This window comes from Perna viridis, chromosome 10 (genome assembly GCF_037379345.1).
Source record: "Perna viridis isolate PV_CMFRI_1.1 ecotype Kerala chromosome 10, ASM3737934v1, whole genome shotgun sequence".
Taxonomy (NCBI): Eukaryota; Metazoa; Mollusca; class Bivalvia; order Mytilida; family Mytilidae; genus Perna; species Perna viridis.
The window spans coordinates 17,708,949-17,781,037 of record NC_142454.1 but is presented as its reverse complement, the minus strand read 5'-3'; the positions used below and the strand labels follow the sequence as shown (position 1 = coordinate 17,781,037).

Here is a 72,089-nt window from a genome sequence, read left to right as displayed (position 1 = left end):
TAATTGCATACAAATGACAAAACAAAAGCTTTGATTTATTTATTTATTAAGTATATTTATCAATATGTATTATACAACATAAATCAGGCAAATACATCAGATAAGCATGATAAAACAGATTATAATCAAAATAAAGTTTTAATGAATAAAAACAATAAGAAAAAAATAACAACAATAACAATTGCCCTGTCACGTTAGCCAACATAAAATTCATAAAATAATGAAAACGAATATGCTGTTTACCAGCTGGGCTTCGATCTTGAGGTCAGGAACTAGAACATAGAAGGGGACACCCCCATGCTTTGCTGCTTTGTTAAGACTGTTGTGCCACCCTGAAATATGGAAGAAATGATTATATTACATACATAATGAACATTTCAATTTATATATATTTTTACCTATGCCTAATTTCGTAATCTAATTACATGTACTTTTACTGTAATCTTAAGATACATATTTAGTGTACTAAAGTGTATGGCTTTCGCTGATGTTGCAGTTTTCAGATACAATGTTTACTGGTTGTATACAACATTAAAAATGAAATGACTTTAAGTAACCATGAAGACTATTTGCATTTCTCATAAGAAAAGTGATGTATACAAAAAATATGCAATATATATATACATTATGGTTTACTTACCTTGAATGTACCATCGATGAACCACAAAAAAAGTCTAGCATGACTAAGGAGGTTGAGCTGGAACTCTGTAGCAAAGATGTTGTGTCTGTGGGCACCAACTCGAAGATCAGCAACTAAGAAGTCGGTGTCAAGCTGTAAGAAATAATGAAATATTTATATTACAAATTTATGTTATAAACAAAAAGAACTGTTAATAAACTGCAAATAACACAAAAGACTATGATTGTTACAGGCATATGATGTCGTCATGTAGATATAATGAAGATTCTCATGTCTATAAATAAATCTTGTATTCAATCCGCATGATTTATAACCCTAAGTTACGATACTGTTTATTTTTTTTATTTTTTTTTTTTTATTTTTTTTTTTATTTTTTTTTTGCCTTTAAATTTATACTGCGTCAAATGTATGAAATCTAATACAAAATTAAGCAAACCTCAAAGTCTAAGTCCCTGGATTCAGCTGGTCTGTTCTTAGCTCTGTGCAGGTTAACAGCTCTCTTCACCAGTTTCTGTTTAGGGGCTAGGATGCGCTAATGGAATGACGTTGGTGACCACTTGCGTAACTACCTCCATAGCACGGCGATGAGGATCTTTCTGTATCTGTTCTTTACACTGAAATGAAAGAAATGTTTATTTAGCAGTTTATATACATGTGTGAATTGTGACTCGTGCCTAGGTACACCTGACGGCCATTTACATATCAATTAACTTAATTATTTTATTGTAATCTCGGGCACGTGCTTAGATCATACGGTTGTAAAGATATAACAACTGACGCTCATTTACATATCAATTAAATTAATTAATAATTTAAATTTGTGTAATCTCGGGCACCACTCACCAATCCGGGCGAAACAACTCGGGGCGAAACAACTAAGGGCGAACATGTAACTGGGGCGAAACCACCCCATACCGTCTATATATCTTAGCTCTGGTAAACTTTTATTGATTTTATAAGCGCATTTGGTACTATTTGGAGAGTTGGCCTGTGGCAGAAATTGCAAAAGTCAAATATACATGGAAAATTTTTTTGAAGTTATCTTATGTATCAATAAATTAAATCATGTGTGCGACAAGGAACTGTGTATTCGCCATATTTTAATTGTGAAATTAGTTTAAGACAGTGAGAGAATTTGTCTCCTTTCCTGTTATCTCAGTATTGTAATGACTTAGAAAACTATTTGTTAGGAAAAAATGTCAAGAGCTTTTGTGCTGGTAGAAAGAAAATAATTGATTAAGCAAAGAAAGCTATGTATGCATTCAATCAAAAGCTGCAAAATATTTCGATTCCTGTTGATATACAATTGAAACTTTTCGATGTTTCGATAGCACCAATACTAATTACTCTTGTGGTCTGGAGATTTGAAAACAATGAGGGGATAGAAAAGCTGCACTTAACAGTTTTTTTGTAAAAACAAATCTTGGTTTGAGGAACAATACACCAAACTATGTGGTTTATGGAGAAATCGGACGTTTTTCGATGGAATTGTTATCAAGCTAAGAATGTGTACTTTTTATAACTGCCTCGTCGAACACGAGAACAAGCTATCTAGCTTAATATTTATACTTATTCTGAAACTTCACCAGAGTAATCAAGTAAATTTCAAGTAGTTGTCATATGTAACAAATCTTCTATGAATCATGTTTGAACTGTATATAGGATGAGCAAATGATCGTCGAGAAAAAAGTACTAAAATTGATGTTGAGACAGAAACTAATTGACCAATTTTTACAGTCATAGTTTTTAAATATGTGCAAAAAAAAAGAACAATCAGCAAACTCTTGCACAGTCAATGCCAAGAAATTATGTAAATACTGAAAAAAAATAACAAACGCAAAAGGATATTAATGACACATTAGTGCACATGATAGTAGTAGCTGGAGCATCATCACCATTTTCCCCATTAGAGAACCCATACTTTAAAAGACTTAATCACCTCAAGGAAACAATTCTCAACTAAACATTTAAATCGAATATTTGAAGAAGTTAAGTTTGAAATTGAAAGATACCTTGAGATCTGTAACATTATATAATATGTTGTTGCCTTCTGAGAAACGTAATCCAAAGTAATCGAAAGTAACAATAAAAAATAATCGATTTTAATGGATTACACATGAAAAACTAGTATCATCCATTACCAATCGATTACATGAAAAAAACCTATATCATCGATTACATAAAACAACCTATGTAATCGATTAATAATCGATTAGTGTTGATAATAATCATACCCATCCCTGGGGTGAGTACAAATATTTTTTAACAGAACAGTTGTCAATCCTCTGAAAACAGTTTACAAATTCAATTAGGGAAAATAAAAATTTGATGTACATTAGTAGAAGATCTCATCATTACATCTCATAGGAACTAGTGTCAGGGGTTAATACGAACATATTTTCAACAGTCCAGTTATCAATAAAGTTTTAGATAATATATGGAAGATGGTATGAAATAAAATCACGATGACCCTATGATTTGACCTTTGATTCGATGGTGTTATATCACATTCAAGCAGACTAACATGATTTAGTTTTAATATTATGGGGGTAAATTAGATTATTGGCCACATCAACAACAATATATAAGTCGTGTTGATGTACCGTCTATGTACTAGATTCCTTAACAGCGTTACATAGCTGGATCTGCAAAATGTACCACCAAACCCCTTTAAAAACTTTTAACTTCTATACTCACAACTATCAAAGAGGGTCTCCTGTCCTACCCTGACACTTGTTACTCCCGTAATGGTATTAATTCAATACGGATCCTGAAAAAAAATCGAAAGATCTTCTGGAAACCCTCAATTGAGGATTATTACCAGAATACAATAGCATTTAAACCTATGATTTTTCAACTCTTTATACTTCTATTTCCCATACGCTGTTAAAATCCCGACTCAAAATTTTACATCGTTGTTCCTCAAAACAAGACGGTACACCTAGATACAAATATGCAGTTCTTGGTAGAGATTCCTCATACTTTGTAAAAAAAAAACAATTCCAAATCATCTTCGAAATATTCAGAAGAAGTTTTCAAAATGCTGGAGATTTTTATCGACAAAATATTTGTCAAGTGTGGTGGACGCGTTTTTCAACAAACGGTCGGCATTCCAATGGGAACAAATTGTGTTCCTCTACTTGCTGACCTATTCCTTCACTCTTATGTGGTTGACTTTATAGTTGATCTAATCTAAAAGAAGGAAAATCGTTTAGCTAGATCCTTTGATCTCAGTTTCTACTATATATATTATCGTTAGACAACCCTAGTTTCGGTGATTTTATACATCGCATCCACACCCAAAGATCTTGAGATACATGCCTCATATTTTGACCTACACTTTGAGATCGATGGTAAAGGAAAACGATTGACCAAACTATATGACAAACGCAATAACTTTTAATTCCATATTGCCAGCTTTCCTTTCATCTGTAGCAACATTCATTCAGCACCTGCGTATGGAGTTTTCATATCACAACTCATACGCTATGCCAGAGCTTACCGTAACTACACATACATTTTGTATCACTACTTACAATTATGCTTCTGGAACAGGATTATATTGCTACAAGATTGAAGTCATCAATATAGAAGTTTTATGTCATCATCCTTAACTCGTGAATTGTTACGGTGTACACATCTGCACTATGAAAACTGATTTGTTCAATGTGTCAGTTTTCCTTTCCTCTTTCGTCCACCCTGGACTTGACTTTTCATGAACAACTTGGCAGGTGTTTCTAGAAAAGCAGAGGACACCTACCCTACCAGTGCACCTGGTCCATGCTCCCAGTTTTTAGTGGAGTCCGAGTTGCTCATTTACTTTTGTTACTTTGTATGTATTATTTTTTTTATTTATGTTCTTTATTCTTTGTTGTGAGTGTCTTTTCCATGTCTGGTCTTTGTCCCTAGATTACATTTTTTTTATTTCCACTAGAATCTTGGTTCCCTTGATTACTCTTTGGTAACACAATCATAGCTGATTTGACAAAGTTAACATTGTGAGGCTGGATAAAAATGTCATTGGATTTGAAAGTCAGCATACAATATGATTAAAATTCAAACAATTTAATGATAAAATTTAGACACCAAGAGTATAATTCCTACCTAATATTTGTCTTTTTTTAAACATTAATGTGAGAAATGATATTTTTGTCAACATCGAATTTGAAAATTCAATGACCAGTATTTGCCAAAAGTTGACTCTTTCACAATAAAGATGGCAGAATTATAATGGGACTCCTTGTAAGAAATTAGAAAATTCTACTCAAGTAAGGAAATGAATGGAAAGTACTGATGTAGAGCTTGACTTGAGACTGGAATTGGTGAAAAAAATGGTTAAATTAATACCAGATTTGAACAGATGTCAAGTATACAGTCCATCAGAACTCCCCAGCCTTTCCATTTATGCAAAGGAAAAACATCAGAGGCACAAGGTGAGAAAAACTGTCCGTAATTTGACCAATCAATTCTAAAATTATAATTTTTCTGGTTGAAATTTTTACCATTACTTTTTTCCCTAGCTCCAACCTTCACCCCAAAATTCTTGACAGAGTTATTAGTCTTTATATCTAATAGTATCCAACCAATTTTTTTAGCACCACCTAGTGGATAGAACTACTTTGAGCAGCATATGACGACAATTCCAGCAATTTTTTCAAGAAGATATTCTCCTTTCTGCCTTTGAGGTTATTTTTAAGTGTAGCAGAAAAGCCCAGGTAGTTCTGATTGGTATACAGTATAATGTATAAGTGTATAATCTTAAAACATGAGAAGTAATCTGAAATAGTTTTCTTTTCGATACGTCTCTTGAATTTTGCTCAGACATGCAAATATTATAGCAGGGCTAATTATGCACTTTCTACAATATGATCAAAATAGTCAAATCCTCTTAAAGAGTATAAAAAAAAAGAGGTAAAAAATTGTTTGTGTAAATATCTATTACATTTGTTTGTTCACCTAGTTTTCTATTTACAACTTTAAGTAAAACTGTACAAATTTGCATAAAATATTCATGACAATATTGCACTATGACTTGTCAAATCTCCGCATGACCTTACTCGTCTCCCCTCGGCAGTTTGGACAAAACCACTTGCCCTTAGGTTTGTTAACGAGTCCAACACAATTAAAATGGAACCATTCAATAACACAAAGGTCATTGTCACATCCAATCATTTCACCATATGACACCTGATTACATAAACAATATGTAGGTTCATCAGGGTCAATGGGCGGGTCTATAGGAGAGGTGGGTGTTTGTTCTTTCTTTGCTTTTCTCTTCTTTTTCTTCTTTGGTCCTTTGTCTTTGTCATCCTACAAAAGTAAAAAAATGAAAATGAAATATTTCAAAGAGAAAAGAGCATAATTGTACCAAAGTATAGATAGACCTTATAATGTAGCAATACATTAAATAGATATTAAATATATTTTTCAAAGGGTCACTCAAACAACCAGATTTCATGCTTTTAAGAGTTATTTTTTATAGGTTATTTTTGTCCAGAAAATCATAAGTTTATCTTTATTATATGTCAGGTTTAATTCTTGGAAGATTTTGTACATAATGTATACACTTCATGTATATATCTTTATTAGTGTTATATGTGTACATTGTAATGGCTATTCAATCTGCTTAAATTGAAAGCTGTTATCTTTTTCTCTTTCTTGTGTACTTCCATTAGACTTGGAATTCCCTACTTGTGTATAAAGGATTAGATTTGCATCTATTAAAGTGATTTCCAATCACAGGGGTAACTCTTTTAATAAATGAGGAGACATATTTATACATTTTTAAATCCTACAGTTGGAAGTAAAATGTAATATACCACTCATTGCTTTATTTACATATAAATGTAAGTTTCAAAATTTATTAAAAGTATTATCAAAGAAAGAAAATTAATTAAATTTCAATATGTTTACAAATTCAAAGCCAGCCACTCCATCTCCTCAAAGATATATTTTTGCTAATGATGTAAATGAACGGATTTTTACGGTGTAGATATTTGCTATTATATCACTGGTCAAAGAATGAAATATTGTTGCCACGAAATTGATTTTTTACACAATGAAACACTAATTATTTATTTTTCAATACCACACAAATTAATACCAGTATATACCCATTATGCTCCTTTGAAAGAAAATCGTTTAGGTTGATACATTAACATCAGAAATATTTACACATGATCAACCTTAACTGAACAAGAACAGCTTCACCAAGCATGTACACATCAAATTCAAAATTTAAAATTAGTGACACAAGATTAAGCACTGAACATTTTAGTGTGTACAATAGTAATATACCTCTCTCAACACAAGAGGTTGGCTCAATAAAACACATCTGCTCATACCAATGGAAGATAAGTCATAAATTTCTAGCTGCAGAACTGAAGCTATAAAGGTCTTTTTTTAGAGGATGTTATCAGCAACTAATAATTTCCATGATTATTGATGGTTTGTTCAGGACTTATTGGCAATCAAAACAAAGCATAGAGTTTGGACTTACTAATCTAAGGTCTTCTCTACTTATAGAATCATTATTTGTTTTTTGTCGCCTTTGTCTTTTGACAGGTATTTTATCTGGCTTTTCCTCTTGCTTAATCTGTTTTGGTGGGTGAACTATGACTTCTCTCTCTTCTCGCTCTTGATCACGACCAGAATTAGGATCTAAAGAAAAATGTATGTTTTAGTAGTGACTTTCTTTGACAGGTTGATTTAAGTACTGTGCTTGAAGAGTACTCTTTCAGCACAGGCCATACTTAAAATAATGTTTGTTTCCCCTTAACCAACCCTAGCTCCTGGCTATTGGTAGGTACTAGGTAGAAAGGGAAAATTTTTCTCCAAAAGTTCATATGATTCTGTAAAAAAATTGAGAAGAGGTGGAAAATGTTGCTTAAAAAATGTATCTGAAAATTACAATTCAAAATTACAAAATTCATGTACTAGTATACGTAAGATATGTACATGCATAGTAAGTTTGAAGAGGTTATTGTGGAATTCAAAATACAAACTATACCAGAAAATTTATCAGTCTAACTGATCAATTTCAATGTAACAACAATTTTCTAACACATTTGACAGACAATATTTAAACTTTATTGCTTTCATTAGGCCAAAAAAAAAAATGTCTGTTTCCAGCTTCCCTTCCTACTTTTTTCAGTCTTTTTTTTTAGCCTACCCTAAATAATTTTGTGGCCATTTTGGCTCAAGCACCATTAAAGTATACAAGCACACAATGTTGTTACCCCATTAACTCAATGTAAATTGTTTTTTGAAGCACAAAATAATTTCCCTACCTAGCAACCCTCTTTTTGTGGCAGGAAGCAGGAAACAAGACATTATTTGTTTCACCTTAAATACATACCAAGATTTTCTCTGTCTTGTTCAAGCTGTCTTGCTCTGTTTTCAATGTGATCCATGATACAGCTCATCAGCATTAATTTTTCATCCCCAATTTCTTGGCACTTTATAAGTGCTCTTTGCATTGCCATCATGGCTTTCCTTTTCGCTGGTCCTCCTTCAGGTTCACTTTGATATGTTTCTTTATGTACATCAATATCAGCTAGTATATCTAAAGACATGTGTAATTCAATCATAATGAAATATAAGTAGGACTAAGGAGTTGTCCCTTAATTTTTTAAAAGGTTGCTGACCATAACAAACAAATGTAATTTTGTTTTGTGTATGTGTCTTCTGTAGTACTAATCATACTTCAATTTTATACATGTGTTATTAAGTATTAACAGTAATCCAGTATTCTGGTAACAAAACAAGCAGGTGGGCATGTAAAAATTTCATTTACAGGGAAGTCCTCATAATGGTATTTAATGCAAATTTTACTCATACAATGTACATGTAGCTTGGAAGCACTTAGAGCCTGATTTCAGTTTGACACTTCTTCCAAAGCTTCCTATATAAAGTTGGGTATTTTCATATCTTCTTCACTAAAAAGCATTTATTATAAGATCTTCAATAATTATTTATAAATTCTGATACATTTTTTCGTTTCCAACATGCAATAAGAGAAGGGTTTTCTTGTTTTGGCCAGAAAAAGTCTGAAGTGCGAACATTAAGTCATACCAGTCTCACTAATTAGTAATAAAAAGTGTCACAAATTTCAAGAAGGGACAAGAATCATCAAGATGTCTAGAAAAAGCAATTAGGGGGACCAACTAGATGATTTTTAAGTACCAGTCTTTATAAAAATAAGACACCACCTATGGAAAGGTGAATCATGATGTAGAAAAACCCATGGATCTGATGATGCTTTTAGGTCTACGTATGCTGTATTTTTACGTGACAATAATCCTTTCTGTATTTAGATCTGTACTTTTGAGAAAACTGCATTTAAGCTCCCCACTAAAATCAACCAAATCGAACAAAACCAAGAATGATAACTCTTTCAAATTGCTTATTTCATGTACAATCTATATAAATTTTAACTCAAAAGCACAACACCCAAATGAAAAAACAAAGACTAATTATGTGGTCTGAAACTGTATCTGAATCGAAATTAAAAGTAAATTTAGTGGGTTTTTTACCTCCTGTCTGATCTTTATAAAGACTGCTACTTGAATACATTTATATATGCAACATCATCCTCTTGCCGGTTACACCTGTGTATTTTTACTTTTTTATACTTATTCCATTATTGTGTATTGCTTGCCAGATATTGTGTATTCATTTTATTTTCCATCGTCTGCTATATAGGGTCTTTAGTATATTTTGGGTTTTGATCAGTCATACTTCAACGAGCCTGGTTGTGATAGTTTTCTGCCTTTACAATGCTAATTGTCACACCTGATTTAGTTCTCTGTGGTCAGTTCTGATTGGTCAGACAAAAACTCATTGGGTTTTTAAAATTATACTTGAAAATGGAAGTTCGATCTTAATACCATACATTTGAAATAATTCACATTCTCAGAAGTTTATTGCACAACTGTGATATAGACTTTAGAGCAAATTTTGGGTGCAGAAGACAATATTCAAAGGAACACTCAATTGATATGGCTAAAAGAAGCACTAACATGTATCTGGTTTATAGCTTTGATCTGAGTATTTGTTTTATTCCTTAATTTCAGGAGATACTCTATGTACTGACCCTGTATTTTATACATATAAATGTAGACTATTATAACCTAGTCCCATAGATTGGTAGGTTTATATGCTTTATAGTGTACTTGGTTTTATATGAGAATTATTAAGCTTAGTATTTTGATAAAATATATGATTGTCATTCATTCATATGTGAAGAAGTTCGTCTATTTATTTATAGCTATTATCTAGTATAACTCATAGATTTATTTTTAACTTGAGTACTTTCATTGTCATTGTTTTCTAATTACATATCTAGAGTGTGAACTGCATTCTATCAATGATAGTTTGAGAGCAAGTTGTTATACATGTACTTACTTATATAATTTGTGATACTGAAATTACTTTATTGTTGTAATTTCAGGGTTATTTATTTTACTGAATAAAGATCTAGAACCCTAGTAGCATGTTTGATACGACCTGCTTTACTTGCCTTGTAATAGTTTTATAAAAATTATCAAAATGTATGTTTAGGCCTGAACTTTTCAGCTCAACTAAAATCTGAGATACTATTTCTTATCATGCTGTTACAGCATAAATCACCATTTAAAATATTCCTGAAATGAATTAACTTAAAAGAAACGTTTCATATGTTTATAAAACAAACAATAACTTGTTAAGTGACTTTCAATTAATGTAATCAAAATAATATATGTAAATACTTTTGCAGGGGTTTCCCTCACTAACCTATTTCTAAAAATAGATTTGAACCGGAAGTGAATGCGATAATATCTTTGGGGTATTCCGTGTCAAAATGCTTTTATCGAACAGCTTGAAATATGTTTCAAGAAAAAGAAGGGGCTGCATTAACGTATTAGCTACTTTCAATGAATCAAAAAATACAAACCTCGACACTGAATATCAAGTTCCCTCATTTGTGTCACAACGCGTTGCAAGTCGTCAGGCAAATTATCCATCGTGTCAAGATAGTTTTCAAGATAGGTGGCCGAACAAAGCGCCTCTACTGCTGCTTGATTCAACATTGTCATAGTCTCCTTTACATCGAGCAATTTCAATTTTTCCACCGAAAACAACAAATGCATATGAAACCAATTCGTAAACCAGTCATTGGTGTTTCCCTCCGAATGAGTTGAACACAGCCTCGTTGTAGCGTTGACCTCTTACGTCAAAGGGGTTTACATGGGATAATAAAACCATAGAGTTTTTATACATTTTTTTTCTAAGCCTTCTCTCTTTACTAGGTACACAAATTAGACTAGAAATTTTAATAAAGCTACGATCAAATGTTTTGGAAATTATGTTTAAGAATTTAATACATATAAAAATCTACATACTCCTTCTCTGCACCTTAATGTATTCTTCGGGTTTTTCGGACTTTTCCATTACTTCTTTCGAATGTAAATACGGAGCGCAAGAATGTTGAAAGCAGAAAATTTCGTTAAATAAAAGCCATGTATGCCATATCCCGGTGACAAAGGTATACAATTCATTTTGATATTCTTACGCGTATATAAAGTATAATAAATCACTTGTGCAACAGATAAAAGACATGATGGGGTAAGTCATCAAAATTGAATACAAGTATTAGAATACAACAGTATTAGTTTAGGAAGAAAAAATACAAATTTCAACTTTGAAAAATGTGTGCTATCAAAGAAGTTTCATGCGTGATATTATGAGAAGCCAATCATTTAAGTACAAGTATCATAAACATAAAACTAATTCAAAAGTCGTCAACTTTGCGAATGTAACAATGAACTACATTGATGATATTTACATTTTCATCATCATTAAGCATTTTCTCGCCAGCAAGTGATAATTCTAATGACAGAGGTAATTTTCTCAAATGACACCGGTACTATTCTAATATCTTCATAAGCAGGGCGATAGAGGAAAAAAGTGGTGACTGTTCAAATTTAGCCGCGAACATCTTGGACAAGAAGGATCTTGAAATAAATGCGAGTTTAAGTTGATGGCTTCATTGACAATTGACAAATATTTCTTTTCCTTTTACCACAATCAAAACAATCAGGAGGTTTTTTTCTTAAATTAGTGCAGAAATGTAGAATAATCTTAATCATTCAAATGTCTAACTGTAGCAGGCATATAGCTATTAAATTAAGAGGCTGTCCTACGCTTAAGATGAATAGTTTTATTCGTCCGTTTTTAAGTTATAACTATTTAGTCTTGGAAAGCAAGGAACTGATAGATCACGAATGTAAAAAGGGGAAATCCTTTTTTTCTATAAAAAATATAATCAACTTATGTTGCTTTCTTCTATCGGATAGTTTTTCAAAACATAGCTATGAATAAGCTTGTTTTCAGAAACCTGTAATAATGCATGCGTGCTTGCACACTCTCTAATAAAGCTAATTTTTTGAGAGAACAGTTATCCCAGACAACATCTAAATAACCAGTTATTGGACGAATAAAAGATAAATAGATTGCAATTTAAAACCACTTCTGTTCAGTGTATTCTTTATTTGGCGAAGCAGGTGTAATCTTGAATAGGCTTTATTGTATATATGGTATTTATGTGCAACCTCCACGTCGCATCTGAGGTACGTAGGGTTTAGACCTAGGTCACATTATCAATAGGCCCTCCATCTTGTAATACAGGTTGCGGGGTGTTTCTCCTAGAAAAATGTTCATATAAAATACTACAAAATTATCATAGATAGAAATACATCTAGTGCTAAGTATTTGTTCTTCTTACAATTTGCAATCAAAAACATTCAATTTGGTGTTATTTGTGCATTTGCTTAGGTTCCTTCGTATAAAAACCCAAGTGTTCGTGGCGCCGAAATTTCGGTACATCCCTTTGTCGTTTTATCAAGAACTTTTTTTTACATCTCCTTCACGTTCCAAGGGCCTGCATGCATTGTTATTCATGTAGGCTAAACATTTTAGGTTAGAGTTGCATAACAAATAAATCGCCAAAATGAGCGAAAAAAAATATTGAAAAGAAAAACAAAAACAAAAAAACATTTAAAAAATTACTTTTACCCCGTAAATTTACATAGATAGTCATTCTGCTATATATATACCCAAACAGCATTCCTACGTTGATCCAACTTTGTAAATGTAAAGAGACCCATCGATGGCCTTGGAGGCAAACAATAGTTGGACCAACGTTGGTTCAATGAAGTCAATTACGTTGGGCCAACATAGGGTGTCTAACGCTATAAGTGTAAAGAGACCCATCGTTGGCCTTGGAGGCACACAATAGTTGGGCCAATGTTGTTCAAATGTAATGCTTACTTTGACCGAACGAATGCACAATGTTGATCCAACATAAATCCAACGTTAACCCAACCAAATTGTCCGACGATGGCATTCTGTGATGATTAAAACAGAATTTTATAAATTGTTATATGTCGCAGAGCGCTAGCTAATGCTATACGCTCTTCAAGAGTAAGTGCTCAAATATCCACTCAGTTTATCATATAAATTCTTTCCAGTTAGAATATATCAATAATAAGCTGATTTTTTCTTTTTTGCATTTATGGAAAAATGATAAATGCTTGTCTCTGTTACGCGTTTAGGTAGCAGTTACATTGAAAATATGTATACATTTGTTCAAAACTAAAGAGAACTTTTGTTCTGAAAAAAAGTGTATTATGCTCTAAGTTACAATACTGCAGATAGGGGTGATAATCACGTATATTATTGTTGCTATCATAATTTAGATTAGGTTATTCATAATAAGTTTTCGAGTTACTGTTAAATTTCCGATGCAAATTTTTGGTCGTTCCCTCCGCGGGACTCGAACTTGTACCGCTGTGACATCTAGTGGTCTATGGCGCTGGGCTTTGTGCAGGCGGTGTTGCCATAGATGTCACAGCGGTACAAGTTCGAGTCCCGCGGAGGGAACGACCATATAATATATATATATATATATATATATATATATGTGTGTGTGTGTGTGTGTGTGTGTGTATTTCAACGTTGGGTCAACGCCGGCCCAACGTAATATCTTAGTTTAGATGCAACACAATATTTATTTTCAGATGTCTGGATTTGCTTTCTTGTTTTACTTTTCTTGGGATCGACATACATTTTTGCTTCAAAAGTTATACGAAGTCTGTTTTACCATATGTTTTACCAAAGTTGTTTCGACGTTGGTTCAATGTTGGCTCACCGTTGGCTCTGGGTAGGACAATTTAATGTAGAATAATGCAAATATATATAATTATTGTTTTGATTTAAAATTGAAATTTTACAATACTCTCAAGTACAAATAGCTTCTAAAAACAATTTTTTTAAAGAGAAACATAATATGCAACGTTTTTTCTGGATGTAGTAGGGCCAACGTAGAATCTTTATACAGTATGAAAATATTTAAAATTTGAAAACGTCAAGTAGAAACCATTTTGGAAAAAATAAATCAAGAGGAAATATATTCCATAACCAATCATTGCTACATTGGGTCAACGTTGGGCCAACATTGTCTTGCCATCGCCAACTATAAGCGCCAACGAACCAACCTTCAGCAACGTTGGCCCAACGGAGGCATGCTATCTGGGTATTGTCCATCTTCTGTGGAATAGATGTTTTTTTTAAGACTCATGGTAAGAATGTAAGTGTTTATGATGTGACAGATCCAGTCATCCACCAAATACCAAGCAACAAATAATTAAACTTTATACTGGTAAGCCTTCCATCTTATTTAGACGAGATCAATATCATGTCTATTCAATCTAGATCTATTGTACGAACATAAAACAACTGTTTGTTTCTAGCCCCTTTTTAAATTTTTAAAATTTCCTAAGTTTACAATTCGAGTCACAACCCCGAAAATGAAGCACTACCTTCTTGTATTGCTGGTATATGGCACCTTGATGTATAATTCCAAAGAGATTCATTCGTTACCTTTTACTCAAGATTTTGTTCGGAGATCAGGGAAAAAAGGCTTGTTTCTGGCCCCTTTTTTGTCCATAATTCCTAACGGTGCAAGCCACAAGCCCATTGCCAATCCCATCCTTTATTTGATGGTATGACACCTTTTAATATACTATGTCATATAGATCTATATATACACTTATACTAAGATTTTTGTCCGGACACCAAAATACCTACGGACAATGGTTGTTGACAGCGCCATACCGTTTTCAGCACGTGCGTCTTGGATTGACAGCCCCCTAGATTTATTTTCACTTGTACTGTAACAGATGCCGTTAAATGGCGGATCAGGGGATAACTCATGCGCTTCTTTCCTAGGATACTAGTACACGCCTGGTGTTACCCCGCGATTTTTTTGGTTGTTTATTTGTGTTTCTGTAGAGTTCAGAGCTTCCTTTTGTGTGCTGCCTTGTTTTTGTTATCAGGTTCACGGCCGCAGCGCACCGAAATTTTTGTTTGAAAATCAAGCAAACTCGCCAAATCCTGACAGGAAAATAATGGAATGTTAAGCTTATTTATACCAAAAACAAACACAAAATGATTGAAATCTGGTGTTTTAATAACTAGTTCTGTTTTAATACGGTAAACAGAGTGAACAAAACAACGTCAATTTTTGTCTTCGTCTCTATTCAGCCAAAACTTTCCAATTCTGCAATGACCAGAACTGTCAAATTTCAACAGCACACGTTCTCTTTCAATTTCAAAGTTTTCTATGCACATGAAGCATTGCTAGTCCACAAAGTCTTTCTCCACCCATTGATGCACGTTCCCAAGTTTTCAGACGCCTCAAACTGGAAAAAGATCTTTCACAACAAACTGAAATATAACAAAAATATTTGGGTATAAGTCTTTGTCAGCAAGCTTAATAGCTTCTTGAAGGTTTCCTTCATCTTGTATTCTAACTGTTCTCTTTACCCATCTTTCAATTTCACATTTAAATTCTTCCAAGTTGATCACATCTGGAAAGGCCTGAAACATAGGTTCGATTAGATCAGACATAAGCTTGCTAACATGCTTTGGTATTAGATAAAATCCGTACATCTGATTTTTTACTTCACCAGTAAACCTGCGTCTCATTTCATTGATGACGTGATCCATGAACGGAAAAAATAAATCACTCTCCAGTGCTGTTCTGCAGTTGTTGTAGCTGCATTTTCTCTATGGACTTGGCGACCAACTCGTCTTCGTGGCATAAGATCTATCTCAGTTGCATCAGCAATAGTTGCACTACGTCTATAAAGCTCTGGAAACTGTTCGTCTGTTCTCTTTTTCTGCAGTAACTCCAGAAGAATTTTTGATTTCTCAAAAGCATCAACCATGTTGCAGTCTGACTTTTGAAGAAACAAAGTTAGAGGCTTTATAATACTCAAAACAAAATGGGCGACTACTACTGCAACAATACATTCCGGATCTTCCAGATAGCGTCGATGGTCACTTGCATTTGTACTTGCTTCACTTGTGCTTACATATCCAATTTCGGTTCCAATTATAGTTTGCTAAAAGTGATGAAATGGTGTCTACTCTTGCTGTCCACCTAGTTTCGCATAATCTTTTCATCGAAGCATCTATGCCTTTTTTCAAAAGTTTTATATCAACGCCTTCCTCTTCATTTTCTAAGCCTTCTAGCATGTCATCTACTAATTTTGAATTACCGGTAAATGAATTTAGAATGGTTTTACGCTTTGCAGAAGCACACAAGAACCTTGTCATTTGACCAACTGATGACATTAAATTTCTGATCTGGCGCACATCTTTGCAACTTTGGGTCACCACTAGGTTAAGGTTGTGGGACTTGCAGTGAACGAAAGGTGCATTTGGGCACTGCTCGTGTATGCGCTGTTGGACTACTGATACATGTCCACTCATAACCGATGCTCCATCGTAGCCTTGTCCTCGAATCTTCTCCAGTGGTAATCCCCATTTTTCCAGATTACTTACAATTGCGTCAGCAATATGTTCAGCGTCAATTTCCAAAAGTTCTATAAATCCAAGAGGGTAGACATCGTCTTCCTTTTGTTTTCGGGTAAACTTCAGATGATTTGTCAGTATCTTTTAGCACTGCCAATTTTTGAGAATCTGTAGGTCGTTCCTCAAGAAGAAATATAGCTTGATCAAGCCCTCTTTCTCTGCTTGTTGATATAGGATTCAAAACATTTTCACTTGTGCTCGTCCCTGGGTTTTCACTTGTTTCCGGATAGGGGTAATTTTGAACACATGTAGACATGTCTTCAGCGTGAGATTGACTACTAGATGGATTTGCTTCATCAGTATCGGAATGATCATCTACAAAAGAAAATGGTATAAATATACATGTACTTAGGATTGCAATTTTTTTTTTTAGAAAATCACGTTCATCTAAAAGAATTTAAGCAAACAAAAACACGCAGGTTAACATCCAGATTACATGACTTTTGAACAGAAGAAAAGAGAAGAAATACTGGTTATTTTATCATCATCATCATCATAATAATAATAATAATAATAATAATAATAATAATAATAATAATTACTATTATTATTATTATTATTATTATTATTTAAAAAAAAGATTGAATGCTAAATAATTGGACAGTAAAACCGATTATCACTTGTTGATCAGTGACTTTTTAAGGAAAACATTATGATCAACATACCGTTGCATCAGACTTAGCAATACGTGATTAGTTTTAATATGTATAGGATCGATTTATATCCATATCAAGTTACCTTTTTCGTTTGTTTTTCTCTTGAGAGAACCCGTCTTCAGCCAGTTTCGAAGAGACATTTTAGATTTTACCTTTTCTGCGGGAACTGTATTCGGAATGCTACTAAGTTTACCCTCGTTACTGTGGATAATACTTCTGTCAATACTGCCGAATAAACAAGCATGTAACGTGACAGTACTTAATTATTGGTTGCATCTCGCATACTTTACAACTGAAAACAAAGTATTTTGAGAAAGAAAAAAATTTGATCGTCGTTTCAAAAGTGAGGCATTTGCCTCATTTGCCTCCATTACGCTACGGTCGTGAGGGTGTATATATATGTTATTGTATTTTATTTCTTTTCATTGTAGATGTAGATCTTCTCTGTGTTTCTCGTGTTCGTGTTTTGGCCATGCGTACTTGGATTTTGGTGTCTGCAGCCCTCCTTGTCTCAATGCTTTGTTATTTGTTGTTGATATTCTTTGTAATTTTCTAGTTTCTTTTGTGCCGTTGTAATGTTCTTTCTCGTGTATATATTGTCTTTATATGTCCCTGGCGTTACCAGTGTTACCTTGTCCAAGCACAGGGGCTTGGTGAGTATTTTTAGAAACATATATGCCCGCTAGGTTTTTTCCGAGGTTCCCATTGCCTAGCGGGCATATATGTTACTAAAAATACTCACCAAGCCCCTGTGGTCCAAGGTGTTTCCGCGTTTGCACTCTTGCTTAAGTTTTGTTTCTTCTTCCCTAAAACGTGTTTCTGTCTTAATTATTTTGTACCTTGCTCTCTGAGTGTTGTTAATCCTTTGATTTAATTGAACTGTAACTTTTGATCATGACGCTTTTGTATCTAGCAATTCAGTTCGATAAGCTTCACGAAGCTTTGTGCTTGATGTGATGAAAGTGTTAAATATTATAAAAGTTAAAAACCCTAACGTCTTCGCCTACACATTTTCTTTTTAATTTCCGAATCTTGAGAAATAAAATATTGACAAAAATATCATGAATGCGCAGCGATTAAACACAATCATTATCCAACGCACAGTAAAAACACTATTTAAACTGCAGAACCAACTGGTAAACCGTAAAAAATGAAATTTCGTTTCTCCATACTGCCCCAAGTCAGAAAAAACGAACTTACCAACCTCTACAATTGCTAGTGGTAAACAATTTGAATACACTGAACAATTTTAGACAAAATTAGTGGAGAAAATGTTCTATTACTATTGACAGATGTGGGCATACACATAGACATAAATAGGCACATGGTTTGCATGAAAATTGGATTCAAGGTGGCCTAAAATAAATGTAGGCTAAGACATTACTGACTGCTCATTCAAACACAATCAAATGTTACAAAGGCTTATTTGTAAGTTGTGGTGTGGGCAGTTCTGAACACTTATATAGAGTGGCATAATTGGCTGAAAATAGTCTGCAACATTTCAGTCAGGTTTCCCACACTGGTTTCAAGCATATATAAACAGGAAGTTTTGGGAAGAGTCTGAAAAAACCCAGAAACTCCTCATGTCAATACTACAAATAAGGTGCAAAAGTTACATTGACAGTTTAAAAAAAATACCAACATTTCTCAAAAATCATCTAGTTTTGACAGTGAACTATGTGATTCTCAACACTTAAGTGTAAGTTTTCGTAAGAATCGGGTAAAATGGGAAAAATCAGAAACATGCATGTTAAAAACCCACTGATCTGACAATATGAATTCACTCAAGGATACTTTCTCTATTTGAAAAGACCATATTTAATCTCTGCATAACTGGATTTGCTCAGAATTTTTTAATACATTTGTAGAATTTTTTTGACAGATTTATCTGCCCTTTAAATGTTCATTTTAAATGCATTTCAATGAAACTAACTTAATTCACTAACATGATATGGAAAAATTGTCTCCTATTTCATTGATTTTGGTGGTGCAAATAGTCAAATTGCACAGTCAAAATGGTGGATTTTTCCATACCATGGTTCACCCTCTGTCAGATTCTTACAGAGACTGAAACTTAATAAGTTGCTATTCAGACTCCAACACCCAATGTATATCATACATATTAAGGTAATCTGTAAACAGAAAAACCTCTGGGGAGAGTAAATTATAGACACTTTGTATTCAAAGCATATAGATGTTCCAAGTTCTGTGGGCCTTACCACAAGTAAAATTAATTTAAAGGAACAGTGTTGGTCTGAATTAAAACAAATAACAAGAAATCCTTTCCACATTTTTTTTATTCCTAAAAGCCAGAGACAATTCCAAAGGTATTCTAAAGTAAATCCATCTATTTTTCATACTTAATTGTACAAAATCAATAAATGACAAAACATTATAATATACAATATCTATATCTCATATAAATCATTCCTACACATAACAATACCAAAAGATATGGTAGTAGAGGATAAAAAAAATAATGTAAATGTACTGGTACATATAATAGGACAAAAGTATTGGATTGCTTAAGAACCATGCAGAGGATAACAAGTCCATATTTTTGTCAAATTTCTCAATAATGTTAATGCACCCAGTATGTGGTATAAGAACCAATAACAGTAAAAAAAGGATACCGATTGGGTAAGAGGAGAAAACATTTACTGTTCACATAGTAATTTAAAGTTAAAAAATTGAGCTACACATTTTTCAAAAGAACACAACTGAACTCTATTGACTACAGTAGTTATGATACTTTACTAACCTTAAATTAAACTCTTGTTAGTATTTTTATTATGATTATGACTTTCTGAAGTATTTAGGACTCTTAAAATTTGACAAAAATGTCTAATTTGACTAAATCCTTCAAATAAAAAAAAGGTTTGGTAGCATGCTCAAAATTCTGATAAATCAGATATATCAACAGTTAAATGCATATCTGAAGGATGATTATGGGTTTATCTGCATTGCTGGTAAATAAAGAGTCCATTCTTGCAAAACTATTTAAATAATTAATCAATAAATCTACAACCATCTCAGTGATTTATTTTTGCAATTCTCTGAATGTAATAAGTGTAAATTCTTACATCATGAAATAACCAAGCAAGTTACCAATAAATGGAAGAAAATGTTAGTATATGTTGTATTTATTTAGGATTTGTTGTAACTAAAAAAATGTTGTGATGACTTAAAAAGAGTAAATTTTATGACCATGACATTACTGAGGGTAAAAATAATAAATGAAATCGTCTACGACAAACAAGTTCATAATACTTCATGACCCTAAGTAATGTATCATTACTAAAAGAAATATAGTCATAGTATCTAAACTAAAACCACCCAATACTACATTCTATAATATCTAGTATCAAGCTGTTTGTATCACTTAATTAAGAAAGAAAAAAAAAGACATTTTATCTGAAACCATGTTCTAGTTTATGGATTAAAAAAAAAGAGTACAAAATGTATATTTAGGGTAATATCAATTGGATTTATCTGCTCTACTTTTCCTTTTTTTTTAACTGGTCCTGACTTAAAACTATCATGAAGAATTTCTTTCAATCTTGAAGCGAAAAAGTATCTTTTACTCTACTGAATACTATTATACGAGTCTTTTTAAGAACTATTCCATTTTTATTTCTCTACATATATACAATAATTAAAAAAAAAGTTTACATTTCGTCAGTAACTGTAAAACCGTCATAATATCTGTGAATCAACAAATTCTTTGGCATACAATTCTGAATATCAGAATGCACCAAAACAAGAAGAAAGAACTGCCTCTATCACTCTTCATCATTAAATGTTTTTTTTTTAATTTAAAAATCAAAAGCTCAGTAACTGAACAAATAAGATGATATAGATTGTTACAGTACTACAATTTAAACACAGCTGTTACATATGTTTAAAATAGAGAGATTACCACTGAAAATATAGAACAATTAGGAACATACTCATAACGTGTTACATGTTCATTACAAGAATTACTCAAATTTCCACATTTTTGTATTTAATGAGCACTATAGGTTGATTTTGGAGATTGTATTACAGACCTATTAAAGTATAAATAGTGCAATGCTACAATTAAATAAATCCTTTTTTAATTGGTTTATCTACATGTATATTTTAAAGGACATTTTTTCATTTTCTATTCCTAAATGAGATAGCATAGTTAATGTTTAATGTAAAATGTTTAAAAATATATGTCAGCTGTTTTTTTTCTATTCCTAAATGAGATAGTACATGTAGGTGCACGTATGAGATTTACCGGTATAATAAAAAAAATTAAAAATCTTACACTACAAGATAAGTACATGTATACAAGATTTACAATTTTCTCACTAGATTAAAATGTAAAGGTACCCACTGACCTCTCTGTCCATTCTCATAATTTAAAAGTGTCCTGATGAATTTAGATAAACAATGTCACCCAAGCCGTCTTGGTATAAAACTTCCTTTTTTCCTTCAAATGTCATATATACTAGAAGTACCTAAACAATTTTAGAAATCTAAGGGTCTGTGGTACATCTAGTACACAACATAATTACTTGCTCTCCCTCTGTGCCCCTATTTCATATCCTACTTTGAAAACTGTCAGGCATAACACATATTGATGCCTAGACTTTTCTGCATGTATCTGACAAACAAACTATAAAGTAATTAAAATCAATATCAATACCATTATTGAATACTGTTCAATTAAAGTACCAGTAATTAAGTAAATATTTAAACTTCCCCTGGGAATTACTGACAACCGCTGTTTAAATAAATGTGATATCACAAAATACATTTACAAATTAACATGCTCTTACTTTTTACACAAATTGGAAATAAACTTACAAAGTCTTCCAAGCAATGCAATGCATTAAAATGGAATTCAATAATGATGAACCAATATGAATAATGAAAATCGATGCATTCAGAATTCATGAAACTTAATGATGTAACTGAACACAAGATATTAACAAAGATAGCATCAATCTACATCCATATCAATGTTTTACATACTTTCTATCATGCAATGTGAGAAAATGGCAAGAACTACTTTATACTAAAACTATACTTTAAAATGTACATTCAAGAAGATAACAAAGAATCTAATTTGGAACAAACATAAATAATTGAGCTTTTTGCCAATTTTAATACAGAAACAAGCCTATAAAACAATAAATTTGTATTGATATATAAGGTGAGAATAAATCTCTGAGATACAGACCAGTGGTGAGTGACCTTTTTTTTCTTAATCATTCCAAACATGTACATGTATCAGTCTGTATGCCTAGCAGCTGTAGGAGTATTGTCAGTGGTGTATTATTAGAGGGCCAAACATAAAGCAGACAAAATTACATGTACAGGCATTTGTGCAGGATGTGAAATTTGAGCTTATCCTGTCATAAAAAATAACCTTACAAATCTTATACAATGTACCCATGGAATCTGAATCATACAAATAAAATTTAATGTATGATTTATTTGCAATTCAAACCTGATTTATAAACTCTTAAAAGTATCTAACAAATTATTTGCATTATATTGTGTTTAAATACTTTAAGTTGAAGTACAGAGCTAGATTGACAATAGAGATCTATAAAATTTAAAACTCTCCTTAATATTATATAATTCTACTCTAAGAAACTAATCATTAAACTTTCACAAAATTAGATATTCACAACTAGCATGGCTCATTTGCCCAAACTTCTTATAAATGAGTTATGTACAAATTCTCTATCACAGTCTAAAGTAACAATACAAATTTAATTCCATAAGTATAAAGAGATCTTTTCATTAGTGTTTCCTTGTTTAACATACTGTGAAGGTACTTTAATTCTTGGATTCCAATATTTGTGGATCAGGAAAGAGACACAAGTTTGTGGGTTCTTGAATTTGTGTGTAAGTTTTCAGTATACACATCAACAGGAATCTTTTATTCGTTGGGAACCAAATTTCATGGTTTGGTCTACCCATAAAAACCATGAAAATTGGTACCAAACAAGCAATAGTACTTTCACAGTAGTACAATGAACCCTATCTAAACCAGAGCCCTTAAGGAGGTAGATCTATGGTAAGGGACACAACTCTTACAAATCACTGGAATGCTTGTATTCAGCATTTTACATCAATCTCATATAAGCATCAAAGTAACCCAAGGCTACCTCCTAAGGGCAGAATAATTTGTTTGGTTTAGGAAGGTGTTCAGTCCATACAGGTTCAAAAATATATCAAAATTGATATAAAGGGACTTCAGAAAGAATCTGGTTTGGACAGGTTTCTGTTTATTCATGGTCCTGTTCAGACAGGTTTCACTGTTTACAAGTACATGTATACGTTTTGCACAATTTGGACAATGCACTTTTCAGTGATTTATTCAAACATATGATGGTTGCAATATTGTAAAAAATTTCTACATGTATTAAGAAATTCAAAACTGCAAGTCACAAACTATTTTTGTTTTACCAGTATCCTGCCAAATAACCATTTATACATAAGTCTCAAATTAATTTGCAAACTCGTCAAACAACTATGCACCAAGAAAGGTAAACTTGCAGTTGTTCAAACGATATATATATCAAACTTTCACAAACTCAAAATTAATTTGTTTATAAGTAGGAATTGTTCAAAATATAGAGCTGCTTTTAAAGTAATGACGATAAATTGTACAGTTTACAAATCCTGTCAAATTACTTGCAACACTGAAGGAGGTGTAAAATAATGAATCACATCATATCATAATAGTAACACAGTGTTGTACATTTCTTTCACAACTATACATGTAAAATTCTGCACAACAACACACTATATCATTACTGAAATGAAACTGAAATGAGACTTTGTCAATCAACGTAGATCTATTTATAATACACATGTACAACAAGAAACTCCTATGAATATGCAAATCTATCATCCCATGCTGGGCGGTTCTCTACATTCTTGGCACTACTAGGCCGACTCATGCGACTTGCCGATGACATCATAGATATTGTGGACTTAGCACTTCCAGGACGCATTGAGCTTGCATTGGATTTTGCACTTGAAGGTCTGGATCTTCTTGCTGGTGATAAACCAAATGTAGAATTCAGACTACTTGTACTTTGCATGTACGTTGAGTCAAGTCTCTCGGCAGCCATCTGTTCGTGAACAGCTGCAATGGGTACTCCATATAAGGTAGTTTTAGAATAGTCAGTCAACTGCTCTTTACGGGACAATCCTTTAGAAGCCTTTGCTTTCTGAAGTCTGTTCAGAAGTTTCTGAAATGGAAAGAATTTAATTTAGTTTTTAAAGCTTTAGACTATTACCATTAAAATGGATCTTTTAACAACACAAAATACCATTATGACAATGTAATCATTCTATTCATTGACCAAATATACAAGTACATGTAAATGACTAAGACAATTTTCATTATGTTGATTCAATATATGTACATGTACCAAATAGAACATGGACCTTGGTACATGTACATTACAATTTACTAGTCATAATAGAAAGAGTTGTGCTTATATGGTTTTATGGACCATACAGCAGACACACTGATATACTTTGTCTGCAGTCACAATTAACAAGTACTATATCTTTAAACAAGAGGCTCCTAGGAGTGTAAATTGCTCACTTGGTTCAATTTTGCCTTTCAAAGGAAATAAATTTGACAAGAAGTTGTCCAACAATTTTGACTCAAGAAGTCTTTGATAAGACTTATCATAAGGATCATTTCAGCAATTGAAATGTTTTTTTTTATCTATCATCGTTTTCAAGATATTGACTGAAAACTGAAAAACAAAAGTCATTTTTCCCTTTTCAAAGGCAATAACTCTTACAAGGAGTTGTCCGTCAACTTTTATCCCAAACACTTTTGTAGTCCTAAAAAGATAGCGTTGCATTTCATCTCTTTGTTAAATACCGAATTCAGTTGGACTTTATTTGGCGAACTTTGTGATAATTGTGCTTTTTGTATTTTAGCAAATTTATTTGTTTATTGTAAAACTTCTCCAAATTCCAAATTATTAAATACATTGTACATAAAATGTTATTAAATGTGTAAAAACATTTGAGATTATTCTGGACATTGATGCCCCTAATAGAGCCTTGAATTTCATGGTGACCAGGTGACCATCACTTTTGTCCATTGAAATGAGAGGTTGTAAGCTTCATCAGTTACATTGCCATGATTAAGCATCATGGGTGTCACATGATGTCAAAGCAAACTCAATACCGACTGTCATAAAAAGTAACCACCCATCATACTGAGATTATATATACTTCGGAAAAATACAAATAAGTACAATACTTGTAACAGTACATACAAGTACATTGTACACAAACTTAATTTAAATATGGTTAATAGAATTAACAACAGTCTTCAATGTAATTCTTCATAATACACCTCAATCCCTTTAAATATAGTTACAAGGGAAAAAAGCAGTCTTAAGCACTATTGTCTAGTTGGCCTTGAGTTAAAATTTGACTTAAGTTTGACACCTTTTATTTTTGTTGTTTTAATAAAAGTAATATGGCATTTAAGTCTGTGACAATATTCCTGTGATCAACCCAGGCAAACTAAGAACTGAAAAATCTTACAAAGTTTTTAGCAGTGCTCTACCTGCTATAAAATTTGGTTAAATATATGCATCATGGCCACTGTGCCATTTCTGTAACACTGGAGAAAGCATAAGTCTCCAATATGGAGATCCCTTTTAGCTGTTGGTCAGTCCAAATTCATCATTTTCATGCATTTACAAGCAAGTTTAAGATATGCTTAAGCTATTTACAACTGTTTCACCAAAGACTTTCTGAACTGCTTATGCTATTTAGGGGCAATACACTGTTCTCATTATGGTAGTATTTATTAAGTAGATCTGTAAAATCCTGATCAATCTCAAATTATGTGATTTTTTTAACACGAACATGTAATATGGAGAGAATCACGATATGTCAAGTGTAATTTGGAGTTGAAATTGGAAGGAACTACAGAAAATCCGTAAATAACTGTGGATTTTATTTGTCTTAGAAACAGCATGAACATAAACAGAGTGAGTCATTGAATAAGGTTGCCATTTAAAATTTCTCAAACAGATTTTGATTTAGTTTGGGTGTAGTTTACATGTACTGAAAATTAGGAAAAAAATCCCTTAGAGCAACAAAAATATGGGCTACCTACATGTCTTTGGGTAAACATTTTTTGTCTAATCTTTTTTGACTGAAATAGGTATTTACCTAATACCAATGCATTAGTGTATTAGATAATACAAACAGAATTTTCAAGCATTAAGTCTATTTAAAGAAAGAAGTAGCACTATGTTTTAAATACCCCAACACATCTTCCTAAACCTTGTACACTAACACAGACTTCTCGCAAGTTGTTTAATAGAAAATTATTCAATTAAAGAATAAATATATACAATGTACATGTACCAGATAAGTCCAACTACCCACATGCTCTATCATTTTTCCCAATACACGCATACCTGGCATGATTCCATATATGTTAGTTTAGATCCCTTTAAATAATGTATAATTTATTTATATGGGTAGATTAACATCAAGATCGAATGCTGGATTATAAATGATGACAGTTGGAAGCTATAGAAGTGTTTCTATTCTGTGTGCCAATTCTTTTTTTAAATCTCTTGTGAAGACATATTAGAGTGGTGCTTTAGACATCACAAAATCACTTTGTTTACAACTCATTCATGTACATCATGGGACATTTTAGACGCATGTTCAAATTCGATTCTTGCACTACATGACAGATTTTAGTCAGAATTTAAGTAGAGATTCATCTAAGAATCATGCAGAGACTGGGCAATAATTTTAATTTGTATCTTATAGTTATGCTAAATAGTATGCATGCATCCAGTATATGATATTATTGGTTCGAAAAATATGTGGTTATATAGCCATTTGTACAGATAATAAACTGGTGGGAAATATTCTTCAAAAGAATTCAACAAAGCTATTTAGACTTAAGTCTGAACTTTCCCAGCTGTTAGATACTGTAAATGTAAATATACTGTAAATATACTGTAAATTTTTGTGGTTGCTATTTTTTGCTGATTCTGTCAAGTGAGTATATTCGCGGATTCAGAAAGGATAAGTGTTATATAATGTTAAAAAAATTTTTATGAACTATTTTTACACCCTTTTCTGTCCACCGCGAAAAATTATGAAATTAGTACCTTTACAGTACCTAATTGGTATTCCTTTTTATATTAAAAAATAAGTAAATGAGAGGATTCCTGAAACCTTAAATAAGGTTAAGAAAGTTCACAAAATTGTTCACCTTCTCCTTTTTTTTTCGTACTGTGAAAGTTCTATTGTTCGTGGAGTACCAATTTTCTTGGGTTTCATGGTAAGGCTAAACAAAGAATTTTGGTTCTTAATGAAATGGAGATTTCCATTGATGTGTATACTGAAAACCTCAAAACCATGAATTCAAGAATCCATGAACTAGTTTTTCTTCCCTAATCCATGAAAATTGATATCCACAAATTAAAGTCCTTTCACAGTATTTGCATGACTTTTAGGCAAACCTGTTCTGAACTAATTTTCCATTTTCAATTCAGACATAGAAATTTACCCTGTATGATTAACTAAATATATATGTTTAATCAAATATGGCACATTAAGACACATATTTTCAAATATGTATGCATTTAAAAGCACCATTCATTGCCTTTTGAACATTAAATAAACAAAAAAGAAACCTTTAAAGCCTAAATAAGCAATTACCTCTAATTTTCATCCACTTATAAAGTTTTTGGTCTCAAATTTGTTACCACGGGACTTAAATGTACTTAAAGTATGTACAGGTAGAATATGCATGCAATTTTCTAGTACATGTACAAAAATGTACATTATACATGTACATATTGACAAAATTAGCCATTTGTAAAAAAAAATCAGCCAACAAATATAAATATGTACATATTATATGGACTTTCCCTTTGACTATATTTATAGATTTTATAAGGTTGGTAATTTTGTTATTACCCTTCAACCAACAGCACTCAAATTTGCTTCTGATGTACATTTGTATGCCCCATCTATAGCCACACATCAAATTTAAAATCAATCCATTTATTGGGGTCATGATACATTTGTATTTCGCAACTAACTACGGACAGACGAAATGAAAAAAACACTGAAATGTACATGTACAAAATGAAACTCCACAAGGATATGAAATAAATACATGTAGATCATTTAAGGACAATCACATACATCGTTTAAGTAAGGATCCACACTTAACAGTAGTCCGGCAATTCTGTGCCACCCTAATTTTAGAGAGGACAGTCTGACTACTAGAAAAATTTTTCATGGTAGTCCTATGGGCTACTTTAATTTGGCGTTATTTTTTATAGTACAAATGTATCTAAGTACCGACATAACCATCTGCGGACTACCTGTTTTACCTCTGAAGTAGTCCTGTTGACCACCAAACAAATGAAGTTATTGTCAAACCCTGTTAAGTATGTATTGATTAAGTGAAGAAAAAAATTCTTAATACAATTGCATGTTAGAAACATAAACAATAAGACATCACTTAATGAGTCTTGATCTAGGGTGATGTCCAAAAATTACAGGGCAAATTTTAGTGGCTTTTCACAACAACATCCCGGCAACTATTTTGCAACTACAATGTAACAGATGCATTCCAAAAAATTGTTTTCAGACAAGCAGGGCACAAAACTGAATATCAAATTAACTTCATTAATGTACAAAATGTACAATAAATAATGTATGTATGTACAGACGTACTATATTCCAAGATTTCCATTTCCTACAACTGTACATCACCTACAGACTGTACATGATTGACATACATATGTAGGACACCTTTCCTTTCACCCAGATCATTCACATGTAGCAAGTGAAATTTTATTCACAAGTGTTGGCAAGTAGAAAACTTTAAATACAATGTATATGAAAAGATTTGTAAACTTTTGAAAGGCTAGCAGATATTTTTGGGACAAATTGTAAATTTCCATTTCTAGTTTTCCTATGGAAACAAAAACTTTTCAATAATCCTTGAAGTCTGTGCATGGACAAATGTAAGCTTTGTAAATTGTAACAAATTAATGAAATGATTACCATGTTTTCCTGCTCTATTTGAGATTGGTGTCTTCTTCTGTTGACTGCTGATGAAGTTAGTCTGTCTATTCTGGCAACTGGATATGAAACTTTAGGCTGAGCACGTTTCTGTTTTGGACCAATCTGCTGCATTATTTGCCTTAGGAGTCTTTGGTTCTCCTTTTCAATATCAGTCACACGTCCCTTACTGAATGAAAAATGATTTTTCTGTCCTACTTTAGATTTTTGAGGCTCAAACATTACTCTCCTTGTGTTAGCTTTTAGTCTTTCTTGTTTGTCAATCTCAGACACAGCCTGCATCAACAAATTAAGGTCAATTTTGTCATTTTGTAACTGTATTTCACTATCTCCTGATTGTTCTTTGGATGATGTGTATTGCACTCTGTCATGGCCTTGCTTCTTTGTTCTTGTAGGTGTTGATCTTGGTGAATTCAAAGGTGACACATCAGTTATTTCACTATCTGAATCCGATCTTGAGCGTGAATTACCTTTAGGTCTCCCTCTTAACTTTGCAGACTTAGGTCTTGAATCTCGTTCATATCTATCATTTTTTGCTGAACCATTCATGTCCCAAGCCTGTCTCTGGGGACTATGATCATTTTTGTTTGTATTCTTCCTCCTCCTTGGGCTGCCATCTTCAGAATCAGAACCATATGAATAAGCACTTGAACTCCCCGAGTCAGTATCAGAGTTTAATTTCTTTTTGACAACTACCTGCTCATTTTTTCGGACAGGTCTGTATTCTTTGCTTCGTGCCGTTTCATCCTCACTGTCACTAGAATCGGTATAACTATCTGAATCACTTGTGTATGAATCTGAAGAAATGTGTCCGTTCTTCTCTACACTTCGTTTAGGCGTTTGACGTTTTTCAACGACAATGTGTGGTACGCGATGAACTTGGTCATCGTTTCTTGGTGTGTCAAAGAACTCAAAATCCACACTTTCTTTACCTGTCGACATGATTATCCTTATTCAATAACGGTTCCTTTACTTCACTTCATATCAACCATCATGCTGTTGTTTGATAGCAACTACTGACTACTCGATAAACTCTCGCGAGATTGCACCTGTCCTTGACTGATTGATCACAAAAGTTTGATGGGCGGCAAAAGTTTAAAATATTTGCATTACAATCAAACAATTATCCAAATGTAGATCAGTAAACTGCTTATTAAGATCTCTAAAAATCCAGATTCGTTTAAAAAAATGATACATGTAGTATGATCATTTGAAGCATTGTTTTTTTCATAGACATTGGATGTTGTACTTCGCTGTACGGCAGTTGTTCAGTCTAGCTGCAAAACGTAGCTCTCAATGATCTTTTTCTTTTTTCAGATTTTTGCATTCTAAATCATAGAACTACATTTCACAGCTACGTCCAGTGTAAGTTGCTCATTTACTTTTGTTTCTTTTTTTTCTTATTTCATGTTCTTTGCTGAGTCAGTGAATGTGTATGACAATGAGTCACATTAAGTGGCCATTCATGTCATTGGTAGGTTAACATACGCATATATTTGATACGTGTATAATATCAAGATATGCGTGTACATTTGTATTATGTATGCATATATTGTTAAAATATATGCGTATATATAATGTACAGGTATTGGTTATTTTTTATGTATGTGTGTATACACACGTAAATTATAACACTATATAAGTATATAATACAAATATACACATATTTTGATAATATATGCGTATGTTAGCCTGCCTAAGACATGAATGGCCCCTCATAGTTTTCCATGTCTATAATACAGTCTTTATGCTGGGTGCACCTAGTCCATGCTCCCAGTTTTTAGTGGAGTCCGAGTTGCTCATTTACTTTTGTTACTTTGTATGTATGATTTTAGTTACTTTATGTTCTTTGCTGTGTATGTCTGTTTTCCATGTCTGGTCTTTGTCCCTGGATTACATTCTTTTGATTACCGCTATAACCTTGGTTCCCTTGATTACTCTTTATCTTTGGAATATAATTTTTTGATTTCTACTTAAATCTTGATATACTAATGAAGATGATTACTCTGGTCTTACAACACATTTTCACCTCCCTATTACATTAAGATTTTTCCCCTATTCTTGTGGCTGCAATAATTTCTATAAACACTGAAAGCCCCTGGCTTGAGATGAAATGAAATAAAAAATATGTGCATTCACTTACAATAAATATGCCGTATGACAGGGAGTGTATATGAAGTCCCTGTATAGGGTTGCCATCGACATACACTGATATCTATTTTTTCCTTGTTTATAGATTCTAGTGGTCTACAAAAGACAGTCATGAAGAGGCACTTTTCAGATTACGTGAAAGGGGATGAGTCAAAAACAAAATCTAGTTCCCTTTATAAAACGCAGAAAATCAGCTTCAAGATGTTTCAACAGAGAGAAGTAATACACCTGAAATCTCTCTATCCATTTTTGACCAAAGCACAAATAAACAATAAAGTTAGAGAGCAGTGGAAATGCATGCCTCAAAATGAAAAACAAGGCTTTAGTAAAACAGTTTTGACAAAAACACCAACAAAATCACCCTCTTCAACACAGCAGAAAAACAGACAATGTTATAAAAAATATGGAAAGTTGAAATGTAGCATCTGGAGTGATTTTAAAACAGACAAGAAGACACCAACATATCAAAGTGACTTCTCTAGTCCATCAACTGATCAATGTGTTACCCAAAAACAATCTCCAGACTGGTTGAAAAATTCTGAAAATTTTCCCCTGAAAAAGAATTATTCTAAAGTAAAAAATCAAAATGACAACTTGGTTCCAGAGATAATTGATGAAACTCCAGGCAAACAAGAAGGCATTCTGAAACCGGCTGACCTGGAAAGGTAACATATTTACCAAAGGAAACATATCTAAAGGATTCAATTAATGTAGAATTAAACTGAGGCACATCAAGATCACAAGGCAATGCATGTTTGAGGATAAAGAAAATGTATTAAAATAAAATTAACAGGAGGTAGCAGCTAGTGTGCTCAGAGGACCCAGTTTTAGGAATTTGTTATTTTTGTTTTTTGGTTTTGTTTTGTTTTTGTGGAAAGGGGGGGGGGGCTAGAATGTTCATTTTCATTGATTGCCAATTGTATATACCATATTGTAGAATTATTGAAATTCAAACACACAAAAAGTGGTCTTGCAGGGATGTTTCAAGGCTATTATTGATCAATTTTACCCTATAAATGAACAAAACTGATGAAATTTTCCAACAAATGGAATTCCAACCCTCAGACCCCCTGGATCTGCCACTGTGACAGTGTAAGCCTAACATGTGTTCTAGCATAGGTATCATTTCCTTGTATCTCTAAAGAAGCTGCTTTTATAGATTTCTTACCCACATGTTATAAAAAATTAGTCCACTGCAAAGCTGTCTAGAAAATCAGAGATAACTTCCTGCTGGCGCACCTGGTCCAGGTTTTCATTTTTTTCCCCGTGTATATTTTAGTGTTATTCATGGTGTTGTCTGTTTTCTTGGTCTAGTCTTTATCCCAGGATTGTGAATATTCTGTTCCTTGTAGTTATAGGTTCTTTGCTTTTACTTAAAAAGAACTGTGTTGTGTAACTTATAAGATATACTTTATTCATATTTTTAATAGTGATTATCATTTAAAGGCTTTCCCATATGTCTCTTCTTGTGGATTTTTAATTAGTGTTAAATAATTCAAAATGTTTTGCTGTTAATCACCAAAACATTTTTAACTAATTCATAATAAGGATGAAAGTTACATATAAATATTATGAGTTAAACTTAAAAGTACTCTACTGCAGTATCACTATGCTTCATAATGGAAACTTGTTAAAATTCCTTCTCATTACCTAGACTACTTTCTATTTTAGATTAGAAGACACAGTCCCATTGAAGAAAAAGAACAGAGTCAGTTTTTCTCCGAAAAAAGAAACAGAACCAAATTTCATACCAGAAACTTGCAGTCCATGCTTAAGTTTGTGTGGGAATTCATCTGAAGACGATTGTACACTCATAAGAAGAGATACAACAAACTATGATGAAATTGACAATTTTCAAATGTGTGTGGAAGGAGATGAAAACCAGGGTGAAATCAAGATGGAAGCAACAAGAAGTGGCATCAACAATGATCAAGAAAATTTCAACAATTCAAAATTTAGTTCTCAGAGCGTAAATGAAAACTATAGAGAAAGCAAAGCTAAGAAAAATAAAAAGGAAGCTAAGAAAGTTACTCCTGAAATATTACATACAAGAATAACAATATTAACTCCATCATCAAGAAATGTAAATACAGAAAACTTTACAACACCGCATGTGTCTGATGCTAATGATAAGAAGTATACCACTCCTTTGGTAATCATTGATGACTTCCCTGAGGGTAATGTTCAAAAATACACAACACCAATGATGGATGATGCTACGATGAAACAGCTGATGCAGCAAGCAGAGCAAGCTCCAAAAAAGAGACGGTCTATTAAAGATGAAGTAGGAAATACATCACACGTTCAAGAAAATACAGCTAACAACCAGAAGAAGTGCAAGACTAGAACCTCCTTGATGCATCTCAAATCAGAGGACCAGGATGAATTAGTTGATGCCTCAGGTGATGCTAGAATTTATATTGCTGAACCTCTTAAACCTGAAGATGAAGGCAAAATCAATGAGAAAGTCCTCATTATAAAACAGAAAGGTCAAGAAATTAATGCAATGTGCAAACAACAACCTCCAGCTAATGTGATTCATCTTTCAGATAAAAATATGTCTTACAATGACATTGACAGTACAGAAATCCAAAAGGATAACCTTCCTACTTTTTCAGGGTCTACTCAATATTTTCTAGTCTCTGAAAATCCTCACACTATTGAAATTGACGTTTCAAATGATTCTGATGATGATGAAGTCCTTGATGCATTTAAATCAGCAAGCAATAGCACAGTTTTAGAAACTCTAAAAAGAATGAAAGAAGCAGCACTTGTCAGACCCTCTCCTATAAGGAGTCCAGAAATGTCCCCAAAGATCTTATCACCAGCTCTGTCAGGGATAAGTCAGGTACTGGAGCATTTGAAACTAAGACATCGTACTTTGACAAAGTTACACAAACACCAATCTTGTAGGATCAACACACAGTACATCTACAGCTTATATCAAACATTTTAGGACTATTTTGGCAATTTCATGTATCTAACTCATGAAATCATGTCTCTAGGGTATAAGGCATATCAAGTGCTTTAGCTGAGCTGTTTACTTACAGCAATAGTTTGTAATTTTCAGAGATTAAGACAAATACATAGTTTAATGTCAAGTGAAGACTTATAAAATACTTCTAATAGTACAAAATTTCCCAAAGAACTAAAAGGTCTAACAAAAAACCTATGATATCAATGGAATTAATAACTACTACCAGTACCATATACCAGAAATAAAATCAAAGCTGTTCTTACTTTTGCTACTTTCATTGTAAAACCTGAAAAGTGAAAATTTGTGAAAAATATTTATTAGAGAAGATACTGGTAATTGTATCCATTGAAGAATTGCAAACTTAAAGCTGCCAAATAGTATTTCACTTGAAAAAAAAAAAACAAAACAAAACAAAAACAGAAATGACGTCAAGAAAATATCCCAGTTTCAAGAAAAATACTGCATATGTCAATGGAAATATATTTCAAGGTAAATTTTTACACCAGAAAAATCTTCAAGATGTCTCTTTTTTTTCAAATATGTCCTTTGTAAATGTAAACTGGGACTCATTTGTACATGTGAACTGGGACTCATTATACAGTCTGTTTAAACTTGAACATTCTAAAAGTGACCAAAACAATGATTTATTTCTTTCAAACATCATAAAATATAAAATTTATTAATATTTCACAGCTATCTGGTGTTTCCTCTGGTTCAACCAGAAGTGTTTCCAGTTTTAGTATTTTGCCATTGAACAGTGCAGACTTGGTTGAGAATGGGCAGCAAACTTCAAAAGAAACTGATGCTGCAGCAGAATATTCAAGCAATGGAAAGGAAGATACAGCAAGGGTGGAATGTAGAAAGAAAAAGAAACAAATATCAGAGGAAAATACAGACTTATTTACAGAATGTTCCAAAGACAAAAATATGGCTGATGCTGATGAAGATATTGAACATGACAGGGAAGACAACAGTGAGCTGACAAAAAGGAAAATTACAAGAAACGTGGCTAGAAAGGGTACTATAGGAAAGAAGAATGTGGTAAAAATTTTACATATCATATTGACACCTAATTAAAAAAAAGAAAAAAAAACAACCAAATTTGATTCTTTCCTTAGCTTATTATCTGAAGTCAATAATTGACAATTAGCATTGAAGTAATTTGGAAGTGTGAAAATCAACTGTGTCAACACTAAATAAATTGTATGCAACAATAATAAGTCAATGCATATTTAGTTATCGACAGCAATTAGCGCATAATTTTAAGAGATCGTCAAGGTTGATTGTGAGAAAATAAAAAAAATTTCTGATTTGTTTTGGTAGCATAACTTGATTTTCCCCTCAAAAATTTTGTTAAATCTTTCAAATAGTCACCATACAGGTAGCTTAAGTATACATTTTTCTAAGAATCAGGTAAAATGGCAAAATTCAGACATATGCATGTCAAAACCCCACCGATCTGACAATTTATTTTCACTCAATGAAGTTTTCTCTATTTGAAAAGACCATTATTTTATCTATGCATCACTGGATTTGGTGAGGATTTTTCATTGGAATGTTAGAAAAATGAGGTTTTTGACAGAGTTATCTGCCATTAAAATGTTCATTTTCAGTGCATTTCTATGAAATTATAACTCAATTAACCAAAATGATATGGAAAATCTTGTCTTTTTTCCTTGATTCTAATGGTGCCAGCAGAGAAATTAAACTTCCAAAATAGTGGGTTTTTTCATACCATGTTTCATCCACTGACCGATTCTTACAGACACTAACACTTATAAGTCATTTAAGGTCAGTACAGCATTTAACAATTAATTTTTTGAACATTTCTCAAAAAGGCTACACAGATATAGATAAGGAAACTAAGAAAGTAGATTCACATTCTTCATGTTAAAATAATGGTAAGAAAAATTCATTTTTCAGGCTAATGTTATAGGAGAGCCACTGTGTGATTTGTTCTATGACATGACACCACCTGAAGAGAAGCGAAAGAAACAGTCAAATAGAAGGTATCAGGTTTAGAGCCGAGTAGTCACAAATGCTAAGGCCAAAAAAAAATATGTCTGTTTAAGGTTACAATGGATGAAAAAATAGGGTAGGTAGGTAAAATCAATTAATTTTTTTTTAAATGATTTTATCCAGACATTTATGGGAGGATTTTATTACCTTAAAAGTGCTTCACAAAAAATTGTAGTTTTACTGCATATTTTAAAAAAAAATACCAATATAATGTGCTAATGTAGGTAGGGTAACCTTAAATAGGCATGTTTTTTTCTTGACCTTTTTGAAACAAAATGTGGCCAAAGGATATTAGAATGTTCTAGTTTTAATACATAAAATGAGCGCCACAAGTTTTCTTTCTCATTTGCATTACTGAAAAAAGGCTATTAATTGTAGGCATTAAAATGAACAGAACCCTATAAGGCTTACAGCAGATATAATTTAGCGTTTTCTTATAAACACAATGACATTGGTTGGTTTGTATCAGTATATGTGTACATTTAAAATGCAATGGTTTCAGCTTATAGTTTTTCAGACATGTTTTAAGTGAAAGCTTGTTAGAAGACTATCTAATGTGTATCATGTAAATTACTATGAAAATCCATTGGGTCCAGTCTGTCCGTCAGTCCATTTTCAGTTTTCCGAACTTTTTCTTTAAACGCTTCCAGATATTGATATGATTTGTGGTATATAAATTCGTCATGATAAGTTACAAGTTAAGTTTGATTTTCGTTCCGCTACGATGATTTTTACTGAATTTATAGGCCTTGAACTTAGCAAAATTCACAGAAATAACAGTTTTTTGGACTTTTTTTCTAAACGCTTGCAGATATTGACATGATTTTTGGTACAGGTCAAGTTTAACTTTCGTTCAACTCTGATGATTTTAACCCAAATTACGGGCCTTGAACTTTACTAGCAAAATTCACAAAAATAACAGTTTTCCAGACTTTTTATCTAAAGCTTGCAGATATTGACATGATTTTTGGTATATCAGTTCACCATGATAAGTTACATGTGAAGTTTACGTTTTATTCCGCTCTGATAATTTTTACCGAAATTACAGGCCTTGAACTTAGCTTAATTCACAGAAATAAATATTTTCTGGACTTTTTTTGCTTGCAGATTATGACATGATTTTTGTTATATAAGTTCACCATGATAAGTTACAGGCCAAGGTAACGTTTCTTTCGCTCTGATGATTTTTCCTGAAATTACAGGCCTTAAACTTAGCTTAATTCACAGAAATAAACATTTTCTGGACTTTTTTTGCTTGCAGATTATGACATGATTTTTGTTATATAAGTTCACAATGATAAGTTCACAATGGTCAAGTATACGTTTTGTTCCATTACAATGATATTTACTTTGGATTAACTAAAACTCTAAGAAATCACAGTTTGGATTTTGAAACTACCATTCTGAGTAACAGAAGTTAGTTAGAAGATAAAGGTCTAAAGCCTGAAAAAAAAAACAAAAAAACACTCCTATTCATTTTTTTATCAGTGTTTTTATCCATGTATTTCTCTTACAAATTTACTTGAGTATCCAACATTGGGACCCATGGGGTATGTGAGCCCGCGCACTGAGGTTCTTTAATTTTTTATCATTATTATCTTTCAGACTACTGGCAAGTGCAGTTACACAAGGAAATAGCAACTTCAAATCACTTTTTGACAGCAATAATGATTCAATATTCTGAAAGAGTAGAGCCTTGTCTATGAACTTCTGTAAATCACTGATTGACAAAATTGAAATTGATAATACTTTCTTCAATCATAAAAATGTGGACAAAAAGAACATTGAAGTTATAAAGCTTTAGACCAAAAATTGTACATTAATAAAAATTCACTCGGGTATTTCTCAGTTTATTATAAAACTTTCTTTAAAACAAAAGATCTTTGACAAAGCACAAAGTTGTTTCAAAGCCTGCAATTACAATTCATTATTGTTTTGCAATGTTTTGTGTTCATTGATGTACATATTATTCTATTCAAATAAAAAATATAAAGTTTTAATGTTTACATTTAATGATTTGACTAAAAAATAACTACAAATGGAAACAACTTTTAATAAACTTCTTGGGGTTCCCTATGGTAACATGCCTTACATGGAAGCCTATTTTAAAGCTAGTAAAACATCAATCAAATTAATACTAGCTCTTGTAATGTGTCCACTATGTTTTATTTAGATTGGTAAACATTAGGTTTACACATTTTCAATTATTTTCAACTGCAGAACAGAAAATTTCTGAGAATGTTGGTTAAACAAATTTGATCAAATTAACTCCATCCAATTTCTAGTGTAGACCTTCTTGTTAATGGAACTGACTACAAATTATAATTGACAATATTCAGGACACTGATCTTCTTTCAAAGACTGGACCATGCTTCATTGAATATTTTAATTGCATATTTCTCAAAACCTTTCTAACTCTAATATTGGCCAAAGAATTCCCTTGAAATCATAGATTTATATGTAAAAAAAAAATTAAGTTTTTTTTTTTAACAAAATTTTAAGTATCGCAAACTCTAAAATTTATTGGGTGCATCAATATGACTTTTGTTATTTTGTATTCAAAATGAGAATTTAAACATGCAATTGTGAGAAAAAGCTTAAATATCTATATAATACAAGTTTTAATTTTTGGAATTTTGATGATGGTGAGATTTATCATAATAATTTCTGAATTTATGTGTACTAAAATATTCATACATATATATAAATTGTATAAATATCAGTACATGTATATTCATAGTATAAATATCAGTACATGTATATTCATAGTATAAATATCAGTACATGTATATTCATAGTATAAATATTAGTACTTGTATATTCATAGTATAAATATTAGTACATGTATATTCATAGCATTCTTATCCATAACTTACAGTGAGAAACATCTTAAAATTCGGTTACTATAAAATAAATACACAAATATTTTCATGACAAATCTATTACAGATATCAACACACTACATCAACAGCAAAAACTGTTTCAGATAAAATTCTTCATTTGCAACTTTTTTTCTCTCTAGTATACAAAACTTACACAGTACAATAAACATTCTTGCTTCTTTTCTCAATTTACACTACACAATCACTCTTACACGAAAATTAAAATGCTATGATCATTTCTTTGAGCCCCCAAACCCTGAAAATCCCATCACTGCAGCCATATCAGGGTCAATGTTTAAGTTCAGTTCCCCTTCTGCCTTTCTCTTTCTATCAGCTTTCTTCTCCTTCTTATAGGACTTCTGTCTCTCCTCCTGAAAATTAGTAAGGGTTTGATGTAATAAGGTTACAGATAATCTGTTTAAAATAGCCAGATACAAAATGGACAAGTTCACCATGCTGAAATGTAGGGAGAGGAGATGTATAATTAACCACTAGTAGGAGACGCATATCTTCAAAAATTTTATATATACACTGTTCAAAGTTTAAAAACATGGTTCAATAATGTTTGAGTTCTTGATTACAGTAAGTGTATTGCAATGTTTGACATGCAGATAAAGGGCTAATAATTGGGGTGACATAGGTAATGAAAACTAAATCATCTGAACTTTGAAACAGTTACAACATTTGAATAGCATTAAACTTTTGTGTTTGTTTTGCTACACCATAGAAAACATTTTGCAACAAGTATTCAAATTACAAAAAGTGTGATATGAAATCCTTTTGTTTTTTGGAACATTCTGGGTAGGGTCCCATTTAGTTGGTTTCTGCTCAATTCTGTATTAATTTTCATAGATTCTGTCAAGAGAACATATTTGCCAGTGTCAATTTTCGTGATTTAAAAAAAATCATTACCATTTTATAATGTTTAATATCAATTTCGCAAGTACTACGTTTCACGATTTTCTGTCCACTGCCAAAATAGCAAATATTAGTACACCATGAAAATAAGTACATTTACAGTAATTTCTTAAAAAACTATAAATAGAAATGGTATTCAAAAGCAACTTTTCTCTGTGTCACTTAAACTCACTTCTCAGTGAAATATGTCCATTATTGCTGTATTTTGTACTTGTTTTTTAGGAAAGAAAAACAGGCCAACTGAAGCTTTTCTTTCAGTTTTGGAGCGAGACTAAAAATAAACATGACTTTTTTTTAAACATAGGGTTCTTTCTAAAGCTACTTCACAGAACACAGCTTGATAGGACATTAGAGATTGGAACAACTATGGACACATTATTTAACCTTAATAAAGCTCTGAAAACAATATCTATCCTGGAAATTCTTAGGTTCTATGACCTTAAAAAGAAATTTAACTTAAGCTTTTTTAATTTGTGTACCTCTTCTTTCAGCTCTTTCATTCTCTCTTCAAAGTCATATTCTTTTTTCTTCTCTTCTCTTTTCTTCATATTTGCCTCAAATCTTTTCTTTACTTGGTCTAATGTTGATCTTTCTATTTTCATGGACATTCCAAGATTTCTTTGATCTATTAAATTAAAAATTATAAACAAATTGAAGCTTATTACTATAGGACAAACATTTTTTGTGGTTCATGTGGTGCTTCAAACCTTAACATAGGCTACCATCTAAAATCAAACAAACCTACACATTTCTGCTGAACCACTGAAGTAATATTTTGGGTTGATAATGAATTCAGCCTTGAAAATTCACTAATTTAAACATGCAAGTCCATACTACTTAGTAAAATATAGGCTTATTTTGCTATCAGAACTTTTGTCAGATAATACAAGCAAAATGCAATAGGTGTAAATTAAACATAATTGGTAAAACTAAACACTTGATATCAGAAGGTTAAGTAGTACTCCAGGTAAGGATCATGCAAATGTGATTCATGGTTGGAAAGCCTACATATTTTTGTTTTGATATTTTGTTTAAAATTTTGTAGTATACAGAAATTAACATGTAGTTTTTCTTATAACTCCTGTTCATAGGAGATCTAAATTACGTACTATAGTAATCAACATTAAGGTAGATAACTCTGTAAATGACACTAAAATACAACAGAAACTGTTGTTAATTTTCTCTTAAAAGCAGACAGATTGGAATGAATGATTATACATTTCATCATATAGACCTACAAAATAACTTAATAACAAAAGTTAAAATGTGTATCACGTATTACAAAATTTGCATGATTTTGAAAAAGACTGCTATTTAAAAAGGACTCTCGGTAAGAATCATGCAAAATGTGATTCATGGGCAAAAAACCTACATATTTTTAATTTTGATAATTTGCTTGAATTGCCATAGTTAACAGAAATTAACATTCAGTTTTTCATAAAATCCATGTTCTTAGGAGATGAAAAGATATATAGAATGTACTGTTGATTTCAAAAATAAAGGAGACAACTCTGTAAATAGCACTCAAAACAATAGAATCTATTGGATTTTCAATGTTGATTATCTCCTAAGAGCAAAAAGATTTGAATGAATAATAACACATTTCATAAAATAGACTAATTAAACAACTTAATTACAAAAATAAAAATATGTGGCCTTTTTTGGGGTGTATCACATTTTTCAGATTTTGCATGATTCTTACAAAGACAGCTACTTAAATAGTTATTCACTTCAAAGAAGATTTCTGTCATAATAAATTTTGCCCCTTATATTTTATGGAAAGTGAGAATAACCTTAAATAAATACAAAGGGAAAAATCTAAAATTTGAGAGAATAAAATGTACTATAAACAGTGTGCACCATATACCTTTAAGCAACTAGTCCAAAGGGCTATTATACAAAATATTTCATTAGTAGGAAAAATGATTCACTAGTCCAAACAAAATAAGACTTAAGAGGTTTTATAATACAGAAACAAGACAACATTGCAGTAGTTTCTTTACAATAATAAATGGCTAATTACTATCTGCAGATCTGTCCATCAAAAATAAAATATGTTATGAGAATGAAAAATTGGACTAGTGGAAAATTACTAGTCTAAATAAAAATCTACTAGTCTGGGAAAATATAAGAACATTGGATTAGTAGCCAAAATCGCAGACTGCATATTTGTCTAATAGATATAATTTTCCTTTTTTGCAAACATATATATATATATCAAAAAGTAAGGTTTCACTGTGCAATGTTTCTAAAAACTTACGTTTTTTTCCATTGATGTGGTCAAGAAAATTGATGGAGTCTTTGACAACACAATCACATACATTGCAATAATATCTGAAACAAAAACTTAAGTATGAAAAACCATAATTTTTCAACTGTTTAATTATGAATATAAATAATCAAAAGCATGAAAATTTGTTCTTAGTACATGTAGTATATCATGTATATGTTGGCTAGAAATTCTAGAATGGTGCAAATCAGAGGAGAAGGATGTTTCCTGGCAGGATCAAAGAGAACAAAGAGTTGTATGTGCTGTTGTGCAAGGCTTACTTCACTTGTACAAGAAGTTGTTATTGGACAGTTTCCAAAATTGCATATGTTACTACAGTGGTCTCCCCAAGGGAGATGCCCTGATGCTATATTTTTACCTGCATGCTATTTGAAAAAACTTCCCATAGGGTCCAATATAAATGTGATGCTATAATATTTAGATGCAAGATGCTATATTGAAATACAGTGGGTTACCAGGATGCTATCATTAAATATTACGGAGAATGTAATGTCCAATCAGACATCCAATTTAAAACCAACGCAACCAATGGGGGCCGAAATAATTACTATCAGAATTTGACAGATGGAAAGATGGACATGATTATTCCAATATACCACCCATTCATTAAGGGGGGATATAAAATATTTTCAACTCTGTACATACTAGTTCATACGCTGTGCATAGTTATACACTGTATATTTGTTTATAATTTATTATAGCAGATAAAATGATAATGTACATGGGGAAGAATTAGTCTTCACTTGAATAAATGACAATCATCTAAATGAACTGACTTAGGTAAATAACTTGACGAATTGGAAGGAGATTTAAAAGTTTCTTTTAGACATACAATATACCGGTAGATTCAAATACCTATGTAATGAAATTATGAAACATTTTTCTTCAATTTTCCAGTTCACTATCTAGGTAAGTTAACCAGCTGATTGTCATTTCTGCAAGGGAAGTCTTGAACATCATCATTAAATACACTGTAATTACTAGTCTTTAATAGGTCTTTACCCTCCTTGTCCTGATTGAGGTGTGGTCTTTGTGATTACTTGAGATTTTCCCAACTTTGAATCTAAATCAACCTATAATAACAAATGAAAAAATATTCAAATACAAAAAAATCTATTAAACTGGGCCTGGGTTTCATAAAAAAAAATCTCAATTTAAGAATTTCCTCCAATCCTGAATTTTTCCTCAAATCTTCAATTTCAAATGATCTGATTGGGCGAAATTTGAGGAATGATTTAAGGAAATCTCAATTTAAGATTTTTTTATGAAACCGGGTACTGGTCTTACTAAAAAGTTAACAAACAATTCATTGCAAGTACTGTGAAAGTACTATAATTCGTGGGGTACCAATTTTCATGATTTTGATGGGTAAGCCAAACCACAAAATTTGGTTCCCAACGAAAAGGAGATTCCTATTGATGTGTATACTGAAAACCTCCAAACTTGTGGTTCTTCCCTAATCCACGAAAACTGGTATCCACGAATTAAAGAACTTTCACAGTAGTATCAAACTAAGTGCACTCGAAATTCATAGTGTTTTTCTTCTTTTGTATTACATATATTTTTCTATTGGCCAAAAATTTTTTGTGAGTGAAATTACAATTTTAGGAATCTCCCATCTGACATTTTAAGAAGTTTATCAAACTCCCTATGATCATCTACATGCAAGTTGTAGGTTTAGGAAAAAATTTCTCCTAGTTTATCAACAAAAGATCAGATCAATTCAGTTTTAAGTATCGGCTTAAATTTTATCTCAGAAACCCTGTAGATAATTCTACCAACACTAAATTGATCTTTTTAACATCAAAAGTGTCCAAAACACATTCACTATATTAATAGTATACTATTTTATACAGAGTAAAGTCCTTAAAACCTATTTAATTGACTCTGTTAGATGTTAAGCATGTCACAAAATCTTAACTATTAAGATGGCACATCCATTGCTGGATATAAAATATACCGACACTTGATTAATCCAATTACATCTAAAACTTATTATCAAGCAGTTATGCTACTGTCAACACTAATTTTCAGTTCTCCACTCTCCACAGTGGAAACTTTTGTCTCCAACAAACACAGTGGAATTACCATTACAAAGTAAATTAGTAATTTAATTCCTTCATTTTAAAGGTAAACTATTTTTAATGATTCTAAAGTTTAAAAGCATTTGAATTACATATAAAAAATATGAGTGAAAAGTATAGGAATGAAGCACGTTTATCTCAGTTTTTAATTTAATGGAGACACAATGGAGGGAAATGATTACTCCACTGTGAAGAGTGGAGAAATTAAAATTTATGTTGATGGTAGCGTAGATTGAAGTAATTACTTTATACTCTCTTGGTTTCAAAAGCTCTCTCTTAACAGGGGGTTCTTTCAATTCTTTCTCCAGTAATTTCATCTGTTCTTCTTCCAATCTAGCCTGAGCAATCTTCTCATACTCATCTTTGTCCCACTTTCTTCTGTGGTCAGCTGGTGCAGGTCTCTGTAATGCATAAAAGGGTTTGAAAATAATATTTATTTAAATATTAAATACTGTCCTGGACAAAAGGTAGTCATTGGATAAGTCTAGTACTATCTCTACAAGTTATCCAGTGGATAAATATTTCTCCAGCAGATATTTTGAACAATGAAGACTAGTAGCACATGTATGACAATAGCAGAAAAAAACTGATTTCTTTATTCAGTAAAAGCACAATCAAAAAAATTTGGACCTAGATGATTGGTCAAGGTAATATAAAAAGTCATCACAATAAGAGATGTTGCCTCGTGATAAAACATCTACCAGTAATCTGAAGATCTACAAAATGTATGCCAGAGGTCAAAAAAGGTGAAAAAATAAATATTTACCAAAAGAAAGAGTGCAAAACAAGGGTTATTATGTAAGAATGTGCACAACTTAAATATAAAAAGAATTATTTGCATTATGAATTTAGAATTTAACTTCATGCAGATACATGTAGGTCTGGCATGCACAATTTCAACCAGATAATTTGAAGTGTATTAATACTCCACAGTACCACAAAAAAATTACTTCTATGTATGGCACTTAATTCTATTTCACCCTAACTCAACACATCAATATACAAATAAAAGAGGAGGATTACAGGGTCAGAGGAAATTTTTGACTAGATGATACATGTAAGCTGTTTGAATTGAGTATGGGTAAAGGAAATCTGACCTCTTTAAGGTGTAGTCCTAAGTTTACAGTGTAGAGCTTTTCAACCGAGGGCAAAATTGTCAAATACAAGCTCCAAGCATGGGCTTGCGGGTGCATATGAGCTTGAAATCTCAGGTTAATTTTCTCTGTGAGAGAAGCTCAGTGTTATTATGACCCACACTTATGAGCTTCATGCAGCATTTACAGAATGCTGTGACTTCAAGTTCCTGTGGTATTTGGTAGGTACATGTAGTTTAATGGCGTGACTTCAAGCTCCTGTGGTATTTGGTAGGTACATATAGTTAAGGTATGGTAAATTAAATCAATTTTTATTTAACATCAGTGAATATAAATGCATTTACAAGTCAAAAAATCAACTTTAGATCTGTAAAGCTTTTAAACTGATGGCTAGATTTACAACTGTTTGCCTAATGTAAGCTTCTGCCATGGTCACAAGGCCAGATATTCCAGGGCTTGAAAATACATGAAACCCCTGGACTAGGGCAGATGCCTAGAAACAGGGACACATGGATGGACTCAAACCAAGAGCAATGTCAATCCATTATTACAAATACAGCTTTTAATCTACATGGCCATCCTTCCCTTACATTTACAATAGTCGGTAAGAGGTACATGTATTTACATTTAAGATCATCATTGATGAAAATAAAATATATTCTGTTGTTTTTAAACTGAACTCTTCTTAAAATGCACAACGTATAACTACATTGTTTCTCTGGCATCAAAAGTTTATTCAGAGACAAAAATGGAATCATTGGAGCCAAATGACAAGTCTGAATTCATGGGTAGCAGGTTGATCCATCCCCATGCCATCCATTTGTACTTTTCAATCCTTAAGTTGTTCTGTCCCCAAGTTGATCCGTCCCCTCTAATAATTACATTATATTAATTTATGTGCGTAAAATTTAGTGTCATTTACTGAAACTTGTTCTTTACAGACAATTTATTTATGACTATGGTTATCACACTTTCAAGGTAAGAAATGAGGTTTAGTATATTTATTCAGAGAAAAAGACATCGTTTGCAGGTTGTTTCATTTACACATGTGTATGTTCATAAAAATCTTGATTAAAAACAAGTAAATGGAAATCAATAATCCTATAATGATAAAAAAATTACTTACATTGACTAATTACTTTTCATTTTGTAATGAGATAATAATATGTACAAAAATGTAATTACTCTAAACTGTACTTATTTTGGCTTAATAGTAATAATATTTTATAAAGTACAATCTATTCATTTTTATATAGTAAAATTTAAGAAAAGATATATAGAAAAGGATGAGATTATTTATTTCCAATAATTATGTTTAACATTTTAATTCATACAAATGAATGTGGCAACAAATGTGTGCAAAATCCAATACATCAACATTTGTAACTCCAATGGGAAGCATTACTGGTTGCATTATCAACTGGGTTCTGCAAAATATTTTTGGCCAGAAAAAGCATCAATAACGTTCAGTTTCAGGGGCTTAAAAATAGCAACATGGCAGCTTCATTTGCGTATACACTGTATATGTGCTTGAGAACCAAACCTGACTCAGAAAATATTCGCTAGTTTCGAAATGATTCGTAACAAAATGAATCAAAACAAAATTAAATTAAAATAAAACAATACAAATAAAAAAACTGAAATGAAACAATGGAAGAAAAGAAATCTATAGACATTTCACAGTTTAAAGGTACCATAATTTTTACCCAAGCCGAAGAATTCGACCTAAAGACATTTTGGATCATGACAACCTACAATTCTCCATAAATGTCAGATATTTCAGACCATGACAATTAGGATGATGCATTAGGACAATTAAAATTGTATATCATAACAAAATTTACCATATTATAAAGTTATAAGAATGATATATCAAATCTGATCTGTAACAAAAATTATCATATAGTTTATGGTTGTATTATCAACTTGGTTCTGTATACTTATGGCAAGAAAAAGCATCAATATCCGGTTTGTACCTGCATTTTCAGGAGCTGAAAAACAGCACAATGGCAGATTCATTTGCGTATACTTGCACATATGTGCGATTGAGAGCCAAACCAGTCTCGGAAAATATTTGCTAGTTTCAATAATTAAATACAAATCGAATCATAGATTTTCCAAGATAGGGTTGGCATTATAGTCTGCAGTATGGCGTCCAGATGTTTACGAAAATTATGTAATCAATATTATCCATAATTTTCGGGTCATAAAAATTGTGAAACGAAAAGGAACCGAAACGAAAATAATCGATAAAAAGAAAGAATCGAAACAAATCAATTCGATAAAATGAATCAAATTGTTATAAAAGTATAATTTAACTATACAAAATGGAAAAGAATGAAGTGAAACTAAATGCAATAAAAGAAATCTTTGAAGACATTTCGCAAATATAAGAACCATAATGTTAACCAGTGCCGGACAATTCGACCCAAAGACATTTCAGACCATGGCAACCAATAATTCCTTATGAATGCTGGACATTTCGCCCAATAGACATATCAGACCACGACAATCAGTATAATTCTTTAGGACAAATATATATCATTACAAAATTTGCCATACTTGAAGGTTATAAGTATAAAATATCAAAACAGAGCTGACAAAAATTATCAAAGTTGTTTTAAATCAATGTTTCTTCGGGGGTGTTAAAAGGTTTTACCTTCATCGTATTAATTAATGTTTCTTCAGGAGCGTTCCTCATATTAGGTATGGTTACAATCAGTCACATGGTTACACTGGTACACATTTCAATCAAAACCCAGCTTCACCTTGTTCCCTTGTGCAGAACCACGATTTGGAACATTTTTATTCAGGTTATATGGATATACACTGGTAACTTCGACCTATGACTATGTTACGTATTGTATGAATTCCTAATGCATATTGCATCTAGCTTATTATTGGGGCAGGGGTCAACTTCATAAAAGGGGGCGGATCCACTTAGGAACGAATCTACTGGGGACGAATCCACTAGGGAACGGATCGATATGTACAAGTACATTTTGTATGTACATGTATCATGAAATTTTCGGTGAAATGTTACATAGTCTATAGATAATAAGTCAGTTGTAGAGATCAGTACCCTTATCTTTAAAGGGTGAATATTTGTTTAAATTAAATCAAAAATATTTTTGCCCACCTCTGCCATTATATCAGTAGAATTTTGCTGTCTATATTCTACTACCGTAATTTTACTCAGAAAATGCGTTTTGTTGTTTACTTCCGGTGACCGAACTTCTCGACTTTATCTTCAATAGATTAGCAATAAACCCAAGGAGTTCGAAGAGTAATATATCTGGACCTCTTTTGCGTTTACGACTACGTCCATTTACATGCATTTTGTAAGATTTGATTGATAATCATAACATGCAGAATGAAAACAAATCGACGTGGCTAAAGTGACGAAAGTCGAAATAGTTACTTAAATACTGTTCTTTCATACCCTTTTCTCGTACAGTTTTCATAGCATAAAATCTTTGGTAAGATATTTAAGGTCTCTATTCTAAACTGTTGTTCTGTGAACATTTTATTAGCAACCATTGATCATTTTTTTCATCGTCTGGAAAGTTGCCAAACATAATACTTTACTAACAGTGTTCAAGTTATAGCTAAGGTCAGATTTAGCTGATTAAATGAGATAGAAATTCACCATAGAAGATGACAAAGTCAATTTATTTTGCTGTCATAGACATAGCAGTTGAATTGTTCATAGTGCCTTAGAGTACCACACTTTAATTTCAAACATACCTGTTAACCTAGTCAAACCTAATTGTGGGAGATCTCCTGTAATCCATCATAAAATTGAGGAAGATTTTTCGTGACGACATTATTGACATATTTTGTTATGTTATAAATTAAATAAAACAGGTTTTTAAATATTCTTTTCTAAACCGTAAATACATGATATATACAAGAGTAGATAAGAATGTTTTGGCACCCCTACCATTGCTTTTATCAGATAAAGTACTGAATGGTTTCTGTTTGCAGTTGTGAATCACTGCACTTTTGTAGCCTCAAGACCTGGTACGATAACCAGCTTTATGATTTGAGTGCATTAAGTCCTTTTACATTAAAATTTCTGCAATTTTATTGGCAGAGAAGGTATTTTTTTTACAAAGTCAGTAAAATGATCAGCACACAGAATGGCAAGTTGTGTTCGGCCACAATATTCATAAAATCTTGACATAACTATCCATTCCAAATTGTAAATCATGCTATTTGTCAATATGAACGAAGATCATTCTAGAGACACTCGTATTTCGCACAGCTGTTCCAAGTGTTTTGACAATAAAGCACTTTCGTGACCCACATGGTTGTTGACAAATACAAAAACTACAGACAAATATTGACGAAAATTTGATAAATTCAATTACATGAGGTTTTTATGAGAGGAATTCTTGAAACTGGGAGATTGATGCCTCCTGCACGGGAGACTTTTTTTGTAGGTCAAAATATAAAATAAGGGAAGACTCCTGCAAAAAACAGGAGGGTTAACACCTAAGATTTCAAACATGTTAGGGAGTCAGTATTTAGGGTATCCCAAGCGCGACCTCTACTTCCCAAGCTGAAAATGATTATTGCCGATAACATTTTTAAATTGAGATTAATTTCTTAGATTTTGTTTACATATGAATCTATTGAAGTATTCAAAATAATGATAATAAATTTGCTTTCAAGCATCGAAGACGATGTTTTTCAAAATGGGTATTTTTGGTATCTCATCTTAGGAAGGGGAGATAACTCGATCGATCTGTATACAATTGTAGGTCTCGCTAACCCCTTCCAGGTCAAATGGCCACTCCCTATGTAGTACCAAAAACACACTGAACTCTAGACATATGCATTGTAAGGGCATTATTTGTGTGTATTCTGATCAAAAGTAGTCAAAATAAAGCTGAGAATGTGTACTTTAGTGTCCTTTAAAATCATATTTGTAATTGACTATAAAAGTATATGAATATTGTTTACATATGTGAGTAATTTGCCTCCATGCTGTTAGTGAGCAGAAAAGGTAAAAATGTGGATTTTCATTTTTAACATGTAAATTAATGGAAACGTTAGAAGTGGTTAGTGAGATCAATTATGCATAAGTGTGTGATTATACCATAGTAGGTTACTGATCAAATATTTATTTCTGCATCAATAAAATTAGTGAATTTCTAGTACATACAAATTTGTATATGAAATAGATTTCATAGGAATCAGCTGTATTGGTTTTTAATTGGGGGATAATTATGGTAATATTCATTTTGTATATATTTGAATAGGGGAGAAATGCTAGATAATTTTTTAGCTCACTTGGCCATAGGCCATGTGAGCTATTGCCATCACTTGGTGTCTGTCACCATTGTTGTTAACAATTTTTCAAACATCTCCTCTTAAACTACTGAATGGATTTGGATGAAACTTAGCATGATTGTTCCTTAGGGTATCCTGAACAAAGTTTATGCTTTGATTATTGATCCACCAAAAAAACAGGGTTAAAAGTGTTCAGCATGATGAGATCTATCTGTTGTCAAATTTTGGTGAAAATCTGTTCACCCATGTTGGTGTTGTTGCCTTTTTTTGTGAAAATCTGTTCACCCATGTTGGAGTTATTGCCTTTTTTGGTGAAATCTGTTCACCCATGTTGGTGTTAATGCCTTTTTTGGTGTAAATCTGTTCACCCATATTGGTGTTATTGCCTTTTTTGGACATTTTTTTGTTGTTGCTATTTTTTTATCTCTTCAGAAACAACTGCACATAATTCAACGAAAATTGACATCATGATTATTCCTAAGAATATCCTACACAAAATGACAGTTGGGAATTTTTTTTTCACAAAACAAATATGGCCATTTTTACAAGAAATTGAAGGTAGCTTATCAAACAAGGTGAACGATTTAGACTCTCTAAAGCCTCTAGTTTTGTTACCAGATGAATTACTTAATGTTTATCGGATAAAAATTTTGAATAGAGGTGGTTTAGTGTATTTCTAAAATAAAATGTCAATACTGGATTAATCAATATAATGTACATGTGTATATTCGGCTGTTTGAAGAGTTGTTTTAAGAGCATGTACTGGTCATCATGCAAAATATGAACTGACTATTTTAAGATTTATGCTCTCTGAATATAAAAGTTAATCTTTAATCCCTGACATGAACATTTGTGTTAAAGATACATGTATGTACATACTGTACAGTGTAGTCTAATTTTAATTATTTTAATGTTGTAGACAAAAATGTCAGATTCTGATGATGATGCTGCATTTGCCAGTGCAGATGAAGGGGAAGATACTAAACCAACCCAAAGTAAGACAGACAAATCTAAATTACCTGACCAAGATAAAAGCTCTGAAAAAAAATCTGAAGAGGCAAAGAATGAAGAAAAGCCTAATGAAGCACCTTTTACCCAAACTCAACAGTCAAAAGGTGCTACTGGCAAAGGCAAAAAGAAAGGAAAACAGGCAAAGAAAAATGCTAACAAACGTGGTAGCAAAAATGAAGAAACGAAACCAGAAAAAACTGATCCAGTTGAAGAAAAGAAGGAGGAGAGGCCAAAATCTGAAACACCAATCAAGGATGAAAAACCAGCTGATATGAAGGAAGACAAGGTGGTAAATGTTAAAGAACCAGAAAAAAAGCAAGAAAAAACAGTTGATTCAAAAACAGATACATCTGAAAGGGTAGCAGAAGACAAAGAGACACTGGTGAAATCTCCTTCTGGACAAAATATACAGAGAGAATCTGGAACACCTGATCCAAAATATGCTCTTGATCAATTAGTCGATGATGATGATGATGATGAAGATGAAGAGAAGGATGAAAAGGTGTGATGTAAATTATGCACATGTAGTACATGTAAATATACATGTATTAGGTTATTTATTGTGTTATTTTTTCATGAAGAAAATAATGCTATGATAATAAGTTTGGTCAGTACTTTTATAGTAGAAAAAAAGGTTTTATTAAATTTACACATTTGTGCTTTTACATGTATATAGAATATGTAGACAACTTCACATTCAACTGATACATGTATCAGGGATCAATTATGGAAGAAAACAATTTAGTAAGTTGTGATCTGTAAAAGAGGTTTGATGTGGATTAGTATACTTTGGATCTACATTTATTAAGTTTGCTGAGTGATGCATTGCTCAAAATTCTGTTGATATTTTTTTTCAGGCTAGCAGTTGGAGTTGGGGAGGGTTTGGATCTGTGATGAAGGTTGCTCAAACTTCTGTATCTACATTTACCAACCAAGTTGGTAAGTCAAGAAAAAGAGTTACAAAAGTTGTTTGATTATTTAAGGAGGTAGACCTACGGTAAGGGAAAACTTTTACAGATCATTGGAACATTTGAATTCAGCATTTTACATCAATCTCATGTAAGCAACAAAGTAACTTGGGCTGATTTCATTCTGTTTCAAATTAAAGTTTGATATGTTTTGGTGAAATTGAATATGATACAAACATATCACTGATTTCAAGAGTTAAGTCCATTTCCCTAGGTCTACCTCTTTAATTTATGCTGCTCACTGAAGACAGAAAGTGATTGGTTTCTTTACCACCTAACAACATTTGGGGTCATATAATGGTACATCTGTTGTGCTTGTGGTTTTCTTTTAATAACTTGAATATTAGTTTGTTGATCTTTATAACAATTTGCAGCTAGGTTCATTACCACAAAAGAAAGGTCGGTGCCCGGTTATTTGCACAATTTTTACTGGCAAATAGGCTATGCAATTAAGCGGAATCCACTGTATTGGGGTTAATGGCCCAAACTGTTTTGGAATGAGAATGGGCCAAAAGCAAATTCATGTATTTCATAGAATTTAACTAATTTAACTCCAGAAAAAGCATATCACCTGATATTGTTTAACAATATTTTATACCTCAGGTTTATTCAGTATGTAAAGTTAACCTTTTTTTAAAATGTCAAAATGTATGTAGTATGTGTATATCCAAAAACATTAAGAAGTGAAAAATTTTAAAGGATAACTGGTTCTTCATTAAAAAGGTAAATTTGCTTTTGTTTGTTGGGGTTTAACGTCCGAGCAGCAATATTTCAGCTATATTCAGACAATGGACATGAAATGGATGATAAAATGAACATGAAATGAAAAAAAGAAAGGTTGGGTCACAAGGATAATAGGGTCGACAAATTTTGATTGCCACTGGAAAAAGGGGGGATGGGTAAGGTCGGGCAAATTAGCCTCCTGTGGCGGAGCGCAAAGGTTCCTACTCCTATCGAATACCACAGCAGGGTTCTTTAACGTGCGAGGAACGTAGCATCTTTCCCAACACAGGGCACCACTATGGTTTGCGGTCAGGTTTTCCGTATTATAGCCTGACAACCCCAGCATGTAACACGCCAGGGGTACCCCATTCCACTACCTGGGGCACACATCCCAGATGCTCTGTGGGCAGAGCGCCTAGCCCCCGGCTAGGTTTCTGAGCACTATTTAGTCGCCTTATACGACAAGCTTAGCGCTGCTGTAGGCCTATTCTTTTAACACCCGGGCCTGCATGGGGCGGTAAATTTGCATTATCCATCACATGGCAGTGTATATACCTGTGTACGATATTGTTTTTAATAGTTGTATTTAACAGTATATTGTGACAACTTTTCCCTGACTATTGCTCACGATATAATGTTTCATATAAATGACTAATAGAAGAAAAGTACACTCTTCCACAAACTTTTTCCTGAATATTTATGAGTGGGCACAATGTATTGTCAACATTATTTTTTAGGTGAAGGATTTAGTACGGTAATGGATACTTTAGAGAACACTTTAGGAGCAATACCACCTGAAGAATTAGCTCTGATTAAATCGACAGAACCTGAAAGTGAAGATAAGGCTGACGATACTGACAAACCTGATAAAGAAGTCATAGAAAAACAGAAGACAGAGGAAGTTACTGAACAACCTAAACCAAGAGGTATATATACATGACATATTTCTCCCATTTCGAGCTGGAGATTAAATACTCAAATTACTTTTTAATCTCCAGGCAGTGATTAAATTTCTGTGAGGAATTTTCCACCAATTTACATTATCCACGTTTTCTACATTTTTCATTGGAGTAACTGTTTCTTCACTTTCTGTGGTTAAATTAAGATTTTAACATGTTCGATAATGCATGCATGTTGAAAATCTGTATGCACTATGCATAGGCACATATTCAGGGGCTGCTCTAGCTTTCTGTCATCAGAAAAATCGCCAGCTGCCAATTTTTGCTGCCAATTTTCAGAAATTAGAGCCAAAATGGGTGCCACAAATTTAAAAAAAAAATTTTTTTAGAATATGATAGTATTAAGTCCAGTGATGAGATATCTATGCCAATTCATCAAAATAACCCCTTCATTCATGACATACATGTACCTAAGATTCACTCTTTATGCTGCATAAAGCAGGTTTTTAGCTCTAAGGATCTAAAACCATTTGTCACTTTTTATATGCAAAATAATAAAGTACTACTTCAGATACAGGTGTTTTATTTCTATCAAGGACTTTATATTACTATGCTCTTACAGTCCCTGATTTTAAAACAAGTTTACTTTGTCCTTTGTGGTCTAATTAAGTTTATCTTAAAATATAATTTTATTTTTTATTTATAATTTTTCAACAAACTGGATTCTTTTTTCAAGTGATAAAATTTCTAGCCAATTACCATGACCTTTAATTGTGTCCTTTTCCAATTATCTCTTATTCTCTTTATCTGAATATTATGACTTAATGCATTCAGTATTTCCTTAATTATAATTTGTGAATCCCCATCTATTTGTTTACTGATTTTCCGCATAAAATAGGCACATGACAAAAGTGTAAACTAATGTCATCCATTTTCTTTCATCAATTCTTGCATTTAAAAGTGTTTTGGACACTTCCTGATGGGATAATCATTATTAATTGGATTTAATTTATTCCGTTATAAGGTTAATCTGTTTCTGAATGTATCATATAGTATAGCAGGGCCGTGAAGCTTGTATGTAACCACATGCACATGACCATGATTGTGTTTACCTTTGACCAGATGGTGAGAGTTTTGATTGGCTCAGTAATATATATTTACATCTGATTGACACCTCCCAGGAGGATATTATGAGTCACAGTCACCTGGTCTAATTACCTTTAAATGGCTTCAGTCGTAAATTGGTTATGGTCTGTTAACTTTGACCAGGTGTCAACACAATTGTTTAATTTGAGAGAATATCAGTTGCTGGCAAAATTTATGTCAATTTTAATATGCAAAACCTAGGTGCTAAGAAAATCACCAACTGATTATTTTTGTCACCAGATCAAATTAAAAATCACAAATTGTAACATTGGCGAAGCCCAGCGTGATCCCTGGTATTAAAGTGTAAGAAATAAGTGCTTCCCAGCTTGATAGTATTGTTCAACTACTGATGATTACACAGATTAGGTCACTATAAACATTTGTTATCATTTATGGGTACTACTGTGGATCGCCTGAATATAGCTGAAATATTGCTGCTCGGGCGTTAAACCCCAACAATCAATCAATCAACTACTGTGGAGATTTGATACAATAACATCCAATTTAGTGAAGTCAGTGTTAGTAGTAGGGTTCAATAAAAATTTTATCCTTCACTACTAATGCTTTATTGGTCCTTGCATTAAAAAAGTTGTACATGATGAATCCAGGCTTTATCTGTATTGATACAGTCTGGGAGCTTTATGGAGCATGTTAAAGTCTTAATTAAACCACAGAGGGTCACTTGCTTGGAAGAGCTGAAAAACAGGGACAACTACAGGTCTCCAGAGTAACTCGTCCTGATGACAAGAGGGAATGTATATGCATTTTGTATATACTAAAAATCTATCTAACTAAAAGCCAATCCAGCAGCTCCTGGTTTTCTGTAACCAGGAGCTGCAAGATCGGCTTTTAGTTAGATTGACTTAAAATGCAATGGAGCAAAAATTGAGATCAGTTTTGATGTAGTTAGAAAAAAATAATTGAAAACGTCAGCTGGGCAACCTCTGATAAATCTTATTTTTTACACTGCATCATGATGAGAACTTTCATAGTTAAATTTGTCAGTGTATTGATATAGTAGAAATTATTGTAAAAACCTAAAAAAAAGTTATCAGTGAACAGAGCTAGACATTGATTGAAGTTCTCTATACCTTTACATGTTTTGAAAGATTTTTATTATGACCTTTATTACACCTTGATGAACCTAACTTTGTTTACAGTGAGTATTATTTACCCAATAAATTATTCATTTTGATTTCAATAATTAGGTCTAAGAATATTACTTTAATTAATTTAGAAAACTTGATGTATGGAATAAATGCATTATCATAACAGTAAATTATGAATATTAGATATGTACATGTACACTGTTGAATGACTCTTTGTATGTTTAAAATAACCAGAAGAAGAAAAAAGTGAAACTAAGCCAAGTGATGAGAGTGTTAAAAAGGAACAATCAGAGGCTTCTGGAGGTGGTGGATGGTGGGGAGCTTGGGGAATGTCTGGTCTTAAAGATGCTGTGTCTAAAACTACTAATATTGTACAGAGTACAGTAAGTAAACAAGTTGATGTATGGTTAACTGACACAGTGACATGAAAATTCTGGACAGTGGAATTTCTGTCAGCCCTGTTTTTAAATGATTACAGCGACTTTCAATTATTTAAATTTTTTTTTAGAAAAAGCAACTTAAAATATAAATTTGATTGACTTTCTGCCAAATTTTAGATATATGCTGCCACTGTTACCCTATATCGTGGCTTTTGGCTGTTGCACTTTGAACATTGAAATTTTGCTAGAATTTGCCTTTCAAACTTAGATTTACAATGTGTAAATATGCATGTATTCTTTGCCCCTGGATCACATTCTTTCGATTTCCGCTAGAATCTTGGTTTTCTTGATTACTCTTTCATGAAATATATATTGAGGATTTGTTTTCACAATAGTTTTATACTTGTTATATTTGAAATGGAGTGTCATACAATGAATTGCCCTTTGAACTTAGTATTTCTCCCTTTGGTTATACTAGTGTATCTAACTAAGGTATTTTTATAAAATGAATTCTACAACATATTGACCAAGATTAAATTTGAGTTTTTTACAGAGTATTTGTGTTCTGATCTTCAAAATTTAAACACAATAAGATATACTGATAGGGCGAGTTTGCAAAATTGTATAGAAATTTGTAATCCTATTGAAAAGTTTTGGTTTTTAGCCTCTTGGTCAGTTTTGAATAAAGTGCATGTTATAAGATTAATACAGTACTTCTATAAAGTTTATATTTTGTTATCATATCTACATTTTATTTCCTATAAAATTTTATTGAAGAAATTTTCACTTAAGTTAAATACTGAAAAAGATATTTCAAGGTTATTGAAAAAGTGAAATACATTGAAACATTGTTCTTTTATAGCAAGATTTAAGAGGAACCATATGTCACATCATTTACACACAATCCTTTTGTCAAGGTAGCTTGACAAACTTCATGTCATATATTGTAATACTTTCTACAGATACACTGTATACCATATTGATTTTGAAAATCCTGAAACAAAATTTGGGGTATATATAGGAGTCTTAATAGTCACCGATAGGAATAACAATGTGCATCTGTCTGTCCATCTGTTCATATAAGTACATTAAGTAAACCACTTATTAGATTTCAATGAAATTTTATAGAACATTCAGGCAACATACATTTTGTATTTAGATGTGCATGAAGATAGACACAACCTTATTGAATGGTATTACATATTAAAGCCTTTCAGCACAAGTCCTGCCAATGGATTTAAATGAAACAGGAAGGATGAGCTTAATATGTAAATGTGTATGATTGAACCTGCAACTTAAGGTTTAACATGAATACTTGCCCATTCAGAGTGAGGGATTTCTAGTTACAGTAATGTTCAGCAGTAGAAGTTCTTAGACATGATTATATTTTTAAGTAGCACTCCAGCTAAGAATCATGCAAAATGTGATACATGGTTGGAAAGCCTACATATTTTTATTTTTTAAAATATTGTTTAAAATGCTTTAGTAAACAGTAATTAACATTTGGTTTTTCATTTAACCCGTGCTCATAGGAGATAAAAATTGTATAGAATGCACTGTAGAATTCGAAAGTAAAGGAGATAACTCTGTAAATGATACTCAGAACAATATAATCTTTTGGATTTTCAATGTTGATTATCTCCTAAGAGCAGGCAGATTTGAATGAATAATTACACATTTCATAGTATAGACCCATAAAACAACTTAATTACAAAAATAAAAATGTGTAGCCTTTTTTCAGGTGTATCACATTTTTCAGATTTTGCATGATTCTTACAAAGACAGCTACTTAAACAGAAAAAAAAAACATTTTAAGTTTATATAAAATTTGAAGTTAGACCTATCTTAAGTTCAAAAGTTTGAAAGATCCTTCCAATAGTTCAAAGTATGTTTGAGTGTTATTTCTTATGATTATTATCAAGAAATCAAGTTATAGCATCAATATTATGTGGGTTTGAATCTCTCTTATTTGGTTTTGTAACAGATTTAGAGAAATAAATATTTAATTTTTTTAAAATTATATAGCGTTATTGAATATATTATTTTTGTAATGTTTTTTAAATCCAGTGATGAACTTCCATAAGCATGTAAACTATTTTTACTATAAAATCAATATATGCATACAATATATCACATACCCTTTACTAAATCAAGGAGATGTTTCAGGTTGACACCATAACAACACAGATGTTCCAAACACAAATTGAAAATCAATTTCATTGATACACAGATGGACATAAATTTCTATTTATATTGTTTCATTTCTCTAGAGTAAAAATCTTGTGACAGGAGGTATAGACGTATTAGAAACCGTGGGTAAAAAAGCATTTGACTTCATTGAGGAGCATGATCCTGGCATACACAGGTCTAAAGTGTTGTTTGAAAGGGGAAATAAACCAAACCTTTCTAAGATGTTGAAGGAGGCTAAGGAAGAGACTGAATATAAAGCTGAGATGGAGAAGGAATCTGAGGAAGCAAGGAAAGCACATTTTGGTTTCCTGTTTGATGAGTATCAAGGTAAAATATGTAATGATTCTTTTTCATATTCCCAACTTTGACTTTGAATTTTAAGGTTTTAAGCAGAGTGAACTAACTCTCTAACCCAACAGAGTAGTTTATTGTTCGATTGGCGCAATGGACAGTGATAGACTTTAAATTCAAATGTTCAATTTATTGAACTGTGGTAAGTAATTGACACTTTTCAATAACTCATTTCAAACCATTTAGGTACTTACCGACATGAAAATAATTTAAGTTTCAAAGAAAAATATGTTTTCTGTTCTTCCTTTTCCCAATAAGACTGCCAAGTATGTTGTCATGTGATCGTGAGTTACATTGAAAAAATTGCTGAAATGGCTTGCATACAGTAAATATGAAAAAGGACTATTGTAGGGAAGCCATAATGTGGAGGAAATGTCCATGAGATAACCTCTGAAAAAATCATTTACAAAGTAATAACAAAAATATGTTTTTTTTAAGCTTTCAAAGTGCAGTACAGTCTCACTAAATGGTTTAGCCTTTTTCTGTCCCCCTAAGTACACACATTTTATTTTCTTTCTTGAATATCATTAATTCCAGTCGATATAAATTTGTTCTACAAATTATTTAGGAATTGATAAGCAACTCTGTGTTTATAAGAAAATTATTAAATAGACTTTTATGTTGACTGCATACTTTAAGGCCAAAATAAAAAAAATACCCACAATTCTCATTCCCTCCAAACCTAATTTTGTCACTATTATTTTTATTATGTTTTTTTTCTCAATTTATGTAAATTTTTCAAATTGACAGCATTTATCACTTAAATTGATAAAAAAAAAATGAAAAAAAAAATTGCCCACCCCCTTATAAATGAAACTCTCGGATTTTTTTTATGATGGCCTAATGATTGAACAATTGATAAATTTACTGAAAAGGTATCTGAACACTAATCATGGCATAATACCAAGTGGTAAGTATATAGTTAACTTTGAAATATAGTTATTTGATCAAAGAGTTAAATCCCTTCATTTGTACCAATTTTGGATGCATTGTAATTGACAATTTTTCAGGCATATCCCATCTGGAGGCATTAGAGATTTTATCTAACCAATGTGAGAAGAAAGTCCAGACTCTCCTAACATCACTTCCAGCTGAAACCCTATCTTCTATAAAATCAGAACTTATCCAGATAAAACAGATCTTTGAACATGAGAATGATGATGATACTGGTAATTGTTCATTGTACATTGTAACCTATCTAAACCAAACCTCTCTTGTAGCTTATTTTTAAGTAGCACTCCAGCTAAGAATTACGCAAAATGTGATACATGGTTAGAAAGCATACATATTTTTATTTTTGATAATTTGTATAAAATGTTATAAACAGAAGTTATCACGTGGCTTTTCATATAACCTGTGCTCTTAGGAATTTTATATAGAATGTACTGTAGAATTCAAAATCAAGGGAGATAACTCTGACACTAAAATACAATAGGAAGAATTGGATTTTCAATGTGAATTATCTACTAAGAACAGACAGATTGGAATGAATGATTATACATTTCATCAATAATGCAACTTAATTACAAAATTAAAAATGTATAGCCTTTTTTTTGGTATATCACATATTACAGAATTTGTATCATGCTTATAAAGACTGCTACTTTATAAGTCACATTGAGACTGACATTTATAGACTCAGGAGTTGTTTGCTTTAAACAGGTTTATGGTTTATTCAGGGTTTAGTTTCGACAGGTATTACAGTGGAATGTGTTTCACCTGACATTGCTTAATAGCAGTGGTCCAATTTGCCAAAAAAAAAATCATAAGTTAAAAATAAGTCAAAAATTATGGCGTCACAATACTTTAATCTATTATGAAGTTAGATTTTACAACTAATTTTACTTTTAAGATTTTTTGTGAATAGGACTGCAAGATTTTTTGTTGGAAATGACAAGTTGCTGATATATGACAAAAATCTATGAGAGTGTCATTTTAGCATACAAAATAAAAATTGGAATACTCATGCTTTTTGTTAGACATGTTCTACTGAATAAATTTTAAAAGGTGTGAGCAGTTCTTGATGGAAAACACAAACAAATTTGTGTATGCTTCACAAATCATTGCAGGTTAATGTATCTGTCAGGTTCAAGTTTCCATTATGAAACCGCTTTGGTGGTCTCAGTGTAGCTTGCCTCATGTACAGAAGTTCATGAGTTCAATTCCTGACCGAGTCACACCAAAGACTTTGATATTAGTTGTCACCACTTCTCCCCCGAGCATGCAGTATTTAAGGGGATAGAGTGATGAGTCTTAATATTGTGTTCGATTGGGATGGCATGCCTACCAGCGAGCTGTTGCTTTTTTGAGCTAGCACAACAAAAAATCCAGCTCAATGTGTTGGATAAGTACAAAGCAGGAACTGCTTAATTTGTAAATCATTTATGTCCTGAAATGAATGAAATTATTGCCATAAGATTTTTATAATCAATCAAACAACAATCACGTTATTATGATATTGTCATACATCTTGTGGTGATAGGTCATTTTATGGTTCTACCCAATGCTGTAATTGTAGTACAATGGTTTTTTTCATTGTTACATGTAACTAAATTTGACTGTTGTTGTGGGCAAATGAACTTTAAAATTCTAACCATAAAAATCATTTACATGCAATGAAACATTTCAACCAGTTAAAAACAGCATAAACTATATCCTGCAAACATGTTCATTCACAGACTGGGTGTGATTACTTAGACAATGTTAAAGCTGCATTAGCTGCCAGATTTGTTCAGTTTTGATTTTCTACTGAATTTTGCTGATTTAATGAAATAAGTTTGTAGTAATACGATTGAAGCAATAAATGTTGATAATACCTACAGAATATTGTAAAAACAACATTTTTCAATCAGAGAAGATCGATAGCTCTGATCTAACTAAATTTCGCCATTACTTCCGAAGATTGCTGACAGGACAATCACCTGGGTTAAAAATACTTTAACTTTTGTAAAAAATAACAATAACAGCTACACAGGTAAGCATGTGTCTTTTTTCATTTCATTTCATCGATTTCTTGATTAATTTTCAAATAAATAATGACCATATTTAAGTCACATTATATCACAATATGTAAATTTCAAAAGGATCCTTGTGTTATATTCGACATTTTTTCTTTTATGGCTTGAGTCCGTCGATCTTCCTTGCCGTTGAATAACCACTTTCACTTTGCAATCATATTTGTTATTAAAGAAGTGACCCTTACAGCACATGTGCTGATTAAGGTCACCAGAAGTCACATGCATACAAATTTATCTTGTTTGATTTTTTTTGTCTTGCAAGACAATAGATATAAAAACACCTATTTACTGTGTTTAATGCATTTTATTTGTGGATATCAAGTGAAATTATACAGGAAAAGTACAATTTAGTAGAAATAATTCAAAGTTAAGGCATATTTCAACAGAAACAAAAATTTACGAAAATGACAGCTAATGCAGCTATAACAAAAGTGATTAATTTGTTCTGTTAAAATTACTTCCTTCGTACTCTAATACTGTAATTTTTATCATTAAACTTTAAGATACAGCAGCCCTTTTCACAAAAAATCGTAAGAGTAAAATTAGTCGTAAGTTGTGATGTCATAATACTTAACTCTATATGACATCTTCATCAGAAAAATAATAATATATAACAATTTAGTGTTATTCTTTCATTTTATAATTATGTCTATATCAAAAAGTGTGCATTTGTGTAATTTTGATCTCCTTATTTTTTACACCAAAGGTGATTCTCATTATTGCCAATTTGGAAAAAATAGCGTCAGAGAAATGCCTATACTTTCAAGATGCAGGTGCTGCTTATTTCAATAACAATCATCAAATAGAAATTGATATTATAGGAATGACTGTTATATTTTTTCTGCCTATAAAGTAATTACGATTTTTGTGCAAAGGGCCGCAGCTCAATATCCAAGGAAATGTTTATGTTTATTTTATGATTTCTATGTTTTTTTTTCAGATGATGAAGAGCAAGAACATGAATTCATTAAAGAAATGACTGAGCTATTGACTGACCTACACCTTGGAACAGCTCCAGATAAAATAAATAAGGTAATCGCAGAGAAAAAAATAAGATTTGGTAAATTCAGAAACTATTGCATGCCTGAATTATTGCAATTTTGTCATTATTGTTGAATACACAGGGAAAATTGCAACATATCTGTCTCGTATCTTTTCATATGTTTAGTACTAACAAATTAATTCATGAAAAACTGAAAATCATATTATAATTTTATGTGTACCATAGGATCTTATTTATGAATAATGTATGGTTTTCATATAATGAAGAAGAACGTTTGTTTCCATGTGATTTTATAGGCTCAAAAACATAAATTTCCATATTGGTCCTAAACATATGTTTCCATATATTTTAAAACAGGAAAAATGTGTTGCAATTTCTCCTGTGTGTCTGATTTTAATTTTTGTGATTTTGAGAAAAAAATCAGCATCAGTATTGTTAAAATTTCTGTAAAGCTGTCTTAATTATTACAAGTAAGTTAGTTGCTCAAATTGGCAATAGTGAATACATGGTTTTAATTTTTTAATTTACAGTAGATTGCCTGTATGATATTATTGAAATCTAAGAATTTATAACACCTGTTAATTGTTTTAGGTCTTTATCAAGAATTGCCATGATATATTTTTACATCACTTCTTACACATTGTGCATTTAACTCCTTAAATTTTTCTTTTTGTTGAGTGCATCCCTCCTTTTACTGTCCATTAAATACTTATAGTCAGTGTCCTATTGCTTAAGTTCTTCAATAAGTTTAGTTTTATGATTTTTTTTGGGATTATATGTTGTAATGACAATGCTCCATCATAGTTGTGGCTACATTATTGACATTGTTTATTTTATTTTGTTTTCAGACAATAATTTGTGCATGAATCTCTATGAAATTATACAATGTCGTTCTTAACCACCAAATTAAGGTTTAGATTTATTAAAGGGTAATGGCTGTAACCACTTCGAATTAAAAAGCTAAAATAAGCGTTTTTGTGAAACTTTGTAAAAATTGCTTATTTCTTTACCAAAAAAAGTTTTCTTTAAACATGATGAAGTCTATTGCTTAGGTTGCATTTAGAATAATGATTTTGAGTCTCATTTTGAAAAAGTCACAATTAAGGTACACAGTTAAATTAAACTTCAAATGATTTCATAAAAGAAATAATTCTTAGTGTTCCTGAGTATGATGGGTTTGTTGTGCTTAAAGGTTCTTAAATTGAAATTAGTTCAAGGTACTTGGTCCATGTTCCCAGTTTTTAGTGGAGTCCGAGTTGCTCATTTACTTTTGTTACTTTGTATGTATGATTTTAGTTACTTTATGTTCTTTGTTGTTTATGTCTGTTTTCCGTGTCTGGTCTTTGTCCCTGGATAACATACTTTTGATTGCCGCTATAACCTTGGTTCCCTTGATTATTCTTTAACAATCCGAAATTCAACTTTGCTTGATTTCATTTAAAAAATGAACTCTTGGGGTTCTTTGATATGCTGACTCTTAATTGTTTATTTAGATTTAAATTTTTGGGCCCAGCTTTTGATTTGATCCACATTAGAATCTAAAATTAAATTGGTCGGAAGTGAGCAAAATTAAATTTTGTTGCTTTATTGTAGGTCCAGGAGAAAATCAGGAAGGAGATCACAGAATTTTATGAAAAACAAGAAAAAGGAGAAGAAGTTGAACCTAAGGTACTGTAGATTCAAATATATTTTCAAAAGTGAAAGGTCCTGGATTTTTTTTGCATCCTAAAGAAAGCTTCTCAATTAGAGTAATTGTAAATTATGGTAGACCAAGGACCTAGGTAAATGAAATTTCAGTGGTCCTGCATCTGAAATTGAGGGTCCCTGTCCTTTAGTCAGTGCTAATTTGAACATCTAGAAATAATTAATTGCATTTAGTACTGCCTTTTATTTGTTTATATATTACTCTGCAGTTATATTTGTGTGAATTTGAAGTAGAAATCTTCCTTCAGTCAAGACAAGAAATGCAAATGTGAGTTTAATTTTTGGTGATGACAAGTAAAATTATTTTGATTAATAAAATCATTGTGGTGTTTTTCATACATGTAATTGTGACAGTCAATTAACATAAATACATGTTCAAGAAATTTAGAGATGCAGATAGTCAAACTAGGTTCATTTTTATTGCATTTTCTGAGATGATTAAGAAAAAAAAATTTTTGTGTGAAATATATAATCAAGTCTAAACTACACCCCAACTCTAGAATCGATGCAAGGTTGCTCCCCCAGCGGGATTCGAACTCCTTCTCTTCTCTGACATCTATGGCAACACCGCCTGCACTAAGTCCAACGCTCTAGACCACTTGGCCAACTTGGCTATATAAAAATATACCTTTTGTTAACTGAGTGATACTTCTTTGTAAGTAAATCTAGAGCGCAAACATTAGCTTATGATGTAACTGAACAGGACAACCTCTGATGGTATCAAATAAGACAATAGAGGATCTGTAACAGTTTACAAATACAGCCACACTAAGTATATAATACATATAAGAAGTCTAATGGGGTGAGGCAAATCTACCATATATATATAAATAACAGTGTTCAGGCTGCATTTTATTTAAAGTATTTTGAATACGCATAATTAATTAAAAAATGTAATTCAATGTGCTTTTGGTTACATTATTTAGCTAAAAATGTTTCTGAGCAGCATCATTCATCTTTTGTTTTTAATATTGCTTCCGACAACTGTATTTTGTAGGTGTGAACCCAACAATAGGATCCATTACATCTAAGAAACAAGATGATTTTCATTAGAACTGGTGTTATCATTTACATGTTTGACTAAAGAAAACATTATTTGTACTATTTAAATTTTCTAAGAACTTACGTAATTGATCTTTGTTTACAGACTATGCACCAGAAAGCCATCCAGTCACTTGCTGAACTGACATCAAAAGCAATGGAACAATTTCATAAAGCTGGGGAACTAATACTGATACAGAAGGATTCAGATAAATCATTTGTAGAAAGAGCTAAATGTTTACTTAGGTATTTTAAAATCTTTTTTTTTATTAACTTGCTTGGGGTTTCTGTAAAAATATTGATTTTCGCCGTGTACTAATTTTTGCTATTTTCACAATTATCATGATAACTAATACCCATGAAATAGACTTTTAACACTAAAAACATTTATTGTTTCTTGAAACACAAAAAAATTAATATTTGCAAAATTGTTCACTTTAAAGAATCTGCAAAAATTACCAGTAGCAAAAGTTAATATGTTTACAGTAATTGAGGGAGTGTATCATTGCACTCATAGTAGGATTTGCTGAAGTGTCATTGTTTATCAATAACTATTTGGTACAATACAATACAATACTACAATTCACTTGTCATTTTGCTACAAAAGAACCTAGCGACTTTTGATGTCAGAGGGACAATGTTATTTTAAATTTTGAAGTCAAAAATCGTTCATTTGAAGAAGAATTGAGTATAAAAACAATGAGAAAGTGTATTATTTTCTACAGTGGTGGACACAAATGTAAATACAACTATATTTATATACTCCAGAAAAATATCATCTGTATCCTACAATTCTGTAACAGGCTTTCTGATTGGTTGTGTTCTTCTTTAGCAAACCAAATAATTTTATATAACCTGGCTTGATACTTTGTCATTAACATTGATTGGTCCACACTCAGCAATTCAAATAGTCCCAAATAAAATAATGTTTTGATCTTGAATCATTTATTAATACATGTATATGGACTGTCATTCAATAATAAAAATATTCCTAAAGTGTGGTGAAAGTTTAAAAGCTTTGAAATAGCAAATTAATCCGTAGTGCAAGGGTCTAATGGATCTTAACTTCTTGTATACACTCTAAAATACTGTAAAAATACTTTTTTTCAGGGGTACCAATTTTCATGGTTTAGGAAAAAATGATCAGTTCATAGATTCTTGAATTTGTGGATTTGACAACTCTATCATACAAACATTTTGGAAATCTTCTATTCGTTGGGAACCGAATTGTGTGGTATACCAAACCCATGAATCCAGGAAAATTGGTACTTCACAAACAATACTTTCACAATAATTAGAAATGAAATAAAAAAAAAGTTGCTTTTGTATCCAAACTTATATGAAGTAACTGTAGACAAGCATTAATATTTTAACATTATGATTTCAGTATCAACAAGTTGCTAAGCACAGAGGTGTCTATCCTTTCTACGAAGTTCTCACGCTGCCTCAATAAATTGGGGGTAAGTTGTAAGATATTTAAGAAATAACAGCAGAGACAAAAAATATCGCAGTGAGTATGATGGATGGAGGTGTAATGTTCTGTTGAGATGTACAAAACTGAAGTCATTCTTTTAATATTCTTTTAATATGTGACCTTAAGAGTCAATTGGACATGATGTGCCAATATGTTTAGTATCACAGCAGTAGCCTGCAGGGATAAAAAAAATTGGCAGTGGCCCAGCAGCGCATGGCTGCTAGATTTTGAACTCGACTACCATACTTTTGGGTAAAATTTAGATGAACATATAGAAAATGTTAAACAAAAATATGGTCTTGGCTACCAGCTTGTATTTCCTTATTTTTACCCCTGGGCTGAGATAGTAGATATCGTGCAGGAAAAACAATGGAAAAACAATAGTATTTCTCTTCAACATTTTAAAGGTTTTGTTTTTAAGCTCACCTGGCCATAGGCCATTTGAGCTATTGCCATCACTTGGCATCCATTGTCGTCATCGTTAACAAGTTCTTCAAATATCTTCTCTGAAACTATTCAATAGATTTGCATGAAACTTTAATGATTGTTCCTTAGAGTATCCTGCACAAAATGAATATTTGGATATTTGACCGGTTAAAAAACATGGCCCCTGTTACTAAAAATAGAACATAAGGGTCGTACAGTAGTTTTTTGCATATAGATCCAAAACCGTTAGGTTTGGCCAATATCTTTCAATTGCTGAAATATCCTTATTATAAGGCCTACAAAAGTCTCAGAGGGATCAAAATTGTCAGACGACTCCATGTAAGGGTTATTGCCCTTGAGAGGTGAAAAATGTCTTTTTTTTAGTTTTCAGCCTATATCTTGAAAACTATGATAGACAGAGGGAAACTGTCAATTACTGAAATGATTCTTATTTTAAGGCCTACAAAAGTCTCTAGGGATCAAAATTGTCAGTTGACTCCATATAAAAGTTATTGCCCTTGAAAGACAAAAAATTACATTTTTGTAGTTTTCAGTCAATATCTTGAAAACTATTATAGATAGAATCAAACTTTTGTTGATGAAATGATCTTCACGATAAGTACTACCAAAGTCTTCCTGGAGTCAAAATTGTCGGACAACTTCTTGTTAGAGTTATTGCCCTTGAAAGGCAATAATTGAACCAGGTGAGTGATTCAGGCTTCTAGGAGCCTCTTGTACTTATTTCAGTAACTAAAGTGAAGTATGTTTGTGATGGAATATTTATAGCCTATTGAAATATTTGAATTTTTTTAGTTTAAAATTTAACATGGTCATTTTCTCTTATACTTCTCATTTGTATGGTTATTCAGTTGTTTAAGTTGAGTTTTTGGGAAATTACCTTGTTTAAATATGTCTAAAATTCAGTGAATTAATGATTTGAAGGCATATGTAATCCTAATTTGTATATCTATTTATATATATATATAGTTAGTTGGTTTTATATTTATGTATTAGTTTAATACAATTATAAGAATTATTGTTGAGGAATCATTGGTCTCTACATAAACTACATTGTTGAGGAGTCATTGGTCTCTACATATACTACATTGTTGAGGAGTCATTGGTCTCTACATATACTACATTGTTGAGGAGTCATTGGTCTCTACATATACTACATTGTTGAGGAATCATTGGTCTCTACATATACTACATTGTTGAGGAGTCATTGGTCTCTACATATACTACATTGTTGAGGAATCATTAGTCTCTACATATACTACATTTAGTTGAATGTACAAACAAATTTTGAAGTATGACATATTTCGTTCAATGTGTATATGAAAAAACGTGATGACTTTTCCCTTATAATTTACAAAAGGGTGAACATACATCGTATATTTTGCTTATTCCTATCTACATGTAAGTATAAAAATCAGTACTACAAGTATTTAGTAGGTGCGTACAAAAATCACTGGTGTTCTGATTCAAGGGGGAGTTTTTACAAGAATTGTACGTTCTGGAATTGAATGTTATTTTTATCACTTGTTTTTTTTCAATTTTCAGGAGGACAATGAAAATGATAGTACTATTAACCAAATGGTTACCAATGTTTATCTTGAGGTATGGAATTTTAACTTGAATATACTTTATTTCTCACAAACTGCAATTATAGTGGTATAGAGAAAAAGTTGTAATTAACATAAGATATAAACTATACAAGTAATATAAATATATGATATACATATTTTGCATTTTTGCAGGAGAATGACTGCTATTTATATGATGATATATAAAATAGAGTTAGATGGAGAGTTCAATTTTTCCATGATTGTTCTAATGAATTTACAAATGTTGATGAGATCTTTGCGATTCTGGTTTTGCATCAAGTCCTTCATCTTTAAGGTGTTTGGTCTTACTCTGTAATAATCTTAGCTTATCAAATCAGTGGTGGAATGCTGATGAAAACAAAATAAAATCCCATAAAAAGTTCTTCAATAAAAATGAAGGATTATCATTTAAAAATAAAAAATAACAACAGGGAGTAAATACAGAGAAAAGAATAAGTATCATACTTTCACAGTTTTTCACAGTTTTAATGATTTAGTGTATTTTCTTAAAATGAGATTTACAATTATGTTTTTTTAGGCATCAAACAGCAGTACTTATATTCATGATGGCTTCCGACTTCTGTTACCATGTCTTCAACAAGCTGCCATTGAAAATACTCCAGGAATAAAAGAATGATGAGTTATAAATATCACTCAGTGCTAAAATTAAACCAGGGAAATTCCAGAAACTGCTTGGGCTGTTCCATGCAAAAGAAAGATCTCAACAGCAAATGTCCAGGATACATGTGAACTGTGATAATTATCATGTGTAAAAGAATTGAAATCTGCTGACTGGTTGATTGAATAATCATGAAACTAAAGTTCAAAATGAATGTTTAATTTGTTGTGACTGGAAATATATGAACTTGGAGTTGTTTATTATTTATTTAAACATTTATTCTATTTGAATACTTTGGATGGCTATGGATATATCTTCCCATATACTAATAACCAATTTCAGTTTCTTTTGTACATTTTTTGTGTTGTAATTGTATATTATAGCTCTGATATAATTTGTAGGTGATCTTTATAATTTTAAATGAAACTCCATCTAAACTATAAAAAAACATATGCTATGACTGTGTTATCTCTTTATATCCTACCAATGGACATTGGACTGAAGACACTGAAAAGAGGGAGGGGTATTATTGGACTTAAGACACTGAAAAGAGGGAGTGGTATTATTTGCTACTGTTTACTCTTTGAAATTATTGCTTTATTAGCATATAAGAATTATGGAAACTTATGAATTTTTCTGATATAAAATGAATTTTTGGAACCCCACCCCCCCCCCCCCCCCCAAAAAAAAAAAAAAAAAAAAAAAAAATAATAATAATTAGAATAAGATAATAATAAAAGAATTTAAACTCAGAAAATTTCTGACTATCTTTCTATGCATCAAGAAGGTAACTTTAAATGATTATTAAATCATTTTAAGTATTTCATGATTAGTTTGTAATTTTGAATACTGTAAATTCAGTTTGTAATTTTGAATACTGTAGATTCAGTTGCATTCATTGATTATTTTGATGTTATTTCAGCTGTTACTTTAATCTTTATGGTTTAAAGAAATAATTCCACATCAAAAAGGAAAAAGTTGCATTATGTCAGTTTTTTATTGTAAATTTAAGTCAGTTGTAGTTATTGCAATAACAAAGATATTCCACTAATTTTTCAATTTACAATATACATATATATTCAACATTTTAATGGCATTTAGAGGGAGTTAACATAAAAAATTGTGGTAATTAAAATAAATATTACAGAATCATATACTTTTTTTCAAAGTAAAGATAAATTATCGCTCTATTCTTAACCGTACAATAAGAATTTAGTAGCTGACTTATATTTGGAATAGAGTTTGTTAGTCTCACCACGTGACCCAGTGAATTCACTTGAATGGATCTCTAACGCCCATTCAATAGCATAGATTGTTTATGAACACCAAAATTCTATAGATGAAAATGTCTTATTTTTGAATACAATGAAAATATGACACTTAATTATTTCTACA

At 31.9% G+C, this 72,089-nt stretch overlaps 5 protein-coding genes across 8 annotated transcripts; 2 read left to right on the top strand and 3 right to left on the bottom strand.

Annotated features, from left to right (window-relative positions):
- Nucleotides 1–5,559: 5,559 nt before the first annotated feature.
- Nucleotides 5,560–10,832, bottom strand: LOC148604787 (inhibitor of growth protein 1-like). The gene is made up of 4 exons (XM_088549894.1): nucleotides 10,575–10,832; nucleotides 7,998–8,204; nucleotides 7,140–7,300; nucleotides 5,560–5,950 (listed from the first exon to the last, which is right to left on the bottom strand). The coding sequence occupies exons 1-4, from the start codon at nucleotides 10,768–10,770 to the stop codon at nucleotides 5,666–5,668; spliced, it is 849 nt and encodes a 282-aa protein (XP_088406020.1). The 5' UTR covers nucleotides 10,771–10,832; the 3' UTR covers nucleotides 5,560–5,665.
- Nucleotides 10,833–20,823: 9,991 nt separating this feature from the next.
- LOC148604786 (uncharacterized) lies at nucleotides 20,824–30,353 on the bottom strand. Its single transcript, XM_088549467.1, has 2 exons — nucleotides 29,296–30,353; nucleotides 20,824–24,455 (listed from the first exon to the last, which is right to left on the bottom strand). The coding sequence occupies exons 1-2, from the start codon at nucleotides 30,253–30,255 to the stop codon at nucleotides 24,090–24,092; spliced, it is 1,326 nt and encodes a 441-aa protein (XP_088405593.1). The 5' UTR covers nucleotides 30,256–30,353; the 3' UTR covers nucleotides 20,824–24,089.
- On the top strand, nucleotides 30,343–38,289 carry LOC148604785 (uncharacterized). Of its 4 annotated transcripts, none has more exons than XM_088549463.1 (7): nucleotides 30,343–30,446; nucleotides 30,631–30,678; nucleotides 31,550–32,129; nucleotides 33,136–34,312; nucleotides 35,135–35,482; nucleotides 36,365–36,450; nucleotides 38,066–38,289. In XM_088549463.1, the coding sequence occupies exons 3-7, from the start codon at nucleotides 31,576–31,578 to the stop codon at nucleotides 38,142–38,144; spliced, it is 2,244 nt and encodes a 747-aa protein (XP_088405589.1). In that variant the 5' UTR covers nucleotides 30,343–30,446; nucleotides 30,631–30,678; nucleotides 31,550–31,575; the 3' UTR covers nucleotides 38,145–38,289. The 4 variants fall into 4 exon arrangements, with proteins under 4 accessions (XP_088405589.1, XP_088405590.1, XP_088405592.1 ...); XM_088549465.1 differs by having other exon boundaries at nucleotides 30,404–30,454; XM_088549464.1 differs by lacking the exon at nucleotides 30,631–30,678 and having other exon boundaries at nucleotides 30,360–30,446.
- Nucleotides 38,290–38,294: 5 nt separating this feature from the next.
- On the bottom strand, nucleotides 38,295–49,006 carry LOC148604784 (zinc finger matrin-type protein 2-like). Its single transcript, XM_088549468.1, has 6 exons — nucleotides 48,868–49,006; nucleotides 44,880–45,035; nucleotides 43,553–43,623; nucleotides 42,521–42,594; nucleotides 40,740–40,885; nucleotides 38,295–39,713 (listed from the first exon to the last, which is right to left on the bottom strand). The coding sequence occupies exons 1-6, from the start codon at nucleotides 48,874–48,876 to the stop codon at nucleotides 39,576–39,578; spliced, it is 594 nt and encodes a 197-aa protein (XP_088405594.1). The 5' UTR covers nucleotides 48,877–49,006; the 3' UTR covers nucleotides 38,295–39,575.
- Nucleotides 49,007–49,068: 62 nt separating this feature from the next.
- On the top strand, nucleotides 49,069–71,368 carry LOC148604783 (protein FAM114A2-like). The gene is made up of 13 exons (XM_088549461.1): nucleotides 49,069–49,207; nucleotides 51,946–52,539; nucleotides 52,895–52,976; nucleotides 54,466–54,654; nucleotides 57,117–57,265; nucleotides 59,533–59,779; nucleotides 60,814–60,972; nucleotides 63,761–63,852; nucleotides 65,417–65,491; nucleotides 66,675–66,814; nucleotides 67,956–68,028; nucleotides 70,032–70,088; nucleotides 70,614–71,368. The coding sequence occupies exons 2-13, from the start codon at nucleotides 51,952–51,954 to the stop codon at nucleotides 70,710–70,712; spliced, it is 1,950 nt and encodes a 649-aa protein (XP_088405587.1). The 5' UTR covers nucleotides 49,069–49,207; nucleotides 51,946–51,951; the 3' UTR covers nucleotides 70,713–71,368.
- The last annotated feature ends 721 nt before the right edge of the window (nucleotides 71,369–72,089 follow it).

Excerpts from the sequence above, each read along its gene's own strand:
- LOC148604787 (XM_088549894.1), bottom strand. The coding sequence starts at position 10,770 with ATGCATTTGTTGTTTTCGGTGGAAAAATTGAAATTGCTCGATGTAAAG. Across the intron at positions 8,205-10,574 it reads ACTTGATATTCAGTGTCGAG|ATATACTAGCTGATATTGAT; the intron begins GTTTGTATTTTT and ends ACATGTCTTTAG. Across the intron at positions 5,951-7,139 it reads GTAGAGAAGACCTTAGATTA|GATGACAAAGACAAAGGACC; the intron begins GTAAGTCCAAAC and ends TTACTTTTGTAG.
- LOC148604786 (XM_088549467.1), bottom strand. The coding sequence starts at position 30,255 with ATGTCGACAGGTAAAGAAAGTGTGGATTTTGAGTTCTTTGACACACCA. Across the intron at positions 24,456-29,295 it reads AAATAGAGCAGGAAAACATG|AAACTTCTGAACAGACTTCA; the intron begins GTAATCATTTCA and ends TTTCCATTTCAG.
- LOC148604785 (XM_088549463.1), top strand. The coding sequence starts at position 31,576 with ATGAAGAGGCACTTTTCAGATTACGTGAAAGGGGATGAGTCAAAAACA. Across the intron at positions 32,130-33,135 it reads AAACCGGCTGACCTGGAAAG|ATTAGAAGACACAGTCCCAT; the intron begins GTAACATATTTA and ends TTTCTATTTTAG. Across the intron at positions 34,313-35,134 it reads CTCTGTCAGGGATAAGTCAG|CTATCTGGTGTTTCCTCTGG; the intron begins GTACTGGAGCAT and ends AATATTTCACAG.
- LOC148604784 (XM_088549468.1), bottom strand. Across the intron at positions 42,595-43,552 it reads CCTCAATCAGGACAAGGAGG|ATATTATTGCAATGTATGTG; the intron begins GTAAAGACCTAT and ends TTTTTGTTTCAG. Across the intron at positions 39,714-40,739 it reads TGAAAGAGCTGAAAGAAGAG|GAGGAGAGACAGAAGTCCTA; the intron begins GTACACAAATTA and ends ACTAATTTTCAG.
- LOC148604783 (XM_088549461.1), top strand. The coding sequence starts at position 51,952 with ATGTCAGATTCTGATGATGATGCTGCATTTGCCAGTGCAGATGAAGGG. Across the intron at positions 52,977-54,465 it reads TACATTTACCAACCAAGTTG|GTGAAGGATTTAGTACGGTA; the intron begins GTAAGTCAAGAA and ends ATTATTTTTTAG. Across the intron at positions 63,853-65,416 it reads CTCCAGATAAAATAAATAAG|GTCCAGGAGAAAATCAGGAA; the intron begins GTAATCGCAGAG and ends GCTTTATTGTAG.